At 55.1% G+C, this 69,037-nt stretch overlaps 2 protein-coding genes across 2 annotated transcripts; both read left to right on the forward strand.

Annotated features, from left to right (window-relative positions):
• Positions 1 to 1,657: 1,657 nt before the first annotated feature.
• Positions 1,658 to 45,169, forward strand: GRHL1 (grainyhead like transcription factor 1). The gene is made up of 16 exons (XM_090280896.1): positions 1,658 to 1,842; positions 4,807 to 4,993; positions 7,360 to 7,430; positions 10,080 to 10,470; positions 11,497 to 11,573; positions 12,985 to 13,141; positions 13,327 to 13,438; positions 14,371 to 14,465; positions 30,244 to 30,402; positions 36,766 to 36,817; positions 38,038 to 38,177; positions 39,029 to 39,066; positions 41,012 to 41,103; positions 41,415 to 41,500; positions 43,699 to 43,763; positions 44,852 to 45,169. The coding sequence occupies exons 1-16, from the start codon at positions 1,823 to 1,825 to the stop codon at positions 44,964 to 44,966; spliced, it is 1,857 nt and encodes a 618-aa protein (XP_090137022.1). The 5' UTR covers positions 1,658 to 1,822; the 3' UTR covers positions 44,967 to 45,169.
• A 16,292-nt stretch (positions 45,170 to 61,461) lies between these two features.
• KLF11 (KLF transcription factor 11) lies at positions 61,462 to 68,732 on the forward strand. Its single transcript, XM_090280898.1, has 4 exons — positions 61,462 to 61,645; positions 63,116 to 63,385; positions 64,513 to 65,476; positions 68,205 to 68,732. The coding sequence occupies exons 1-4, from the start codon at positions 61,604 to 61,606 to the stop codon at positions 68,399 to 68,401; spliced, it is 1,473 nt and encodes a 490-aa protein (XP_090137024.1). The 5' UTR covers positions 61,462 to 61,603; the 3' UTR covers positions 68,402 to 68,732.
• Positions 68,733 to 69,037: the final 305 nt, after the last annotated feature.

Here is a 69,037-nt window from a genome sequence, read left to right on the forward strand (position 1 = left end):
CCCGGCAGCCCTACACCTGCAGCCTCCCGCCTCAGGGAAGGCCAAGCATTCCTTCCAGCGCTCAGCTGAGCACCTGACAGCGGCCCTGACTCTCCTGTTTCTCTCACACTCCACGTCCAGGTATCTTGTTGGTTCTGCCTTCAGAAGAGAGCCAGAACTTGGCCCCTTCTCACCCCTCCATCTCCCCGTCCCAGGCCAAGCTGCGATTATCTTTGGCCTTGGTCCGCCCACCGCCCGGCAGCCAGGTTGTTGAATACGTGAGTGAGGTCACATCCCTGCCGGAACCCAAGCCCTCCCTCCGATGCTTCCCCGCCTCGCTCACTAAAAACCCAAGTCCGTGCACAGGCCCACCTGCCCCCCGTCCTGCTAGTCACTGCCCCCACCTGCAGCAAGGCTGCGCCTCCGCCCGCACCCCTCCTCCCTGAGGGCCTCTCTTCCTCGAGCCTTCGCACCTGCCTGCACCGCTGCGCCCCAGCTGCCTGCTCTGCTTTGTCTCCCACAGAACTCGCCACCTTCTAACATACCACCTAATGTACTTGTTTTATTTTTTATGTTCCGTTACCCCAGGGAGGATGCTGGAGGAAGGCAGGGATTTTGTCGGTTTTGCTCACTGGCTTCTCCGCAGCACCCAGATCAGTGCCTGGCAGACAGCAGGCGTGTTCATACATGTTTGCGGCGTGAATGGGCAGGCCCCGGGGGAGAAGGTCCTGTCCTCAGGGAGGACAGCGGGGCCTGGGGTAGGGGGGAACGGAATGGAGGCGGTGCCAAAAGTGAGGCCGCACTGGGGACCCTGGAAGGAGCAGGCAGAGGGGTAGCAGAGGCTGAGCCTGAGGATAGAGCGCTGGAGGGGAGGCGAGTGCGGGAAAGGGGAGCTGAAGCCCAGATGGGGGTGCTGAGGGCCACGGGGCAGGCAGAGGTTAGAATGGAGACTGGTGGGGGCCCGGTGGGGGCCAGAGGAGGGGGAGGCGCAGGCCCTTGGGGGAAGCCGATGCGACCCCGCCGCAGGGAGCCACCCTGACCTCAGCCTGGAGGGGACGCATCCGTTGGGACGCTGGGGCAGTTGTCCCGTGGCTGTCACACAGTGGACAGTCTGAGATGGATGGGCAAGAGGCTGGAAAGCCGCGCATCCGCCGTGGCTTTCTCGGGGGAAAGCCCGAGGTCTCCTAAGTAAGCACACGCGCGCGCACGGAGAGGGGACAGGGGACAGGAGGAGGTCCGGTCGCTTCGGAGACCCCAGGCGGGAAGGTGCCCGAGGCAGCCGAGCGGCGGGGAGGCTCCATCACCCGGCAGCGAGCGGAGGGCAGGCTGGGCGGCGGGGGAAGAAGAGCGCCCGGCGCCCGGGAAGGCGGCGCCGAGGCACGGCCCCTCCCGCAGGCGGGCGGCAGAGGGCGCGACAGCTGCGCAGAGCGGAGACACAGCGCCCCGCCGCCCCCCGGGTGGGCACGCGACGGCCCGCAGGGGGGTGGCAGGTGCGCGCCAGGAGGAGGCGACCACGCCGGTCGGACGGGCTGCGGGCACCGGCGGTCCCGGCGCCCCCGTCCCGGTGCCCCGCGCGTGGGCCAATCAGGCGCCGCCGCCTGCCCCCCGGCCCCGAGGCCCCGCCCCGAGCCGGCGCGTCGCCAGCCAATGGGCGGCCGTGCCCGGGCGCCCAGTGCGCGCAGCCCGCGCCGACCGGCTCAGAGCGAGAAAAGCGAACCCAACCCGTCGGGGCCGCCGCTCCGGACCTGCCGCCGCCGCCGCCGCCGCCGCCTCCCCCCGGATCGGGTGTACTGTCCCAACCCGAAAGTCCAGTTCTGCGGCCCGGCCGCGGCGAGCGAGCGCGATGACACAGGAGTACGACAAGTGAGTGGGGCGCCAGCGCGCGAGCCCGGCCGGGCAGCCCGGGGCGGCCCCCGCACCTGCCGCGAGGCCGGGCGGGGACGGGCGGGCGCGGTGCGGGGCGAGCGGGGGTCGCGCGTTGCGTCGTCCGCTTTCTTCTCTGCCCCTCAGCGCGCGCCCCGCCTTTGTCCCACCGAAGCCCCCTGGGGGGGGACCCTTGCCTTGGGGACTGGGCTCCGTAGAGTCCCCCTCCCCCGCCTCAGCGCCCTGGTCAGGGAGACCCGCTCCGGGCGCACCGCATCTCTGCTCCCTGGTGGCCAGGGTGCGCGGAAGGCAATGGGGGCGCCCCTCGAGGGCTGCGGCTCTAGCGCTTGGGCCGCCCCCCTCCCCGGTGGCGGGCGGTCGCTCCGCTTGGGGAGCCCCAGAGCTCCCGGCCGTGCGCCCTGCGGCTGGACGGGCAGAGGTCTCCCGGTAATCGCGGCGCGCGGCCGCGTCACGGGGCCGCCTGGGAGACCTTCCAAAGGCAGCAATCCAGGGGAAAGTGGAAGCGCTGCGGGGTCCTGGCGTTCCTCTGCCCGGGCTGGCTGCGCGCGCGAGAAAATCGCTGCAGGAGTTCCTTTGCCGCTGGCATCGGGACGGTAATTGCAAACGACTGTAATTACACACGCTCAGAGTATCTGGAGGATGGGACTTCGAAATCGGGGTGATACTCTTGAAAGCACTGGACTGATAATGGGCCTTTTGGAGTTTGTGATGATAAAGGAACATTTGGACAAAGGTAAGGGGGTAATAACGGAAGACGTCAGCATCAGGAGGCACTGGGTGAGGGGCAGTTCTGTATTTTCTTGGCAACTTTCCTGTACACCTAAACGTGTTTAAGAATGTAAAATGTATTTTTAAAAAAAACCCACGTAAATCGCACCAAACCAAATCAGCATATTGCAGCAGCTCAGCGGATCCCGGGCGGACAGGTGCCCCCCCCCTCCAGGGTTGGAGTTGTTCGCCAGGGTCGTTCTGTGTGTGTGTGCTTTCCGGATGAGTAGGTTAGATGTCATGCGCAGAACGTCTTAAATGGGTGAATCTTCTGTTGTAAAAGATGCAGCTGAATTCTCTCTTGAAATAACGTCTCCCAGAAGTCTTGGGGAGACGGCTGATGGACGGTCTGAGTCCCCCAAGGCAGTGACCAGCCTTTAGGGACCGGCCGGGCAGCACCTGTCTTAGAAGGAAGCAGACAAAGGCAGCTGGTTTCGGGTTTATTTCTCAAACGCAGAGTTTCGATAGGGCAGATTTCCAAAGCTAAGATGTTGGCCTCAGGCACACGTTCGAAATGTAAGACACCTGTCAGGGCGATCGCTGACAAGACGATTTGTAAAAAAATATTTTTATTTTCTGTTGCTTCTACCAATTTGGGCCAGGCGTGGGAGAAGGGAAGCCGAACAGCTAGCATTATGGGACTCGGATGAGCCAAGCGCTGTCGTGATCTTTCGGAAGCAGCTATTACACTATTAATAATAGCTTAGCTGTGGACCAACAAATCACCCCGGCGCACCCACCACTGGTTCCGTCGCGGTTGTGCTTTGTTCCCGATGGCGCCGGGGGTGGGGGGTGGGGGGCCTGGTTTATATTGGTGTATTTTTTAAATTGGAGATTCGTATAAATAGTTTTCATTTTGAAACAGACCGTCGAGACTGAAGTCTGATGAATTAAGTTGTTGGAGTCCCCCAGTCCCTTTTTCAAAAATGTTCTCCATTTTTAAAAATCTGTTTTTAAAGGGCCTGGGTGACTGCCAAACCCTAAGCTTGGTTGATGACTTGAAAAGATAATCAGTCTTTCTACATTCACTTTTAAAGTAGGTAGGGCACCTTTAAGCAATTTACATATTTCATTTTGTATGTTGCAAGGAAAACCGAGCCTTAAATTTGCTTGTTAGAATAGTGATAATTCAGAGGAGTTCTGAACATTCACATTTTGAAAACTGCTTCACTTTGCTGGAGTTGGTGTTCCACTTTTTCTTTTTATTGACTTAATAAATAGGACCAACTGAACAGTTGTTGAGACTGTTTACATTTCAGGTTTTGGAATCAGCAGTGTTTGTTTTAATCTTTTAAATCAAATCTCCTATAAGAGTTGACTAAGATCCACATTGATTTTTCTGAATTTTTCCCACCAAAGTACAGTGTTAAAATGAAACAGTTGTTGCCCAGTGTGGGAAAACTGGTAAAGATTTTTAAAAAGAAGCAACCCCCCCCCCATTTTCTTAAAAATCTTTTTGTTCAGTGGCTTCATTTATTGTTATAGAGTCTTAAGTGTTTATCTCTAAGATAAACAGTCCACTCCCAAGCCAGAAAATTTTGCCTCCTTATTGATTTACAGTCCCCTTCGGCCACATTCCATGCTCAATCTGCTGGTAATCAGTAGAATATTCTGCCTCTCTCATATACCCCGGAGGAGCAAGTGAAGGATCCCTTTTGCTCCCCGCCTCTCCTCTCCCCCTGGCGTGGAGGTGGGAGAGTTTTGAAGGCTCAGCATCGCGGGAAAAGGGCGGAAGTGACATGTAGCAGCATGACGGCTGCGCCGTAGCCTCTTGAAGAGGATCCAGTCCTGACTGCATATGTCTGAAGAGACTGAATGTGCTGTTTGTCTCTGTGTTTGCTCATATGAAGTGTTTGAACAACCTGAGTTTTCTTGGAGGGTTGTTTGTTTTGTTTTTGTTTTTCCTGCCCAAATAGTATAAATCCTGGGTTCCATGTGCGGTTTAGCTTCAGGTTCCTGGCTGCATGAACACCTTATGTCGTCCTGGGTGACCCCTGGCCTGTGATTAGGTGGGCTGTCTTCTGGTGTTGTCTTCCTTTACTTTATAGGGTCATCGGGGAAACAACGGACACTTCTATTGGAGCATCACCAATTGGGTGTTAGGTTCTTTAAAAATGAGCTGGTGATGCCTTGCCGTGGAAAAGCGTAACGTAGACATTTTTCATTTCTCTGAAGCAAACGGCCAGTGTTGGTTCTTCAGAATGAAGCACTCTATCCGCAGCGGCGCTCCTACACCAGCGAGGATGAAGCCTGGAAGACCTTCCTGGAGAACCCGCTCACCGCCGCCACCAAGGCGATGATGAGCATCAATGGGGACGAGGACAGCGCGGCCGCGCTGGGCTTGCTCTACGACTATTACAAGGTCGGTCCGCCCGCCCCGTAAAGCCCTTCGCAGCTGTCTGCCGTGCGCTTGATTCAACGGCACGCAAAACAGTAATTTGCTGGTCGGATGTAATGCAAGTTGCTTCTGTAGTGACTGTAATAGTTTAACGAGTACTTTGAATTACTGTGGTTCAAAGCTGAAAAGTCTGCGATCGCAGAATCAAAGGGTTGTTTTTAAAACCTGTGCGGTAGCCAGCTGCTCTGGCTGTGGGAGAAGGGGACGCTGCCTCGGAAGAAGGGGGCAGGCGGGACCTGTTGCGATTGAACGTTTACGGAAGGGGGTTCTTAGCGCCATCAGTGCAGCAGCGATCCGTTCCTCTGTGGTCGGAGCGAATTCCTTTTCCCCAAATGCTGTTCTAGAGCCTTTGATTCTATTTGATTGTAGGATTCGTGAAAAACAAACCATGTTTTTCAGTCTTGGGCTTTGTAGTTTTGAGATCAGGATATGTGCTGTTGCCTGTTTCTGGAGATCTGAACGACTCTTGATTAAAGAGAGTGTCTCCTCTGCCTGGGGTTTTACGTGGTGTTCACGGACACGACACCACTGATTTGTATCATCGTCGTTGTCCCGGTAACACGAGCTCCCCCTACTGACTGCCCGTGCCATGCTAGACATGGTCACCGTGTGTGTGTTACTTCCGGGGCCTCCAGGGCCCCTGCAGAATCTGGGGTGTTATCTCTCGCTTGCAGGTGAGGAAAATGAAGTTCTCGGGCCCCACGACGAGTGTGTGCTGCAGCCGAGGGTTCAGGCCTGGTCTGCCATGTGCCACACTCATCGCCGTGGCCGGGCCATGCTGCCTCCTTCTTTCTGACCGACAGCAGATACGGGAGGGGGGCTGCCTATTCCAGGTTACTTTTGCCACCGTTTTGTTTTTAAAATTCTCAAACCTATAGAAGACTTAAAGTAACAGGATAATTAACTCTCTGATCCTTTCATCCAGATTGACCCGCTACCCACTTTGAGTTTTATTCTGGCCCTTGGTTCTTTGCTGAATATGACAAATGCAGAGGGGGGAAAGCAAAGAACATAGTGTGATTTTCAGAGTTAGAGTGGGACCTAAACAAAAGGTTTAATTACTTTCTGATATGAGGTCGGGTGGTCAGCTTGTGTTTCAGAGAGCGAGGCAAGTATTTTTTCTTTGAGTAGGAGTGGAAACTTGTGTGGTAACTAATGATGCTGGAAGAAACCCTTGTCTGGGAAGTGTAGCCACTAAAGTGCCTTTGAAGTGGAACTTATTATATAATCTGTTCTTTTTATGGCTCATTTTATTAACTCAGTGTAAAAACCCTAAGTTCCTAAGTATTAATTATGAAGTTTGAAGTTACATATTTGTAACTGAAACTCCGGAGAGTGGGAGAAACCTCCCAGGTGAGGCCAGGAAGACTGACGTAATGCTACTAATTGCAGTGGTGGGTGTGTTAAATAAAGGGACCCAAAGGTACTTTACATCTTAGGAAGAGATACATTTTCATGTCTGTTCATTAAGGGTGACAATCTTAGCAGTACGCTGAGATGTCACGCTTCTTTGGGTAGGTGTGGGGGTTTTGTTTGTTTGTTCTTAAATGACCTGACTTCTTTGCTTGAGGTTTTTACGTGCATTCATCGGTCATTTTTACGTAACAACTTTAGTAAAGCTTTAAAAGCACATGATTAGTTCATGAAACAGTGCTTTTTGCCTTTGGGGTAGAATAAGAGAACCAGTCTCCCACATCATAGCGGCTTTGGAGGCCGCGTTGGGAAGAGGCTCAGTGGGGCTGACGTCCGCAGCGCCCCAGCCCTGCCTGCCTGCCCTCACCTCCCGTGCAGAGACGAGCAGGACCCTAAAAGCAGTAGAACAGCCAGAGTTCAATTTGTCCTTTGCATCATGGGCCATATGAATCCCAACGTATCTAAAGACGTGTGTCACGTGAAACCAGCACTTGGTTTCACACGGCTGGCCCTTCCCGTCGTGCATCTGACCCGAACGGGGGGTAAGGGGGGTAGCTGAGAGAGCCCCGTTGTCTGTGCAGGAGCTTCTTGTCCACCAGATTATGTAAGTAAGTGGGTAAGGCCAGGCCAGCGGTGTTTCCTCTGAGGGATGAAACCCAGACCCGGGGAAGGTGGCTTTGTGAGGCCCCGCGTGTATTTGGCACCTGAGTCAGAGCGGGTGTTTGCATTTCCCCCTGGTGACCAGACTGTCTGCTCTAGAGCGCAGACACCGTCTCATTGACCCCGTCTCCCCAGAGCCTGCTGTCTGAGGCCCTGAGCAGATGGCAGGAGCGGCTGAGCGTCCAGAACAGCGAAGGGCCGTATTGACGCTGCGCTGAGTAAGGGCTAAACGCTTGTCCCGTGTGTTACTGTCGCAGGTTCCGAGAGAGAGAAGGTCGTCAGCAGCAAAGGCCGACGTTGAGCACCCGGAGGCCGATCACAGCAAAAGGTAAAGTCCAGCCTCGAGCGTAAAACCGTTCTCTTGAAAACCGCCAGGTGTCTGCAAATACGATGGGAGCTGGTTCCAGCCAGCAGGTGCCTGGGGACGAGGTCGGTAAGTGGGCTCTGATGTCCGAGTTCCGGTTTCCCTGCCGAGTCGCCTCTTGCGAGTCACGATTCTGTCTGAGACGTGATCAGTTCCTTCAGACGAAGTTGCCTTTTCTAGAAAACAAAGCGTGGCCTTTCTCCTCCTCCACAGGGTGTTTGCAGTAATAACAACGTAAGGGTTTACTTGTGTGTCTTTGATGTTCCCTTAAGGAGGGTGTCGCTGAAGGCAGTGGCGGGGGTCCATTTAAAAATATTGCGTAAAGTAAATTCACCTGTATTCCAAATTCCTGTTGAAGTTATTTTTTGAACATTTCAGGTTAAAACTTTCAGAAAATTAATTAAGGCTTAAAAAGGGTTTAGAATATACCTTGAGAATCGGCCTGTGTTCTGTTAGTGATAAAGGAATGATCGCTCAGAACCCCACACTCCTGACAACGTGTGCGTTTTCTCTTTGGGTCTGCTTGCGCATTTCATGTGGTTGCGGTTATCTTCACGGATGGGGTTTAGCAGGAAGCTTCCCCTACTTAGAGCGTTTCATAAGTGTTTTCCATGTTGCTATTTTAATCTTCATAATTACCCTTTGGCAGAGGGCTTATGGCTTTTATTTTCTACTTTTTATTATGGACATTTCAAACATGGCAAAAGGAGAGAACTAATATAAACCCACAAGTACCGTGGTCAACTTCAACAGTTACCAGCATAATTCCTCTTGTTTGGTCTACTCTGCTGTCTTCTTCAACTTTTAAATGAATTTCTTAAATTTATTTTTGCTGAAGGATTTTCTTTTCTTTTTTCTTTTTTCTTTGTTTTGAATTGTTGAGAGCATTTGTCTGAGCCAAATGATGATATATGCTGGCAATCAAGATCTAAAATGCTCCCCTAGAGTATTTTAAGGCAAAAACTAGCTATACTTAACATTAAGGCTACACAGTACCTTTTTTTTTTTTTCTGTTACAAAGCCTTAATGATCCATTTTCTAGGCAGTTTTTTCCTTTTTCTCTTTCCTCAGAAAAATTCCTGGGTATGAATTTATAGTTTAAGGTTTGACATCTTATTGAAATGTAGGAAGTTGCCAAATTGCTTTTTTTCTTAAAACTATCAACTTAGCCCTGGCTGGTGTGGCTCCGTGGATTGAGCGCTGGCCTGCAAACCAAAGGGTCACGGGTTCGATTCCCAGTCAGGGCACAGGCCTGGGTTGCGGGCCAGGTCCCCAGTTGGGGTGTGCGAGGGGCAGCCACACATGGATTTTTCTCTCCCTCTCTTTCTCCCTCCCTTCCCCTCTCTCTAAAAATAAATAAATAAATAACATCTTTTTTTTTTAAGTATCAGCCTATATGATTTGAGGTGCCTTTGAAAATTTATTAATTTTATCCTAGACTAGAAATCATTTTATATTGTCCAGTATATTTATTAAAGGAAAATAAGTTTATGCAAATACAGTAGTCCCTTCACTATATCACGGTCCACTTATCGCGGCCTCGCTGTTTCGCGGGATTTTTAAAAATATTATATTTAATTATCTATCGCGGATTTTTCTATCGCGGGGTTTTGCGGTACTGTGTACGTGTGTTGTTAAAGTGACATAGCTTTAAGAGTGTAGAACAAATGTAAGGTTCCTACTTCACGGGGGGGGGGGGGGGGTCTGGAACGTAATCCCCGCGATGAGTGAGGGACCACTGTGTATCTACTGGTACAGTGAGATCCCAGGTTTTCTTCTGGTGAACGAGAAAGCCGAATGAGCATAAGCACTAGGAACAATGACGGCCAAGGACTAATAATAGCTCCTGCTTCTTGCACCGTTGGCTGCCAGGCAGTATTACAGGCATTTCAGTGTGTTAATCCTTCACCCTCATCAGAACCTGTGAGGACAGGTGCTGTTATTATCCCCAGTTTACAGATGAGCATGTCGTTACTTAGAGAGGGAGCAGCGTGCTCGGGGTCACACAGCCTCGGAACCAGGGTGGCCTGGCTGCAGTCTGTGAGGGCCGCCTTCCGAGACCGGTCCTGCTGACATGCCTGTGGCCTCAGGGTTCTAGTCACATTTGGGGACGTTGTTAGAATTATTGAAAATAAAATGTGACAGAGGAGAGCTCTGAGTTCTCGGTATTCAAGTGAAATTTTACCTGATGCTCTTGGATTGGACTTGGCCTGTCACTGAAATCTCCCTTTTGTTCTCCAGTAATGGCTTGTCACATCGTTTTCTATGTGCTTAGTTTGTACCAAATGTATTATAATTACTGCACAGGACCCAGCAGCCCAGTGCCTTTGGGAAAGTAAAAATCGTCACCCTAGCTGGTGGCTTAGTTGTGTAGAGCGTTGTCCCATGCACCCAAAAGTCACGAGTTCGATTCCCAGTCAGGGCACATGCCGAGGTTACAGGTTTGTATGGGAGGCAGCCAGTCGCTGTTTCTCTCAAACAGATGTTTCTCTCTCTCTCCCCCACCTTCCTCTCCCTCTAAAAGCAGTGGGCATATCCTTCGGTGAGGATTCAGAAAAAAATTGTCAGAGAACTGTATCAGTATTGAAACAGTGTTGTTGATTTTTCTTAAAGAAACAGCATGCCAAATGTGACGGAGCAGCCCCTCATTTCCGCTGGAGAAAACAGAGTCCAGGTGCTGAAAAACGTGCCGTTCAACATCGTCCTCCCCCATGGCAACCAGCTGGGCATCGATAAGAGAGGCCATCTCACGGTTCCTGATACGACAGTCACCGTCTCCATAGCAACGATGCCTACCCACTCCATCAAGACGGAAACCCAGCCCCACAGCTTTGCCGTGGGGATCCCTCCGGCGGTGTACCATCCAGAGCCCACTGAGCGCGTGGTGGTGTTTGACCGGAACCTTAGTGCCGACCAGTTCAGCTCTGGGGCTCAGCCCGCCAATGCGCAGAGGCGAACTCCAGACTCCACCTTCTCAGAGACCTTCAAGGAAGGCGTGCAGGAGGTACCGGAGGAAGCAGCGTCTCCCTGAGAGGCCGTGTGTTTGTATGGGTGTCGGGTTCCGCCCCGTCCTTGTTATGTAAGCCTGAAACTCAGCCTGAAATGAATGGATTAGGAACAAAAGTGGGGTTTTTAACAGAGAAAAGACCCATGGGTGTATGTTGTAAGCTGACCCTATGAAACCAGACATTATCCTCAGGGGCACATGGCTAATCTTACCAGCCGCTGAGTTAACAACGATGACTTCAGCTGAGGGATTTGCTGGAGAAGGAGAAAGAGAACCCCATCCATAGTTTTCTGTCGGCCACGGATGCATCCACATGGTCTGCTTTCGGCTTTTGTCCTTGACCAAAATAAGCTCAGTGCAACTGGTCAGGATAGAACATGACCTATCATGTATCTGTTCGCTGGGTGCTTCTTGGTTGGTGGCATTGTCAGGGAGGCTGGTGGGTCCTGATGACAAGTGTGTCATGTGAAATTTACAAATGACTGCAAATACTTCTGGGGGTTTTGTGGTGACGAACACCTCACTCAGGTAAAAGTGAGGGACTGAAGATGTTTGAAACTATTGAACGACGGGGCAGGGGTCGGGGAGTGTTCGGGGCTAGGAGCAGAGGACGGAGCACTGAGGCAGGCACCTGTCTCTCCGCCACGTGCGGACTTGGTGCCCTGTCCCAGCTCCGTACAGGGGTCACGCTGACTTCCTCGAAGGCACGAGGCTTTGGTTGCAGACGCTAGACTTCGCACAGGATTAGGGGGTGTGGGAAACGGGGGAAGGGGATTTGTGAAGTGCTTTGTGAGAGTGCTTCCATAGATTGCTTTAATTTAATTGAGTGGCATATAGAATGGGTATTTTTTTCTTTTTAATTTTTTTGTTTTGTTTTCATAGAGTTAAAATTTTTATTTTCAAATGAATGTCGAAAGGGGAGTGGGTCGCTATAAGCCGCGAGCTTTGACGTGGGACCAGGCGTTGGTCCCGTAACCCTGAGAACCGGGTAACTGCCTGGGTCTCGTTACGTTAATGTTTCAGGTTTTCTTCCCCTCGGACCTCAGCCTGCGGATGCCGGGCATGAATTCAGAGGACTATGTTTTTGACAGTGTTTCTGGGTAATAGTTGTCTTTTAATTTGACTTTAAACTTTCAGCTTTTATGCCTGCCTTCTTTTTCGTTCCTTGGACACTGAAAACTCAGAGGTGGTTGTGGTGGGCTTGCGCCTGTATCTCATTCCAGCTCCCGCGCGGCGAGACCTTCCTCGGCCAGAGGACGCTCCCCGCCGCGTGTCGGTGCTGGGCTCTGAGCGGTGCTGCCTGTGTCCTTAATCCCTGGTGCCGGTGCTTTCTCTGTCCTTTTCTTACGTGGTGGCCGCAGAAGGGACCCTCAAGGAAGAGATGAGGGCATCGAGTTAGATCGCTGAGGTCCCAAAAGTCTGTTTCCGAAAGTGCGTGCTTCTGCGAGAACTCAGTAGCATCAGACGGATAAAGCCTTTTCTTAGTTACTCACTGATGGCCAAATAAACGAGGTCAGCGTTTTCATGACCTGATAACCTCTCTTTCAAACCTCCCACTGGGAATATGAGTAGTTGCCAGCTTAATAAGGAACATGTATAAACACCTTCAGGCTTTTTTTGAAAGAGTTTAAGATTTTATTTTATAATTTTGTCTTACGCATTTTTTATGTGTGTATATTTTGAAATAAAAAAAGTTTTATTTAAAAGGGGAGGCTTTTGTGGGAATCCAGACTTCCCTGAAAGGCCTGCCTCAAGGTCCCCCAGTCACAAACTCACATGCCTTTCGGATGTAGGACGGGGGTCGGCAGACTTCCTCTGTGAGGACCAGCTAGCAGACGGTCCAGCCCTGTGGGCTTTGCAGCCTCTGCCGCCCCGGCCCAGCTCTGCCGCCGCGGCACAGAAGCGGCTGTGGGCACGCGGGACCAAAGGGCGTGCGGTGCTCCGGCACGTTTTCAGTTTTATTTACAGAAACACAGTTATTTATAGAAAAGAGGGGGGATTTAGCAACCCCTGGCCTCCGCAGGCGGTTGAGCAGCTACAGGGGGCAATCTGGCTGGTACTCTAAGGCGATAAGAAATGTAGAGAATTGTGGAGTGCCCATTGGAAGGTATTTAACTCACAACCCAAAACAACAAAAACCTGCTCTGCAGACTAAAGGGAAGTTAATCGGAGCACGCCAGCCACCCGTCCGCAGCCTTCCCTGGGTAGATACCGGTCGGCTGCAGGTCCTGTGAGATTTCCTTCCAAGGTCCGTTCTGCGCATTAGTGTTCTGTCTGATGTCCACAGCCTGCAAACTTCTCAGCGTTAACGTCACTTCGCGGAGTTTCGGGTGGGCCTTGTGCAGTCCCACACCTGGGGGACTGGAGAGTTTCTGTGTGGCTGAGATCATGTTTATCACAGAGGTGGCGGTTTCCTGGCAGCCGGTCTGCTGTGGTCGTAAGTCCACACTGACGCACACGGGCGGCTTCCGCGGGAGCGGGCTGCAGCTCTGTGACCTTTTCATTCCCTAGGAACAACTTTGAATATACGCTCGAAGCCTCCAAGTCGCTCCGACAGAAGCCGGGAGATAACACAATGACGTACCTGAACAAAGGCCAGTTCTACCCTGTCACCTTGAAGGAAGTGAGCAGCAGCGAGGGGCTCCACCACCCCATCAGCAAAGTGCGGGTGAGCTGTGCCCCCGGCTCCGCTCCGGGGGAGCCGGCAGCGCTCCCCGCCCAGGGCCGACGCAGCTCTAAAGCAGCTGCCACGGCCGGGCTCAGCCTCCCCTGGGAACACCGAACCCTGGGTCCGTTTTCCCAAAGACGCCCGCTCTGCGTCGTCCTCACGCTGTAACGCGTTCTCTCTCACAGAGCGTGATCATGGTGGTTTTTGCCGAAGACAAAAGCAGGGAGGACCAGCTGCGGCACTGGAAGTACTGGCACTCCCGGCAGCACACGGCCAAACAAAGATGCATTGACATCGGTGAGGCGCGCCGGGCCCGCCTCCCTCCCCAGGGGCGCAAGCGTCCGCTTCTCTAAGTCCAATTATTTCTGGCAGCGACCAGCTTCCTGCCGAAAGCGTTTGAATTTTTATGCCAGCTGCTGATCTGTTCCAAACACTGTCCTTGGCCTCCTGGAATCAGTCCTGTTGACATGACTTCCTCCATAAGGACATGTGCCCCGCGCAGTGGCTTTCCACATGACACCCTCCAGCCAGCTCCCATGAGAGTGTCCGTTTTTGGATCTGCAGCTTTTTTGAAGGGTCGTGTCTTTACGACATTCTGGTTATCTGGGGGTGGTAGTGAGGTAGACGGGGAGACTCCAGCCACGTGCAAGCAAACATGCAGGCGTGCCGTCACCTGACAGGCCCCCGCCGTACCTGCTGAGCTGCCTGCGGGCTCGTGGTCCCTACGTAGACCCGGGGGCCCGTCACCTGGGCACAGCAGCAGGCCCGTGTGGACGCAGTGAGCGAAGTCGCTTCGTGAAAGCCCCTGTTGCTGCCGCGTACCTAATTTCCCTATAAAACTATCGTCTGCATCATAAGGCGGCTCTTAATCGGAGTGTTACTCCATTCCTTTGCCTCTTAGAATGTTCACGTTCTCTTTTCAAAAGAATTAAAAGAACTGAGTTCTACCCTTGATCCTCTGGGCTAGTTTTGTGACCTTGGGACAATTATTTAAACATTTTTAGACCTAAATATGCTAATTTTGACATAATGAGGTAAAATTAAATACCTCTAAGCTTGCCTCTATTACAAAAATTCTATTTATTTTTCAAACTTCTTTCCACCCAGCAGAACGTTAATGTGAGTTATCCAGAAGTGACAATATGAAAACCTGAATCTTATGTCTGCTGCTACCATCTCACGCTGGCACGAGAAATGACCAATTCTTTTTCTCTCTGTCGCCCGCGTAGCCGACTACAAAGAGAGCTTCCACACCATCAGTAACATCGAGGAGATCGCTTACAACGCCATCTCCTTCACGTGGGACACGAACGACGAAGCCAAGGTGGGTGATGACGTCTGGGGACCCCGCTCTGCCGCGCGCGCGCTTCAGGGTGGCGGGCGGGGCTCGCGGTTTGGTAGCTGATGCGCTTTGTATTCTGCACGCCTTCACGCCTTTGCTCGGGAACAGGGAGACGACGCGCCCGAGAAGGTGGGTCCGAGCCGTGAGTCACGAAGTGCGCGAAGGAACAGGACTTGGGGGGGAAGGGGCTCGTACTTCACCAGCCCTGGGCTCTCATCCTGTTCAGCACAGCCAGCTGGGTGTGTTACACGCTCTCTTTTCAGTATTTCACATTTTCTGAAAGTACAACTTTTTCCCAGGTGTTAGGAAACTGTCCTTTTCTCCTTTCTGTCCCCTCCTCCCTCCAAAAAAGTCTGTTTGTCAACACACTTCTGCATGTGAGACGCAGGGCACCAGCCATGTGGCGGGGCCGGAACTGGGGGTGGAGCCCACACCCCCTCACGGTGTGGCCCGGGGTCTGACTCCCGTTCCCGGTGGACTCAGTGCGTCTCCTCCCTCCTGCAGGCCTCTCGTAATGATGTTGGAACAATGCCCGTGAAGCTCTGGAGTTTTCTCAGAAAGGCCCTTGCACACAAGTATCGTTAGCAGTAATCTGCTTCATGTTGTTACCTTTAAAGACCGTGTGTTTAAGATTCTTCCATCGCCGGCTTTTACAAGTGAAGAATTGCATCCGGTTCAGATGGTCATTTGGATAATTGGAATGTTTAGTATCTCTTAAGAAAAATTAAGCCTATTCTTAGGTCGTTTCTGCCTTTCCCTTTTAGTAGAATTCCTCTCTTTTACTAAGTGATTAGAGTTCTGGTAGTTATTTCTTTTCATTAGTTTAAATACATTGTATTAGGTGCTAAACTACTGAAGAATTTTCTATTTCACTGCCTAGGATCCAATCATATAACTGGATTCTTGAGACCCATATCAGTTTTGCTATAATTGCTTTCCTTTATTCTTTCTTTCTTTTCTTTTTTTTTTTTCTAAGATTTTATTTTTAGAGAGAAGGGAAGGGAGGGAGAAAGAGAAAAACATCAGTATGTGGTTGTCTCTCACAGGGCCCACAACCCAGGCATGTGCCCTGGCTGGGAATTGAACCAGCGACCCTTTGGCTCACAGGCTGGCACTCAGTCCACTGAGCCACACCAGCCAGGGTGCTTTCCTTTCTTACCGTGGTCATCATGTCTAAGGCAAAGGTGTGTCTTGAAGACTGAAGGGCATACTAACCGGGGTCCTCCAGTCGGTAAGGAAGCTTCAGCTGCCGCAGTTGCGGACCACCTCGGTCTCATACAGATGTCCTCAGGCTGCTTGGTCCGGAGTTTGGTTCTTGATTCAACGCTGTGTTCCCTACAGAGGAGCTACTAGGAGGAAAAGTAAACTTTTCACTTCATATCATTGCTGTGGCAGTAATTTTGAAATTAAATAGTATAATAGGGACTCAGTGTGCTGGCTCCTAACAGCCTTTGAGAAGAGTTGGCCCTGTGCCCTCCAGGAACGTCTGTTCTTACAGGAAACTAGAGAAATGCGGCCGTCAGGGGCCATTGCAGGAGTTGGAGGAGGTGAGCGAGAGCATGTAAGTCCTGAGCTCACGTTTCCGAGTTCTTTGTGGCCTTGAGTTAGCCCTTGGGTTCACCGACTTAATTCACCCCCTTCACCCTCCGCCCCCACCCCACCGGCAGAATAAAGAGGCCGCGGTGGCCAGCTCCCAGCTGTGGGGCTGTTGTCGGGGCCAGCACGCTGGTCAGAGTGTGCGGGAGCGCAGCAGGAAGGCCCGGCTGGTGGGCGGGGCCCTGTGACTGTTCAGCGTGTCACCCAGGCGGGAGGGACAGAAGCCAAGAGGACAGGGAGGGGTAATGGCTGGTTTTATTTTAAGGCCTTCAGCGTATCTGTATTGGGGAGAAATATTGTTAGAGGCATGTTTTCAGTGGCCTTCAGAGCATTGTTAATGATGCAGGTAAATTCAGTTTTATTTCCCCTTCCAGACCCCCGGCGCCGACCTGATTACGGGAGTGAGGGGGAGGTTGTGCCGTTTCTTAACGAGACTGCTACCTTTTGAAGCTGGTATCAGGCATCAGTTTTGAGTGTGTGCTGGAATTAAGACTCTGGATTTTTGCTTTCTCTGGCCAAGTTGATGTTTGCTGTTTTTACACTTAAAGTAACTGGTGCTGTAGGGCAGCTGAGGGAACACATGTACATGCAGAATGCTGTGCAGACTTTCTGTGTGTGGGCGCTGCTTTTTCTGAAAGTATCCACTTTCTTGTTCTAATGGAGGATCCGTTTCTTGACTCTCAATTCCAGCTCATTCTCCTCCACAGACATGAGGATTTATTGGAGATACATGGCATTCCCTCCTTCCTGTCATACTTTTTTTAAAAAATGACTAATAGACCCTTTTAGCCACGCCAGAATGAGGAAAACCAGAATTCTGGCACAGTGTTGACCTCTGAACTCTCCCGTAGCTTCTGCACACTTTGCGGGGGGGTGAGGGGGGGACTCTACTTTGAGGACACATTAGGTGGCTTATGTTCCAGTCTGGGGAAAATGCTGTCATGGCCAGACTCTCCTTATATGGTCCCTGGACACATTCTTCAGCATAATCATACCTGCTGTTACCATGGAAACTTGAAGAAGTAATGGAACTTGTAAAAAAAACCATTAGTTTTCAAAGTGGTGGTAGAGAAGGACATTGTTTAGAAAAGTAGAAGTATTTTGGAAACAGTCCCCCCAGGCAGTAGACCTATCTCATTCATTTTTCTGTACTCCACATGAGGTTGGATTTGCTTGGGTGGTCGGGCATCTTTTGAAAGAGTCAGGAATCTCTGGGCAAGTTAAAATTCATCAGTTGTTCCCATTTCATCGTGAAATACCTGAGTCAGATTTCCTCCCTCCTGATGTACAGCCGCGATCAGCTGCTTGAGGTCATGTTGGCAGGAAGGAACGGTGCCCTTTGAAACACTCCCAGATGGTGCTCTGGGGCCGGCACTCAGGACCTGTAAGCTAGGAGGGCGTGTGTCCCTTCGTGGAGGAGGGGACTAGGAAATGGGATGGCATTGAGGAGGTGGGAGGAAGACGAACACCCCCCGGATGCTGAGGATCGCTGCAGAGCCAGCTGGGCGCCTGCCCCCCACTACTGGAACTCACACCTCCTCCCGGCAGGTGTCTGCAGGCTTGCCCTGGCCACGGCGGCACTGCGGGTGCAGGCTAACACACAAGTACCGTCTTCAGGTGGATTGCGGGTTAGCAGGCTTTTGTGGGCTAGCCCGAGATCTTAAATATGGCCCAATTATTTGTGGAAATGCAAAGAATTCATAATTGGGATTTTGTGTTCTGGTCATTTCAGGAGTTCCAAAACCCAGGGAGCAAATCTGGATACATTGTACATCTCGGCCCAGGGTTTTAAGTTCTTGCTTGGATTGTAAATCTGAGCGTTTACAACAACTTTGAGATTTGGTTAGTGATACGAAGTAAGGGCCTCTCAAAGACTCAAGATCTAAAATAAACAGAAGAAAAGCAGTTCCCAAGAGAGAATGAGAGCCTTTGAATGCTGTTCCGCCCTAGGCCCCGTGATAAGAACCTGGCCCGTGTTCACACTTAGCAAGGCGGTGCTCCCTGCTTAGCGCCCCCGGAAGCCCCTCGGTCTGCACGTGGGAGCGTCGGAATGAGGCCACCTGCGCAGGCAAGGCCCTGGACCTTGAAATGCACAGAGAGTGCTCCTGCAAGGGAGGCTATTTCAGAGTGTAAGGGTTCTTATTAATAGGGTGACACTGGATTCACTGCTGTAAATGCTTGTAGCGGAAGAGCTCGTGTGCTACCAGGAAGTAATTTCTCTCGGTTGTCGGATGAGTGACGTTTAACTGCAGAGGAGTGGAACTTACGAGCCACAAAGCAGTTACATGGAATCCAGTGGAACTTGGGCACCCGAGTCTGAGGGAGCCCTCCCCAGGCCACGTTAGCAGGCCCGGCGGCGTGGGGCCACAGCTTGGCGTCTCTTCGGTCAGCCGCAGGTCCTGGTGACCCCCGCGAGTGGTAAGCGAGCCTCCGAAAGATGGAATGAACCCCAGGGGTGCACAGCATTTAACACGTTTCTCCCAGTAGCGACATCTAAACCCTTGTGCTAGAAGGTAGGTTGGGGCGCAGCTGCCACTCACACGTTTCCTTTTTAAAACGTTAAGAGAACTTCCCGGCGGGCCTGCGCCAAGCTCCGGCTGGGGCGGGCGCCCTCGGAGAGGCTGGGCGTGGGCGCGGGCGCTCGTGCTGCTTTTCCGGGCTGGGCCTCCGTGGCCCGGGAGGGCCTGCAGGTCTGGCGTTTCTCCTGCAGCGCGGCGGGGGGCCTGCGTGTCCCCATCCCCGCCAGCCCTTCGGAAGGGAGCCCTTCGTTTCAGGTGGCCGTGCTGCAGGCAGATGCAGCCGCAGGTCTTCTCTCCGGGGTGACAGAGCCGGTTTCAGCACACCTCCTGTGTCTTCGAGGTCCCCGTAGTTTTGACCTTCGGTGGGGTGTGTGGCCAGTGGAGAGGGCAAGGGCGGTTGGAGACGGGACAGACAGAACGTCCGCTCCCTGGGGGCAGCCCTGGCTCCTTCTAAGTGTCCCCTGTCAGCGCTGAGCAGGAGCTCCAGGTGTCCCGAGGGCTGTCCTTCTGAGGCAGATGCTGAGCGCGTCCCGCGGAGGCTCGAATCACAGAAGAAAAAGGACGGAAGCAGAGCGTGGAGCCCCACAGGGCCTGTGTCAGGGTGCAGCACCGTTGGCTGCCTGTGCCTCTGTCCCCTGTCGCCGAGAGCACAGGAGATCCTTGGGGGGGGGGTGCGGTTAGGGGGGCTGTGACCATTCTGGTAACCTGAGCTGAAGGCTTGCCTGGTATGCGGTGGGACGCAGGGTTAGGAGTTTAATCCCAGGCTGTTGTTTGGTCTAAGCATAGTATTTGGAATTCACTGTGAGAGTAATTTTTAATTTGCTTGGACTGAGCGCATTGCTTACATTGGTAGGGATTCCATGCTAGTGAGGCATCGGTCAAGTGCGCCATCAGAATGAGGTGTTGCCGTGTGCGGTGGCATTAGGCAGGGACAGGTGTGGCCGGTTGCACAACCTGACGTTCCCGGTGTGACCGGGTGGGAGGAGGGGGAGAGGTGAGTCAAATCCCTTACTCGCAAGTGCAATTAAATGCAGGCAGGAGATTTAAAACAAAAGTGTACACTCCCTGGCCTAAATAGCAGAAGGAGTCGGGGAGCATTGTTACCCTCAAACAAAGGAGGAGAGGCTCTTCAAGCCCAGGCAGACAGGAGGCCGACGGGATTGAGCGGGATTATCCAGGTTCCATCCTAGCGCCCTGGGGACCCCCGAGGTGGCCGAGGAGGCTTCTGAAACGACACTCATTCCCCTCCTGGGGTTTCCTTTCATGCAGTTTGGAAATACAGGCTTGTCAGAGTAAAAATGTAAACGGTGGTGACGCTGAACGGGGGCCACGTTTCCTTATGGGAACACGTCTGACACGTACCGGAGGCGGCAAGACACTTTTCTCGATTGGAAGTTTGTGGGGAATGCCTTTAATTAGCTGATATGGAATAAATTCTTTACTTGGCAATTGGAAATTTGCTTTGAAAAAACTGTTCTGGGCCCCCTGATTGTGAGAAAGGTTTCTCCTTGAAATCTTTTACTTTTCTTGCAAGGTTTGTCAGACTGTGGCTGGGGAGCCTTTCGTAGCGTGGGCGCTAGTGTGTAAGCCAGAGGCTCGTCCAGATGTGAAACAAAACGCACTGCCGTGCTGGGGAGCCTCCGACGCCGCACGCCACAGCAGCGTGCGTGCACCGAGCACACGCCAGACAGCGTGGCCAAGCGCACGCTGTGTTTGGTCGAAAGCCCTGGTTTGGTCGTGAAGCCTGCGTCCTGTGAAGCGGGTCTGGAGTCCTGCGTCTGTTTAGCTGCAGTTTGTGCTGCCATTGAAATTCATCTGCCTCCCTCCCCCTCCCTCCCTCTCTCTCTCCCTCCCTCCCTCTCTCTCTCTCCCCCCTCCCTCCCCTTCCCTCCCTCTGCCTCCCTCCCTCTCTCTCTCCCCCTCGCCTGCTTCCTTCCTTCCTTCTTCTCAGATTTTTCCCCTCCCTGCACCCTGCCACTGTCCAGAAACAGCAAGCTCCTCTGTAGAACTCTGTCCTTGGGCAGCTTGTCTCTGCAGCCCTCCTTCTCCTGGCTCCTTCCTGGAAACTCCGTCTAAGGTGGCTTCTAAATCTGTCCCTTCAAACAGTTTCGCTCCTTGTGGGGCCAATCACAGCGCGTTGCCTCTGCCCCGACCCCTGGTAGACCCCAAGGACACACGGGACCCTGAAGTTCAGGTTTCCCTACGTGGCACATGCCAGCCTCCAAGTCCTTCCGTCAGAATACAGGGGCCTCTCCACATCCCTAACTCACTCTGGGACTCTTCCCTTTGCCTCTTTGAAAGCAGAAAGTATCTTACAATGAGGCATTTTGGTCGGAAGTCCGCTTGCCTGCTGAGCCTCCCTGGTGACCCACATGCGTCCCCGTCCCATCCTGGGCCTGGAGCTGCGGGAATGTGGCCTGTGTCTGCCTGTGTCACACCTGCACGCAGTCCTGCATATTTCAGAACAAACATGCTACTTATTTGGGACAACAGGTGCCAAATCATTGTATCTGCCAAGTGTCCTTAAGTTCACTAGGTCCTGCTTGCGGGAGTGACAGAGCGAAGAGTATGCAGGGACCACCTGAACCAGCCAGTCAGTCTCTCTCCCCCTCCCCCTCCCCCCCACACCGCCTCTCTCTCCCCCTCCCCCTTCCTCCACCCCTCCCCCTCCCCCCTCCTCTGTCTGTGACTTTTTCCCTGGCGAGCTGCAGTCTGCAGAAACTCAGCTGGCGTGTGGGCGGGGTGGGAAGGCAGCGCTGTGGCCACAGCAGGGCGATGACTCAACCCTTGTTTTTTCGCCAGGGAAACACCCCGCGGGGACGTGAGAAGATTTCATGTCAGCACTTTGCTCTTCCCATACCCTCTGCCCCCGCCCCCAGCCTTGCAGGTCTCTCTCTGACCTCTCGATGATCATTTGATAGCCTGAGAAATAGCACCGATGCTAGGTGCACATTGGGCAGCTTTTAGTCCACACGGACGCTGTTCTCGGGTGGGAGTTTTATTTTAATCACCTCACGCATCTGAGCAGCGGCAAACGTGACTTTCCTGGGCTTGTCCAGTGACTTCGGAGTGAAACTGGATTCTCCTGTGCTTCTGACTCAGTCTTTGGTACCTTCTTGGGCTTAATTAGTTAACTAATTAGGCTGGCGCATGTGGAGCAAGAGGGGAGCTTCAGAGCCCGTGCAGGGCCGGCACAAGTGGGGTGCTTCTCTTCGGCGGTTGGGGGAGTGGATCAGGACTCACTGTTTGCTGTGACGTGCGCGACCAGTGTTCCTGTCTCGTTAGACTTCTGCCAAGAGTTGGAGCTTCGTTCCTACTTAAGCCATTTCCCGCTCCGTTGGCCTCAGCTGCCACCTGTAGCGTCACAAAACATATTGGCGAACGGCGAACTTATGCCCTTGAATTACAGTTGTTGGGTTTGGGGACAGAATAAACGTCGCTGAGCTCACATTGTCCTTTCCTTTGTCAGGAGCCTGAGAAGAGCTACATAGGTGTGCTTTAGGGCGATCATTTTGACTGGGAATGGGAGAGAGTTAAAATTTGTCCTAGGGTTTCTGCTTTCATTTAGCAGACCAGATGCATTCTGGGAATGAAACTATGGTTGCTGCATCTGTACGTGACCAAGTTGAATCCTAACACTGTGGCTTAAAGTGACGGGGACTCCAGAGGCAGCTTGGTATGTTGACATTTTGGCCAAATCATTCTGTGCTGTGGGGCTGCCTTACGCATTGGAAGGTGTTTAGCAGCCCCCTGGCCTCTGCCCACTAGAAGCCAATAGTGGGAGACAGCTGACGTACCCAAAATATCCAAATCAGTAAAGATACTGGTGAACATGAAAAACGTGCCTTTTATTTTATGGAAAAACTAAACGGACTTTTTGGCCAACCAAGTAAAAGGGATGGTGTGGGCAGGCCCAGGGGCACATGCTGCGCACGTTGGAGCTCAGCGCTTTAGGGCGCCCAGCGGGGATAAGTGCTCTTGGGGGACGTAAAACATCGTTCATTTGCCAGCTTTCTGGAGCACCTTCCGTAGCGCAGCGCAGCGCAGCCAACCCACTCTCCTCTTCCTTCCTCCTGACGGGCCTTCTCTCTTTCCTTGCTTCTGCCTGCCAGGCGGGGGCACCCACTGGGTAGCTCGTTGTGCGCCCCGAGGCTGGCGGCAGGCGCTTCGCTCCGCGTGCTCACGCTTTCCCAGGCCTGCAGCCGAGAGTCCGGTTTGCAGGAGCGTTTGATGTGCTCTCTGAAAGACTGGACCTGCGGAGTGTTTCTGCAAAGCCCGTTTGATTGGACCTTTCTCTTTTTCCTTTTTTTTCCCCTCCACAGAGTCACGGTTGTAAATTTAAGTGGGAAAGAGGCAACTGGAACGGTTTAGTCTGCAGTGTGTTGATGTATCGAGACCAAGACATGGTGGAGTAGAGGAGGCAACTGAACTTGCCCTTTGCCCCTTGAATGTGAAACTTGTGGACGTTACCACACCTGTCGCTACGACAGGATGCTGTGCCTGAAGGGGTCACGGATTTAATGATTAAACGCAAGGCCGTGAGGTCCCCGCCGTTTCTCTCGTGGAAAGGTGCTTCCTGCCGTTGGCGTTTATAGAGGGGAGGGGCTGTGAGGGAGAGCTAGGTCACAGCTCGTTCTGTGGCTCTCTCTGCCGTGGAACTCCCTTGTACCTCTCTTAGAGCCGTACGTCAGGGAGCCTCCCAGCACCCCATCTTTTCCAGGTTACTTGAGAGAGTATATACAGTCAATTTAATTATTCATTCAACGCATGTGTTTAATGTCCAATATTGTAGAAATCTGCTCGGCCTTCTGGGTTCTTCCACCGCGATCTGGGTTACCTAGCCTCCAAGCCGTGGTCTCCTCGTCTGGGAAGTGGGGTCAGAATAGTGTCGACTGTACTGAAGGCCAAAGGGGTAGGTGGTCAGAACGCCGTGAGTGTAGCTCAAATACCGAAGCGCCATGTAGCTTTCTTTGGCTGGATTGGAGGAGGTTGGGGTCACTCATTCAGTGAGCATGGATTTCTCAGTGGCCAGGCACACCGTTGAGATGGTCTGGAAAGGTGGAGACGAGGGAGGTACGGCCCAGTTCTCAGAGGAGTCAAGGCTGAGTGGGGGAGGGGGCCTCTCCAGGAAGCGGGGCCGTCGAAGTAAACGCGAAGGAGCCGGGGACCGGAGGACGCCCCTCCAGGTGACTCCGGGTGAGCCCTGCTGTACAGTAGGAGCGAGGCCGGTGTCCAGACGCCCGTGGGAGCCCGCCACCTCGGTGCGTGTGGGCACACAGCTGTCGGAGCCTGACTCCGTGGGGGGGCCGTGGAGGCCGGAAGGCGCTGGAGTGCCTCCTGGGGACCTTGGACCTCGCCCTTCAGACAAGCTTGTCATGGATGCACCCCTGGGTCTTTGGACTGAGGACATTGGGGGTGGAATGTCTGAGGTTTGCAACGTTGTTTTCAATTCAGCGGTGAGATGCAAGCCACACATGTACCGTGGGCGTCAGTTGCCGCCAGGGGATCTGGCTGTATTTTTAGGGTTAAGCAGCTTTTCTGGTTTGAGGGGGACACAGGCAGGATTTCTGTTTGAGAAATGCCGCCAGAGGGGGTGGGAAACACGTGCCATCCTGAATGCCAAGCGGTCCCGTGTCTATTGCGGGGACAGCGGCGCGCTCCTGAAGAGCCCTGAGCAGGGACCGATGTGAAGGGGCTGCAGAGGCGTGGGGTTGGTAATGAGCCCGCGACAGCGAGGCCGCTTCCCCTTCTTATCTTGGCGCCTGATCTGTCACCGTTTTCTTGTCGGGAGGCCTCGTGCTAGAGGTTGGAAGGAAGAAGGGCTAATCTGTAAATTATGATATATTAGCTCTTTTTTATTGACTGTTTTTGTTTATTTTTGTTTGGAGGGGGCACTGTCTTGTATATTTAAAGGTTTGTGAAGATTTGAAATGTGCTAAGATTTGGAATAATACGTAGATTTTTCACAGCCGTGGCTTTTCTGCCTCTTATTACCAGCTTTTAATTCAGTACCATTTAACGATAGGCATTGGGGGAAATACAGAAAAACACTGAACACTGGGAGAAATTTTAAAGATGAAATACCCCATGATGCCATCACGGGACTGAGAGTCCTTGTCCTTGCAGAGTGACGGCGGCAGAAGTGGCAGGTGGACGTAGCTCTCCACCTGGGGGAGAAGCTCACGGTCTGGCCACTCGAAGGAGCATAGCACTTTGTTGCTCTGTTCTAGTTTAAAGGTCAGATTCCTTAAAAAGAAAAAACAACAAAACTGAAAAGAAAACTTGATCCAAACTCTCATAGGGTGGTTCATATTGTTCCTGGCAAATCTAAAGGTCCACATTTTGAAATACTTTATTCCACTTGTTGAGAAAACCATATTATGAAAGTCAAAGGAAATTATTTTCGTTGTTATAGGAGCAGTGATATAAAAACGTGGGGAATTCTAGCCCTGGCCAGGTAGCTCAGTGGGTTAGAGTGTCGTCCCCATACGCCAAGGTTGCGGGTGCGGTCCCCGCTCAGGGCACATGCAAGAATCAAGCAGGGAGTGCGTGACTGAGGGGAACAGCAAGTCTCTCTCTCTCTCTCTCTCTCCCTCTCAAATAAATAAAAATTTAAAGACATGCAAAATTCTGCACATCTCAGTGGGGGGAAAGGAAAAATTAAGGCGATATTATTTGGATATTGGGCTCTTGTGCATGAATAATATAGAACGACTATGACTTTTGTGGTAGAATTTTGTAAAAGGAACAGCCTTTTTGTTCACGAACAATCGCCTACTGTTGTTTGCTTCAGTTAGTTTCGTCATTTAGCCTCTGACCCAACCACTTACAGCCTTGGCACCTTTGACCGATGGACTCCCAGTGCCTCGCTGACGCCTGTGACTGAGACGGTGGGAACACGTGGGCGGTTCCTCCCCACGCATGAAGTCCGCTCGCTGAAGCCCACGCACGCGCCTGCTGGCTTTAGACGAGGCAGGCAGCGCCCCTCGGGGCTGGGCCTTGGTTTGTGGGCAGCGGTGAGCGCGGGGTCGTCTGTCACACTCGCGCTCGGTCGCTTTCCGGGGGCTGAGAAGTGAGCCTCTGGTGGCAGCCTGTGTTTCGGACGCGCTGTTCCCTTGCGTCTTTCTGCCCCTGCTTCTTCCCCCCGCAGGGGTGAGGGTGCAGAAAGCAGCCGGCTGTGCAGTCAGTGTCGCGCTGTGTGAACGCCGCGGTGTGGCCGCCGTCGCGCTTCCTGGAGGAGTCACTGCGGGTTAGTTCAGGATCTGACTTCTTGTCGGGTCTGCGCTTGTGAGCATCGGGACTAAAACATCTACACGAGTTAGTCCTTTGATCATGTGATCTTGACTTTATGGTTTTCCCTCAGTTTCAAACTGAGGTTCTGAAACAAAACGAGTTCTTTTGAAAAGTTGTAAGTGCGTGAGTTCTCGCCCAAGAACGAGGAACCGTCGTAGGAAACAGGCCGGCCGCTGAACGAGGAATCCTGCAGAGCGTCTTTGGCTTGTTTAGCGGTTTGTTTTTGTGGTTTTTCTCTTCTGACGATTTGAAGTGGGAACATTAGTTACTTGTCTTTTGAGATTTATATTATTATTTGAAGAAAATATAACTTTTCCCCAAAATCAGTGGCAAGAAAGGAAAACAGAAAAGGTCATGTTTTTTGAGGTCGTAAAGCTCATTCTATTGTTCCAGAAAGGAAGGGTCTTGTATCGTTTAGCCTGCCCCAGACTTCAGAACCAGGACGCTGTAATGTGGGGGGGGCGGGGGGGGCACACACGTGTATTTTATAGACAGGAGTTGAAGGTGTAACAAGCCATCTTCCTTTGCACCTCTTTCCCACCCTCTGTAGGAGGTACTGGGGTTTCTGTGAACACGGTAGAGAAAGTATTTTTCTCCGTGGGGAGAACGGTGTGGACCTTTGTTTTGCCCAGACTCGGGGGACTTGGCCTGTTGTCCTGCTCATCCGGGGCTTGCCCCGGGTACAGCCAATGCTAGGTGTCCCCGCTGCCCCGGGACCCGAAGGAGAGGCCGCGTGCCCATACTTGCCCTCTCGCCTGTTCTGGGTGCTCCTGATGGAGGACGGTCACCTTCCTGGGAAAGATGCCTAGACGCGAGCGTCACCCTCAGGACTTACCCTAGCCCCCTGCACGGATGCCGGCTGCGTCACTGACGAGCATGGGGCGCGCCTTCTCGGGTGCTCGCTGCTGCAGGAAGCGGAGACACTGACTTACAAAGAGGGAAATGGTACTTCCTGCCCGCCTGCCACAGCGGGTCGCCGTAAGGAGAAATTGCCGTCCGGGAGCTTAGCGAATGGTTTCCGTGACCTGCGTCGGCCACCTGCAGCCCTTGGCCCGGCCAGCCAGCTACCCGTCCGTCAGTTTCCCTGAAACACCGACACGCCCATCTGTCCCTTAGTGTTTGGCTGCCTGTGCCCTGGCCCTGCAGAGTCGAGCCGTTGCACGTGGCCCACAGAAGCTAAAGTCCTCCTGGGCCATTTTACAGAACCAGTGAGCCGCCTCCTGGTCCAGACAAACACATGAAGGCTGTTTTATGTGTCTACATCGTCCGCACTCCGAGCCCCATTTATTTACTACGCCCTCTGCGGTTCCCGCCTTGATTAATCGCATCTGTGCTGGGCAGTGCTGTGTCCCGGGCACGGAGGGCTGGGTGAATGTTCTTTGTCCTCCGTGGGGACGACATCACTGTCATTCAGTGACGCCTCCCACCCTCACCTGAGCACACACCTCACCCACACACGTCACCTGAGTCATAAACATAAACAGAGCTTGATAGGTTTTAACAGGTGTTTTTTCTGGTCACTGTGTTGTGAACGATGAGCTCTTGGGGACGGCCATGGCCTTGCTAATAGCAGGGTCGGGCATTTCCTTTAGTAGATACCTTCCCACTGATGAAATGAGTGTTCTCATCTGATAGGGCTATAACTCTGTAAAAAATGGGTTTTAAAAATCTGATGGGATACATATAAATACATGTAAGACTATCTGAACTCTTCGAAGAAAGGAAACTATACATTGGGACTTGTTTTAATCTCTGAGTTTTGGAGCCAAAGGAACTGTGAGTAGCGGTTAGGGCGGTGCCTCTGACGGCTGTGCTCACACTTGGCTCCCGCTTATCTCTGTTTTGAATGGAAACTTGACACTGGAAAGCAAGGGGGTGTCAGGTTTTCGGCTGGATTACCCTGAAACCCTTGTAAAGGGAATATGGCTTCTGGTGAAAGGCCTCCTGGAATTGTTGAGGGTCAAGTGTAAGTCTCCCTGCAGCGGTTTCTGCATTAGGAGTTGAACCGTGTGCTTCAGAGTGAGAGAGGGAGGTTAAAGTTTTCTGTTGGCTGCTTTGGTTGCTTTATGTGCTCAGTTGTTGCATGAACTACTGTCTTTCTGTCTGTTTTCCTGTCTTCCTGTTTTTCTTTCATCTCCTCCATAGACTGCCTCCTCAACTCAAATTTATGAATTGTGTATGGAGTGTTCTTTAAAAATATAGTCAAAGTACCAAGTTTCTATAATGGGTTTGAAATTCACGTGTGCCGCTCTTTGCCTGTATATCTAGATTTAGGTATTTAAAAATTAAATCAGTTTGCTTATTTACTAAAAAATGAAATAAATGGAAAGGAAAATCGTAGCAGGCAAGACAAGACCGTCCCAGACCAGGCCCTGTGCTCAGTACTGAGAGGGGCTCACAGCAGAGAATAGGGACCTCGCCTACTGAGTGTTTACAGCCGAGTCAGGGAAATACAAACGTACGTGGGTAAAAGTGGCAAACCGTTTCAAGGGGTAAAGAAGAGCCAGGCAATTGGGATAAAAAGTTAATTTGGGAAAGACAGGTAGCAGGCTGTAAAGGGGGAAGTCCTGGGTGTGGATCCCAGTCCTGCGCTTTCTACTTCGGGGACAGTTTTTTTTTTAATCTCTCTGTCTTGCCCTAACTGATGTGGCTCAGTGGGTTGGATATCGTCCCACAGAGCAAAAGGGTCGCTGGTTCGATTCCTCGTCGGGGCACATGCCTGGGTTGGGGTGTGTGCAAGAGGCAACCAGTCAGTGTTCTCTCAATACCAGTGTCTCTCTCCCTCTCTCTGTCCCTCCCTTCCTCTCTCTCAAAAAATTTTTAAAAATCTTAAAAATCTCTGTCTTGCCTTATAAAAGAAAGGATAATGCTGTCTCGCAGGGTGGCAGTGATGTGGAATGAGACCCTGGGGGTGACGGCCAGCACAGTTCCTGCCGCATCAGGGGCTCAGTGAGTGGTGTCACTGCTCTTGGCTCTGTGACTCAAGTCTGGGGTGACAGGGACATTCTGTGGAGGTGGCCGGGCTGGGACCAGAGAGGTGAGGCAGGAGCGCACGTTCGAAGGGTGTTGTGGGAATGGTGATAGACTGGTCTGAGTGGGGAGTTTGTGAAGGCAGGACAAGCAGTGAACTTTCAAGCTACTAATTCGGACACGTTCTCAGCCTGTTAGGATGTCTGGGTCTTTTCCTGCTGAGAAGCAGCATATGGACCAGAGCAAGAGCAGACCACGTCAGCACTTTGCAGCCCTTCTAGAGGGCGTTCTTTGTCATCGGGGTTGTAACTTGTTTTCTCCTTCCCCTCTTCCCCTCCCTTCTCTTATCTTACATTCTTGTAGGTTCCCCCCTTTTCTAACCTAATTAAACTCATCCCTGCCTGGGTCTTGGTTCAGCCAGGGGCGCCCACACTGCTGGGGTCCATCTGCTCCCCTGTGGCCTGAAAGGAATGCAGCCTGAGGGTCTCAGGGCTTTGAAAGGTGCCAACCTGTTTTTTAAAACTGTAATTCCAGTGGTGGCCACTGTGGGGTGCTCACGCCTGAGAAATAAATTCTCAACCTAAATAGTTGCGCTGTAGACAGGTGTGGCTCCAGCATCGGTTTTTGGCCCAGCGAGAGGTCACTGGTTCTATCCCCAGTCAGGGCACGTGCCTGGGGTCAGAGCACATGAAAGAGGCAACCTGTTGGTGTTTCAAACATCAGTGTTTTTCTTTCTCTCTCCCTTCCCCTCTCAGTAAGAATAAGTAAAATCTTTTTTTAAAAAAAAACAACAAAACTGTAGTTGAAAGGGAGCTCAAAAATGTTGCAATCACGTTTGGAGAGGTTAAAATCCAGACTCACAAAGATAGGAGGGGCAGTGGGGCGTGTTCATCCGCTGCGCAAAGGTTTACCCGGGACCCTAAGTGACAGCCTCCAAGGCCACTTCACTGATGTCCCTGGCTGATTCCATGAATTCCAGGGTTCTTGCACGTTGGCACTGCAGGTCACCCTAAGCGGTGGTGCAGACGTGACTGCAGGCAAAGGCCCGGAGAGCCCGCACTCAGATACGAAGCGGCTGCAGAGGAGACCTGCGCCGTTGGTTAGCATTTAAAAGTGACGTCACAAAAGACAAGTCATCACTGCGTGCCTGTGCCTGAGCGCCCTGGAGGGGAGGTGGCCGCAGTTCAGAGCTGCTGCTCCTTTCCTTTGACGTCTGCGCTGCAGTGACAGAAAGTGGTTTCAAAATGAGCCCTTGGTTTTTGCAAAACTTCTTTGCAATGGGAAGCCGCGCGCTCCTTTAGCACAACTTTGGATCATTTCAGTCACACCAGTGCTTTTACAGGCTGTGCTGAGGAGTTGCTGACGGAGCCTTTTCTCTGCAGGTTTTTATTTCCGTGAACTGCTTAAGCACAGACTTCTCTTCTCAGAAGGGCGTGAAGGGGCTGCCTCTGAACATCCAGATCGACACCTACAGCTACAACAACCGCAGCAACAAGCCCGCGCACCGGGCCTACTGCCAGATCAAAGTCTTCTGTGACAAGGTGAGGCCGGGCTCGGGGGCGCACGCGCAGGATGCAGTGTGAGGGGCTCATCCACACAGACGAAGACCAGGGTCGTCTTACTATTTAAGTCCAATGTGAATGTTCTATGGTTAATATAAAATACATGCAAGACACATTATATAGGGAAGAAAAAAATCTTGTTTTAATGGGAGAATGGCATTTTGGGGGCATGTCTGATAGAGTCAGGGAGGTACACATGGGACTCATCCCGGGCGGCCCCACAGCCCCCAGGCTTGTGGGCAGTGGCTGCCATGCGGCGCTCTGCCTGGGCTTCGTGTCAGGACTGGTATGGACGAGCCACAGAGGCTGCCCCCACCCCGTGCCCTGCACCCGTCAGCCGGCTCGCCAAAGCAGGAGACGGTGCGCTGCAGGCTGGCGTCCTCTCCAAGCCGCAGGGAGGCAGGAAGAGGAAGTATAGGCCCAAACAATGTCAGCGTCCTTTCTTGTCTCTGGCGTGACTCCTTTTTGCCTGGAAAAGAGATGATCTCTTCTGCTGGGTGCAGAGCCAGGGGCTCAGCTGGATTAATTCCGACACAGCTGGTGGGCCCACTGTGGCCTGAGGACTGGAGAGCGATGTCCTCGGGACCTGGGCAGCTGCCACAGACCAGGGAGGGGCCGTTGAACTAAGATCGAAGACTGACTTTCCCATTCGAAAGCAGTGGGAGACAGTTCTTCTCTTTTCACTCTGTTAAAAAACCCTCTCTTTCTATTGAAATTTTTACAAGGAACTAGGTAGCTGGGAGGGGGCTTGCTACCAGAGGTTGCACTGGCTACGCAGAGCGGGTACCTGGCCCCAGGGGATGGCCTGAGACCATCAAGGTCACGTACGTTCTCAAAGGCCCTGGTTCAGCAGCATTTACTCTCTGCCGGGCGCCCGAGAGTGTGCCAGGCTCTGGTGCTTCTCTGTTGTTACTGTTGACAAATGGCACAGACTTCGTGGCTCACAACAACACACGTCTGTTGTCCGCGGCTCTGCGCGTCAGAGGCCCGACCCAGTCTCCCTGGGCTGAAATCTGCGTGCTCCTTTCTGGGGGCTCCGGGGCCAAGTCTGTCCCCTGCTGGTCCCCCTTCCAGAGGCCGCCGCACTCCTCGGCTCTGGCACCTTCATGTTCAAGGCCAGCAGTGGCTGGTCAGGGCTCACTGTGATGCTGCCTCCCCCGCCGCCTGTCCTCTGACTTCTGCACTTAAGGACCCCGGTGACTGTGGCCTAGGGCACGCTCCCTGTGGTCAGGCCGGCTCCTGGCAGCCCTCCTTACCTGAGCCGCGCACGCTGACAGCCCCCGGGTCTGCAGGGGGGCCGGGGGGGCCTGAGCCGTCAGCCTGCGGCGCCACGGGGGCTTTCAGTCACATCGGTCAGACCCCTTTCCTTTAGCCCACACTCCTTTGTAGCCAAGAGAAACCCAAAGAAAAGCCGATGGCATGTTCGTGTTCTTTCCTCAAAATCTAGGGAGAAATTAGCTGTATCCATTCAATTAGAAATGTTTTCACACCTGCTGCTTCTAAAAAGAAAATTCCATGTCTGTTGAATAGTTTTCCTTGACATTATTTAGACTTGATAAATACATTCATTTTTTAATGGTAGAAAATGTTTGTTTCTCAGGAGACCTTTGCTAACCTCAAGTGGCCCACAGAGGCTTGCTCTTACGCTGTCCTCGGGCCCGCAGGGAGACCACGTGGGGACGGCCCTGTCCCAGGTGCTCACAGGAGGGTGGTGCCTGCTCCAAGGCCTCTCCCGGGGTCCCGGGCCATCTTGTGGAGCAGTGTCTCAACTTACCTGTGGAGAAGGACCAGCTCTTTTGCAGCTAATCTGTCAGGAACTTGTGCTTCTGTGAAATACAATGGAAATTCAAACGAATTGCCGAAAAATGAAACATACAACCAAGTTGTACAAGCCACAAGCCCCAGTTTTTAGTTACTGATTCACCAGACTTAAAATTATCCCATGGAACGGCTTTCCAAATGCTTTCTCAGCTTCTGAGACATTTTTGCTCAGACCATAACCGTGCGTGGACTGACACCGATCCGCGGGTCACACTTTGAACGTCGCTGTGTCTGCGTGTGTCAGCACGAGGCAGCTCGGGCTGGGGTTTCCTGCATCGGGGAGTAAAAACTGGGCAGCTGGTTTTGAGGAGGGGGAACAGGGCTGATTCCTGCTGTTAAAAAATGGTGGTTTTCACATCAAGACCTTGAAGGAGGCTCCTGCGTTGGGAGCTGCCTTAGAAACGGAAGCACAGGGAAGTTTATGAATTGCCCGAAGTTACCTCGTTAATCAGTGGTTGTGCCAAGTTTAGAAGCCAGTCTTCTTTGCCGCCTGAGCGTGTGCCAACGTGGTTGCCAAGTGGCGAGTGCTTTGGGACGACACACAATTCCCCCTCCCGGTGTTGCCGGCTGCCTGTGTGTGTTCGCAGGTCCCATTTCAGGGAGCGTGCCGTCCGGGGTCTCGGGCAGCATGCCCGACGCGCAGGCCAGGTCCGCCGCTGGTCCCCTGGCTTGGGTTTAAGCTCTGTGCGGCGGTGAAGAGCGGCCACGCAGCCGTGGTAAGAAGCGAGGTGCCTGTCTAGCAGGCTTTGCCGAGGTCCCCTCAGCCTGCACAGGGGGCTCTGTGTCTAAGGTTCCTTAAACTCTTGCTTACCGGTCGCGCCTGCGTGCTGGAGCAGAGGTCCCGCGGAGGGGGACGTTGTGGTGGCAGCGGCCTGTTTTCGGCCTCTGTGACCCAGGAGCGGTTGTAAGGTCCTAGCATAGCAGGGGACCCAAGGGACGAAGGAGGTGAAATCACACTGTGTTCAGTCCCAGGTTTTGGTCTCAGAGCCGTTAGGGGTGATATGAGATCCTGCACGAGAGGAAATGTCACGTACGTGGTGTGTGTAATTAATTTTCAGAGCCCTCAAACCGTTCAGCCACGTGCGCCCCTGTAACCTTGGCCCCTCCTGGTTCCCATGCGGCCGGTTGTAGCTCCTGCCGGCCCGGGGGCCTGCAGCCGCTCCGCTTCCAGCTCGTCCTGTGCGGCCACGCCGTGGACCACCGCACCCGCCTCCTCGCTCCTCCCCTTTCTGAGGCATGACTCCCCTGTCCCTCAGCGCCTGGCGTTCGCTTCTCTGCTCGCTGTTAGTACCCTCACGTGCCAGGAACCTGGTCTGCGTCGCGGTAAGAAGCCAGGAATAAGGCGCCTTCGGTCCCCGTCCCAGGTACTTACGGTGGTCTTCCCCCCTGAGACCCTTTATCAGCACCTTTCCGTGAGGTGCTTAGCTAGTTTGACGGGTAGTTTCCCCTTATTTCAGAAGCAGCAGCAGTTTAGGACTTTCTCAGAGAAAACGGGGACAGAAGTTGGATCGCGAACCAGTGGAAACTCGACAGCCCCTCCCTGTGAGCTTGTCTGGCCCCTGGCCTGTCCGAACAGAGAGAACTCTCGGCGGCACCCTCTCCGCCCGGTCATTCACTGTCACTGCAACTGGGACAGCTGTGACAGGTCAACTTTGGGGACTGTGGCCTGATGGGAGGTCCCCAGGTCAGGCTCTAGCTGTTGACTGAGAGGAAGAGTCAGAACAGCCTGCATGTGAGTGGTCCCCTCTGTGACGTCCCAGGGTGTCCGTCAGTATTTCTGGCAGCGCTCGCCACCCGGGGATGAGGCCTCTCAGCCCCCGTCTGTCGGAAGTAGAGGCTCTTCCACCTCCGAGTTTGAAAGGTCGTGTTGCGGCTGTCACGTTCCAGTGGCCCAGTCCCCCCTTTGTGGCTATGTCTTCTCGCCTCTGCGGTTCCTGGGTTCAAAATCTGCCATCATTGGCCTTGTTCTTCTGTGTTTAACATGCCTTCTCTTCTGCTTTTTTTTTTTTTAATAGATAATTCTTTTTTTATTTTATTTTATTTATTTGTTTTTAGAGAGAGGGGAAGTGGGGAAGAAAAAGAGGAAGAGAAACTTCAACGTGTGGTTGTCTCTCGCGCGCCTCCAACAGGGGACCTGGCCCGCAGCCCAGGCCTGTGCCCTGACTGGGGATCAAACCCGCGACCCTTGGCTCGCAGGCCGGCGCTCAGTCCACTGAGCCGCACCAGCCAGAGACTTCTCTTCTGCTTTTAATATAGTCTCTCTTTACTGGTTTTGGGCACTTTGATGTGCCTGTTTTCTTGTGCTTAGAGTTGATTGAGCTTATTGGATGTGCGGGTTTATAGTTTTCATCAGATCTGGAAATTGTTCAGCCATTGTTTCTTCAAATATGTCGCCATCCTCCTCAGGGAAAGCCAGTCACGCACCGGGGCGGCCGCTCAGGGGGTCCCGGGCTCCCTGAGGCCCCTGCCAGGGGTTGGGTTACCGTTGCTCTTGCGTTGCGGACAGTCTCCTGCTGAGCCCTCGAATCTGCCCGTCTCTTCTCCTGCCTGTCCCGCCGTTGCCCGTTGTGTGTGTTTTTCATGGCAGACATGCGAGCTTTCGTGTCTGGAAGGTCAGCCGGGCTCCCCTTTGTATCTGCCGAGTCTCCCCTTGATCACGCTCAGCTCTTCACCAGCTGCTGGAGCGCGTGGGCCGCAGCTGGGAGCAGCGGTCGAGAGCCTGTCCGGCTCTGTCGGGGCGTGTCCTGCTCCCAGGCCCGCTGCCCTGCTTCCCTGGGGGGCACTGGGTAATGTCAGCATCCTCGGAATCTTCTTGCACTTTATCCTGAGGTGCCGTGACGTTTGGAAACAGCGAGATCTTTTCAGGGCGGCCTGGGGCCTGCTCCCGGTCAGGCCAGTCCTCTGCGACAGAGGCGAGGCCTCCGGACCCTCCTCCCCACTGCCCTGTGAACAGGACGCTTCCCGTCCGCTGGTGGGGACAGGCACTGCTTCGGCCTATGTGAGTCACGGGCACCATCCCCTCGTCTTTGCGGGTGTTTCTCCCCAACGGCAGGTGCTTCCTCACGCTCCTGGGCTGTCGGCGCTCTGCTGATCCTCGGGGACCCGCGGGAGGCCTCTGGGTCTGCGTCCTGCCTCCCTCACACGTGCCCCTTCCGCCTGCTGCCCGGGCACCTCGGGCCTTGGAGCCCTGTCTGCTCGGCCCAGGGAACTGGGCTCGAGACACCAGCTGTCATGTCCGCGCCGCAGCCTGACCGATGGACGGCGTCCACTGTGCCCCGGAGGCTCGGCTCACTGTCCCTTCTCCTCGGGGGTTGCGGTTTGCTGCCCGATGGCCAGGGTCGTAACGTCCTTTCCGTGCGTTCTGTGGAGTTCTGTTTTAGATGTTTCTGGGCGGAGGGTGACTCCGGTCCGTGTTGCCCCATCTTGCGTGGAAGCAGGAGTTCCCGACCGTTCTGTAGGTTTGCAACTGATCTCTGAGGCGGGAAGCGGCCCGTCCTGTCAGACGGCCTGCGGGTGGGGCCCGAGCAAGGGAACCGCAGACCAGCTCGCCCCACGCCGCGGCGGCTGGGCGATCAGGACACTGACCTGCTTTTCCGTGTCAGGGAAGTGACGTTTGTGTCAGTGTTCGTAGCAGTGTTTATAAGCAGGTGTCAGCACAGTGACACCTTCTCGAAGAGACAGAAGCGGTTCTGTGCGCTGTGTTTTAAAGCCGTGTTACCGTATCTTAGTGCCAGCGTCGTGGGGCGGGGTTTTTGTTGCCTCTCTTTGCTATTGGGGGACTTGTTTACAGAAAAACCAGCCCCCGGTTCATACTTCACTGGGTACCATGGTAGAGAAATATGTGCCATCCAGAAATAAATGCCAATAGGTCAAGCAAAATGATTAATATTTCCATCTGTGTTACACTTGCCTAATTTCCGGTCATGTTTGTTACCAACCTGGCTCTTCACCTTGTGGGTCCCTCGGGTGGCAGGGTCCCCTGCACGGGTGGCATGGTGCCTCTCTGGAGCACGGGGTGCGCTTCTCTACTGAGCGCTGTGCGGTCGTCCAGCTCAGCCTCGGCGCCTGAGTTAGTGGGCCATGCTTGTCGCTTAGTTGACCCCAGGACCTGGGAGAGAACCCCAGCCCTCGGCAGTGACGTTGCCCGTCTAGGAGGGTGCGCGTGAGTAGGGTCCCGGTTTCTTCTCGTTTTCTGGGGCTGGACAGCGGGCACGGTCTCGCTCGCGTCTGAGGCAGGGTCGTGCCCCAGCGGGCCTTCTCAGCTGCTCACGTGGCCCGGCCACATCGCCACCGAGGGCGTCTGCCTGGTCACCTCCCGTGATCTCGTACAGTGAGAAATGGTTTTAAGAACAGGCTTTTTAGAAGACGCTGCTGCGGTACGCCCATGAACGTGAGAGGTAACAGAATCCACCCGCACAGAGGAGCGTGCCCCACCCCCATTGCTCAGGGTAGGAGTTAAATATTTTAAAGAGGATCAGGTAAACGGAATCGTGTTTTGTCTTGTGTGGTCTCGACCTGCAGGGAGCCGAACGGAAAATCCGGGATGAAGAACGAAAGCAAACCAAGAGAAAAGGCAAGTGCCCTGAGCCCGGCTCGCAGCTGAACGCCTGTGAGTAGCCCTGTGTCCTCGGCCGCTTCAGACCTGTCCCTTCCAGAGCGGTGGCCTGAGGTGCGGAGCAGAAGGGACGGTGGTGGCCCTTTTCCCTGTGGCCAAGTGGGGGCCCTCGCTTCCTTTACCAGAGGCGAAGCCCAGCACGTGGCTGCAGGAAGCCGTGGGCTTGGGGAACTCCAGGAAGCGTTCTCGAGTTTCCCCAGAGTTCAGGCTCTTTGGCTGGCGGTTCTAGCTCGGGCTGCTGGCTGGAGTCCTGAAAAGTAGCCCACATTCCACCTGGGTAGCTGATGGTAAAATCGGGACCTACCCAGACTTTTAGGAATAACAACACCCTTGAAAATTCAGGGTGTTTTAATTCCAAGTGAGTTTTCATACGTATCATATTCTAGCATTTGCAGACTCTCTGGACATTCACCAGGAAAGCGTTCTTTCTTTCTTTTTTTGAATGTGACCCACATTCATATTCACAAAGCCCTGTCTTTCTGAGCTAAAGGGGAAAACGGTGCTCTGTGCGCAGCATCTCGTCTGCAGTACGTGGGCCACCGGCATCTGCCCTGCAAACAACGCCAGGCTCCGCGGACGTCTGCCCCATAGCGTGTTAGACGGGGTCCCCCACCAGCCTCAGAGGGCAAGCTCCCGAGGTCACTCTGAGAGCAACTGCCCAACTAGGAGCTCCCCCCTCCCCCGCCTCCGGGTGCCACAGGGCCAGACAAGGGGGGAGGCTGGATGCTGGGATTTCATAAATTAACCAGCAGACAGTGATGCTGACTTCTAATCTCACCGAGGTTTGGTTTGAAGTTGCGGGGATGACATGAAGGCGTATGTTCCGAGGTAGAAGAGGGCATTGCTGTCAGAATGTAAATTATTTAATGGGGATAGCTAAGGTGAAGCCACTTCTAAGTTACGTCTGCACAGTCACTGTGTTTTAGCCTTTCAGACAAAAACTGCATGTGCTTTGCCTGCGTTCCAGATCACGTGTGTGTGTGTGTGATTTAAAGATAAGTTTCTCCCCCTGATTCTGATGAGATGCCCAGTTGATGGAGGGCAGCAGATACAGTGTGTCCCTCCGCGTGGTTTTCCTGAGTCCAGGCGACAAGGCCTGTGGCTCATGTCCCCGTGGAGGAGAACACGGCCACCCGCATCCGTAAGCTGCTGACTGTGAGGCCTTTGTTGTTTCCTAGTTACTGACGTCAAAGTGCCACTGCTTCCCTCCCACAAGCGATTGGATGTCACCGTCTTCAAGCCCTCGCTTGATCTTGACACCCAGCCTGTCCTCTTCATTCCCGACGTGCACTTCGCCAGCCTCCAGCGGGGCCCTCACGTACGTGTCCGGGGTCCCAGGGCGGCTGCGAGGAGGGGGCTTCAGGATGCAGGGCTTCGGTGTGAGCAGGATAGGGGTCGGCTCTCCGGCCTGTGGGGGGGGGGGTGACGAGACGGCCCTGCAGGACAGGGCGTGTAGGCGGCATGGACTTGGGAATGCGGCACCTGTTGGTGTTTATTTGTTTACATTTCAGCTCAGGCAGAAGGTGCTAGAATAACACAGGTTAGAGAGTGTGGGGTCTTGCCGCCCCCTGGCGAGAAGAATGAGGTTTCGGTCACTGAGTGGTCACTGGTGTGCGGACAGCTGTGTCCCAGCAGCTGACCAGTAGCTGTGCCCTGGGCTGCGCAGAGGCGTGGCAGAGGCAGGAACCCGACCGGAGTGGGGCGCCTTCAGGCGGGGCCCAGCTCCGTGCAGACGGGCTGGGGTGGGTATGGCCTGACGGTGTTAGTTAGGGTTCCCAGGGGGCCATTGCCAGCACCCCAAGTTCTAATGAGAAGCTCCGGCCGACTTTTTCTGAAAAGGCTCAGGTCATGAGCAGTTAGGTTTCTGGGTCCTTCGGCCCTGCTGTGACGGCTTCGCTCTGCGGCTCGCGGGGCCGGCGCGGGGCTGATGGCACGGCCTGGGGAGCGAGTCCCCACGCCACTGAACGCTTCAGTCCCTCACGTGGTTCGGCGCTGGCCTTGCTGGCCGGGCCCCGGCCGGTCAAGATGTCGCTAAGCACCCGGTCTGGAGACTAAGGCTACAGGGTTGGTGTGAGCGTGGCCACATCCACTTGGGTTCAGGCGTGACTCAGCCGTGGTCCGAAACGCTTTGGGCGCACACTTGACCAGCCGTCTGTGTTTTGTCCTCAGATCCTTTCCGTTGCCTCAGAAGAACTGGAGGGGGAAGGGTAAGTTTTGTCTTCTTTCATAAACTTTTTCATTTTGAAACAGTCTCAACTGTACAGAAAAATTGCGAGTTTAGTGCAGAGAGCTCAGGTTTTCACAAGCCCCTGGGCGTGATGACCCGTCATTCCTGTGCGCTTAGCGTGCATCTCCCGCCAGCGGCCCACGTCAGGACGTAGACCCTGACGCATCCGCACCAGCCAGCCCTGTCTCCCAGTCGTGTGGAGCTGGCTGTTCCAGTCCTGGGGTGACCCCGAGAAAGGGCCCAGTCCAGACACACGCCACGTGTTTAGGGGTCCTTTCTCTTTAGCCCCATCAATCCAGAACAGCCCCCATGTCCAGCTTCCCGAGCTAGCACTTCAGAGACGACCAGCCGGCTGTTTTGTAGACTGTCCCCCAGGTGGGGACTGTCTGCTGTGTCTCACGACTGGATTAGATGAGGCATCTTGGCAGGGGTGTCAGGCACAGCACTGCCTTCTCCGGGTGTCCGGTCAGGCCACCCCGTCGCTAGTGACGTCCCCTCTGCCGTCTCGGTTTAGGCAGCGTCTCCAGGCCTCTCTGCGCTGAGGCCACGCTGTCTCTGTTCGTGATGAGCGTCTGGGAGGAGGGCGCATGTGGCTTTATCAATCTCTCCTGCCTCATCTATTTGTATCCACGCGGGTCATAGTTCCCAGTTTTTCATTCAACAAGTTATAGTCCAATGCTGTCATTTGCTTTGCTCAGATTGTCCCAGGGGACCCCTTGGATGTGACCCTCCTGCTCCCCCAGTCCCTGAGCACGCCTCACTTTCAGCCAGGGTCACAGCACCCGGGTCCCCCTGCAGCCCTGGACTCGGCCTCTCCTCCTGAACGCCGGGCGCCGTGCGGTGCAGGGAGCATCTTAGAGCCCAGGGGGGCCCTGGGTGTGCCCGTTGCTGCTGAGGTGTTGCCGCCCCCACAGTGGGCCCCTCCTGGGCCCCGACACCCACGCTGGCAGCCCCCTCGGGGCCTCGTCCTCAGCTCCCCCTCCTCCCAGCCGTGCAGCCGGCCGGGCCTCCGCAGTGAGGCCAGTGCTCGGCTGCCCCCTCCGCTCTCCCGTGTACACGCGTGCTCTGGAGGTCTGGGGTGTTCTGGAAGCTGCGACAGTCTGTCCTAAGACCCAGCCCCTGCCCTTGAAGCCCAGCCCCCACTTCTGTTGTCCTCAGTCACTGCACAGCTGTCGCTCAGCCACACTGAACCTCCCCACGCCGCCCCAATGCCTGCCTCTGACAGCTGGCCCGCCGCTCTCTCCCTCCGTCCTTCCTTCACTGCGCTCTGTCCGTGGTCCCCTTTCACCCCGCAGACACCTGTGTTTTAACCCTTTAGAATCATGTGCTGTCAGCGTCCCCAGAGTCGTCTCACCGGTGCTCTGCCTGCAGGTCCTGAGGCCCCCATTGCTCCCGCACGCTTTGATTGCAGCCCTCTCACCCCCCGGGGTCCCTGGCGCTCACCTGCCCGCCTGTCCGCCCCTGAGAGCCCCGTGGTCAGTGTGTCGCGCAGGAGAGCCGCCCTGCCCCCGGACGGGCCTTCCTGGGGAAGTGTTTCTGCCAGCCTGGGTTTGCAGGGCCCTGCTCACACTTCCGCCCTTTTTTGACATGCCGTCTCCTTTACGTATATTTCAAATTCCGCCTCCTCCATAAAGTTTTTCCTGAAAAGGAGCTGTTCATTCCAGGAAGGCAGCTTGACCCAGTGTCTGAGCAAGGGAGCATGTCTGGCAGGCAGCCTGGGGGCCCCGGCTCTGCCATTCGGTAGCAGGGCCCCGGCCCAGCCGCATCTTTCTCTGGGCCTCAGATTTGTGTCCACGAAACAAGGAAGCTAGACAGACACAGCAGGAAGGTCGTTTTAAGTCTAAAATTGAGGGACACACCCTGAATCTCTTTGTTTCGGCAAGTGCCTTACATTGAAGTCACTCACTGCGCCTTTGTTCCTGCAGCTCAAACTTGAAAAGGGGGCCGTTCGGGGCAGAAGATGACTTTGTGATTCCGCCCACTGCCAAGCTGGCCCGGGCAGAAGAACCGAAGCGAGGTGTGTTGGCTTGACTCCCTAGTGGGAGTCGTACGTTGGAAATGAGTTCTGAATCCGCCCGAAGCCTAAGTTACTCAGACTAATCTTATCCAGTTTGGCTTCTTGAGTATTTTTCCATCAGACCAGCTCGTGGCTTGAGCTGGGTTGCGCAGCAGAGTTCAGAGGAGCTAAAAGCTGTTCCTCGGGACAGGGTTCAGGTTGCTGCCGGCTGCTGTCCCCTGGGTGGGCGCCTCTCTGCTTTCTTCATTAGCTCACGTGATTGAACTGCGCTCCCTTTCCTTTCTCACCCCCTTCTCCCGGCCGGGCGTTAGTGCTGCTCTATGTGCGGAAGGAGTCAGAAGAAGTCTTTGATGCCCTGATGCTCAAGACCCCGTCTTTGAAGGGCTTGATGGAAGCTGTAAGTAGGATACTCTGTAATGCTCTTTAAAAAGTAGAACTGCGCCCTGGCTGCTGTGGCTCAGTGGACTGAGCACCAGACTGTGAACCAAAGGGTTGCCAGTTCGATTCCCAGTCAGGGCACATGCCAGGGTTGCGGGCCAGGTCCCCAGTTGGGGGTACGTGAGAGGCAACCACACGTGGATGTTTCTCTCCCTCTCTTTCTCCTTTCCTTCTCCTCTCTCTAAAAATAAATAAATAAAATATTTAAAAAAAAAAAAAAAAAGTAGAACTCCACTGAGCAGGTTTCACGGACCATCCAGATTTCTGTGTGTTGCTCTGGCGTCTCTGAGGCCTCCACGCCTCGCCCGCCCGCGGGGTCCCTGTCATTGGTCGGGCCGTCTCCACTCAGTCTCATGCCGTTGCCCAGCATGCTCGTTGGCAGACGGCGGTCGCTCAGTAGCGCCTGCTTCCCCACTGTCACTCCTGCTCCTGCGATTTCTCCTGGGCTCCTCTCACCTTGTCTCTGACGCCCGGGCCTCGTCTCTTAGAAGAATCGTGCAAACTCTTGATCATGAGGAGAGAAGGGAGTGAAAAAGATTGAGACTTAAGTGCAGGCGTGACTGTGCTCAGCTCAGAGATTTCATCACTGTCCTTGCGTTTCCTGGGGCCGGGACCTCTGCAACATACCAGGTGTCGCTGTCCGGCGGCACAGAAGAGAAACGGGCGGGCGCACCTGTTGGGAGCTCGGATTCGGTTTGACGTGTGTGTTCTTGTTAGACGGGAGGCGATCCGGAAGGTGGTCTTCTGAGGCCCGTTGCGCGGTGGGGGCGGCGGTGACCCCCGGTGGGAACCGTCAGCATGACAGCTCTGAGCGCAGCATTCCATCCACGTGGCGCCAGCTGATGTCCTTTGAAAAGCCTCTGTGTCCCAGCAGGAATGCGCCCCAAGACGGCACTGTGCTGATTCCCTGCACAGTGCGGGCCACTCAGGAGCCACAAAATGGGGGTGCTGAGGCTGTTCGCCAGGACCGAGGTGGCCCGGGGTGCGGCTCTCAGTGTGGGACCAGCGACTTGGGCGCTTCTTTCGGGCTGTGAGACACCGAATGTTCTCTCCGCCCCGTAATTGCACATCTGACGTTAACAGCTGCGGGTGCGGGGCACACAGAACTCCAACACCCAGGGAGAGTCGCTTTGCCGATGAGGAGCCTGTGGGTCAGAAAGGTCACCTGCTAATCGAGAGTGAATCGGAGCTGATTCGATTCCTCTGACAACAAAGCAAGGCCTTTGCACGCGTGATCAGAATCCCCGTGACTGTATGCGTGTCATGCGTCTGTCACACCTGCGGAGGGTACAACACAAGGAGCGAACCTATGAAAACAGTGGGCCTGAGGTCACAACGCTGTAGCAGCGCTGGCTGAGCATGGGACAGGCGCGCCCCACCGTGGGAGCCGCTCTTTAACAGCCAGGGGGCCGGGGTGGGGGGGGGTGCTGAGCGACCTTGACTTCTGCTCAGTTTTCCTGGGAACCTAAAACTGCTCTGTAGCCCCGCCTGGTGGGGCGCAGCTGGGCGTCGTCCCCTAAAACCGAAAGCTCACAAATTCAGTTCCCAGTCAGGCCACGTGCCTGGAGTGTAGGTTCGGTCCCGGTCGGGGCATGTACAGGAGACAGTTGACTGATGTCTCTCCTCTCTCTCTCTCTCTCTCTACCCCCACCCCACCTCTGGAATTAAAAAATTAAAAAAAAACATTCTATAAAAAATTATTTGAATACTATGACCATAGAATACATTTGTGGATACCTGAAAACTAGGGGGAAATAAACCCCCTGATTCCAGCTCCCCCCAAATGTAGGTGACGCCCCTCCCCAGGGTGTGGACTGGGGTCTTGTGTATGTCTTTGCATGTGCATTTTTTAAAATTTAATTTTAGAGAGAGGGGAAGGGAGGGAGAAAAAGAGGGAGAGAAACATCCATGTGTGGCTTCCTTTTGCGCACATCCAACTGGGGACCTGGCCTGCAACCCAGGCCTGAGCCCTGACTGGGAGCTGAGCTGGCGACCCTGTGGGTCACAGGCCGGTGCTCCCTGCACTGAGCCACACCGGCCAGGTGCATGTGTGTTCCTGTAAAACAAAGTTGAGTGACTGTCCCCCTGTATGAATATAGTTTATATGTTAAAGCCATTAAAACATCATTTTATAATTATTTTTCCTTGCTTTTTTAGATTTCTGACAAATACGATGTTCCCCATGACAAGATTGGGAAAATATTCAAGAAGTGCAAAAAAGGGTGAGCTCTGCCTGCGTGCCTGGTACCTGCGTGGTACCGCTCTTCACACACATCTGTGCCCCGTCCAGAACCAGTCACAGAAACACGCGTGCGAGAGCGTGTTTTCTCTCAAATTACCCACATAACATTGGGGTGCCTTTCTCAGACATCCTTGTAGGCTTTCTCTCAACTCAAGTTTGTAGCTGCTGTTCGCATGCTCGGCAGCAGTGAATGGCTCCGAGCTCCGGAGCCCACTGTGAAATTTACCCCAAGGTCAGCGGTTGCTGCCCGTCTCTGCCCCGTCGTGGGTCAGGTGCTCCGCACGTTGCCGTCCGAGGGAGGTGCTACTGTGCAGAGTTACAGACCAGGCAGCGGAGGCCCAGAGCCTGAGGCTTGCCCGAGATCGGGTCGGTGCCGAGGCCATGACTCGGGGTCAGTCCTGGCCGACCACAGAGCCGCAGCTCCTGCCCCTCGCTCTCCTGCCCTGGGTCATGCTTTCAGCCACAGGACAGTGCTTCCTGGTCCAGAAATTAGTATTTTTAGTTGTTTTGTTTGAGTGTCTGCTGTTTGACATGGGTAAGCAAGATGTAGTATAACTATTTTGGTTTAATTCTGAAGCAAATCCTGATTGGAACTTTGTAGATGGGCTTGGTGGGAAGGGCTGGACTTAGTGGTGGTTCAGTTAAACATGGAGGATGCCTTGCCAGGAGGGTCGTTTGTCAGGGAACCGTGGCTTCGAGTAGATTAATTTTATTGATGTGCTTTCTAAAGCTGGAGCAGGGAAGTGCTTCTTCTGTGGGCCCGCTGCGTTTAGCACGGCAGCTGCTGTTTATTGAGTGACTACTACATGCTGAACTTAAACGGGAAATAAGCCAGTACGTTTTGTGGCGCTCAGGCCCCGCTTTCCTTGAGTCCTCGTTTCATCCTCACGACAGTCTATGAGATGGGCCCTATTATTGTCCCCATGTCACAGTCGGGGAAATCGAGGCTTAGGGGGTTTAAAGAATGCTCCCCGCGTGCCCCAGCTAGCGAGCAGCAGCACTCCCCGAGCCGGGGCCTGCCTGCGGAGCGGGCGGGACTGAGTATCTTTGTGCCCCCCCCCCCCCCAGGATCCTGGTGAACATGGATGACAACATTGTGCAGCACTACTCCAACGAGGACACCTTCCAGCTGCAGGTGGAGGACACGGGCGGGTCCTACAAGCTCACCCTCACGGAGATCTGAGGGCGCCCTGGCCCACAGGCCCCGCGCTCCCAGGGAAGGCGTTCCGTGGGGCCTGTGGTTTGCCAAGCGCAGGGACGCAGGCGGGCCGCCTTCCAGACGCGGACGCCGGAGGAAAAGGCTCCTGTGGACGCGGAGGAGGCGCTGTGTGGGGCCCGGAGACTGCGCCGCCCGCATCGCTTTGGCATTTCTCGGATGACAGAGAAGGCCGCGGACTCTTATGTTTGAATTTCCTGATGTAAATACTTAGGATTAGAAGTGACAACCTTGTTCCAAGATTTAATGGACTCTCTGGGAACCTTTAGGATATCTGCTACGTTATTTATAAAAATGTTTTTTATTACAGGTAACATTCAATATCATTTGGTGTTAGTTTCAGGCGTGTGCACGGTGGTCAGACCGCAGTGGTGGGATATCTCCCTGGGTCTTCGATGTCAGCGGGCCCACGCGCTAACAAGGCAGAGGGCCGTGGGCGCACCTGGGCTGGCCCGGCCTGCACTCCGGCAGCCACCTGCTTATTCGGGGCGCATAATCCCAGGAGGAGAGGGTCCACCATTCCTTCCTTAGCCACTCACCCCCGCCAGACATTTACTCAAATAGAGCTTGTTACAGAATCTTCTTTTGCTACTTTCTTGGACTCAGCGACTGCCCTTCTTATGAAGAACTTCAGCAGGTTACAGTGTGACTCAGTTATGCTCATGCCACGTTGTATATAAGTGCAATACGTGTCCGAAGGCCTGTGTCTGTAAATGTGTACATACATGTCTTATAAAAATAGATAATATATAAATACGGGGTCTACCTTCAGTGAAGAGATGCAGTGAGAACTACCTTAAGGACTTTGCCGAGGCGGAAGGGAAAGTCATTTTCAGTCACGTGCACCAAGCAGATAGAATATGTGCTCAGTGGAACCCACAAGAACTCTTCCTCGGGGGTTTCCCAAACACAGCAGGCATTCCCTCGTGTAACAAAACCTTCTCAGGTGACAGGTTCTGTTTACTTTGGAGGATGTTAGTGTTTGGGTTTCTGCACTGTTTAACTAATGAAGTCAGGAAAAGTGCCGCAGCGATTCGTGTGTGTGTGTGCGCGTGCGCACGCTAACACCAGCCATAGGTGCCCAGGCAGCGAGCAGACAGCGCCGCCGCACGTGGTGGTGACCGCACAGCAGGCCGTGCAGCCCGGGGGGCCCCCGTGGGCTTCGCTGGGAGCAGCGGTCGTTCTGCCGTGTGTCAGGGCCTGCACACCTTGCTTGTCTCACATGCTGGCAACTCTGGAAAGTGCTCATGAGTTTATGAGACACGATTACCACGGCAGGGGGACGTTCTGTACACACGTTTAAGTATATGAAAGTACGAAAAAGTGTAATTTTATAACGTAAAATCACGGGTATCTAGGTTCAGGGAGCTTGTTTGTATAGGTAGGACTGATAATTATGTTCTTATGTTAAAATATTCTAATGAAGTATGTGAATTAAATTGCTGGTTTTCTATGATAAGATATCATGGGACACGGGTCATATAACAATATTTTCTATTTTGTTTTATGAAATTGATTCTGTCTTGTTTATGGTTTTTAATTGTATCACTGAAGATGTATTTTAAACCAAAGGGATTAAATTTTATATGTCTATTTCATAATGTCACTTCCTGTTATTCCGTTTGAATGTATCCTTTTATTAGTCAGGTAAAGCAGAATTTGAGACCTGAGGAGCAGATGCTCTCCTAGCATTTTCTCCTTGTTTCCCGGCACGTCGCCTCAGGTCGCCGCCTTCACCTTCCAGGTGTCTGAAAGGATCCAAGTGATTGTTCTGTTAGGGAGCCCTAAGTGATGTTCAGTTGTTACCCAAGTCGAACCACTAAAGCTGCAGGTGGACTCTTAGACCTAACGTCTTAGTGTTCATAGCTTTTAAAAGCAAATCAGAAAATGTTTGGGTTGAAAATCCACCAATAATGTTTCGTTTCACCAGAATTTCTAAGTCAGACAGCTGTTGTGAGCACACTCACCTGTGACAGACTCTAGAACGTGCTGGGTAGGCCAGAAGGTCCGTTCAGTTTTTTCCATAAATAAAAGACACGTTTTTCATTTTCACGAACAGCTTTACTGATTTGGATATTTTGAGTACGTCAGCGGTCTCCTGCTATTGGCTTCTAGTGGGCAGAGGCCAGGGGGCTGCTAAACACCTTCCAGTGTGTAAGGCAGCCCCACAGCAGAGAATGATTTGGACAAAACAGTACCAAGAAACGTCACAAACCATTTTTGAAGTGTTTCATCAGTCACAGCACCTTCCCCATACACGGCACAAATCTTTTCTTTTGCGTTTCAGTTGCGTGTCTGCATAATACACTAAAAACGTTGCATTACTTCTTCCATCTTCAATATTAAAGTGGCTGCACAAAAATTCACCAATTTTGATGTTTTTCTAAAATGCACACTGATATGCCCGCTGTTGAAATACAATCTAACAAAATTGTCTCAAAATAATAAAGATGACTAAGCGCTACTAGCGCCATTATATGGAAAAACGCTAAATGAACTTTTTGGCCAACCCAATATTTCTAACAAACACAAATAAATGAAATAAGGTCCTTGGTAGGTTTCCTGCAGCATCTGTGCATTTTTCACTCTACTCTTGGGCCACAAGTCAAGAATCTTTCAGGGTGGATCTGTGCCTGCCCACTCAGGGGTCATCTCCCTGGGACCTTGCCTGGAGTCTGCCATTGCCACCAAAGCTGCAGGGAGTTCCTAGGGTCCATACACACTTGTCCCCACCCCCACCTCGGGCTGCCACTCTCCCTTTGTCACTCAGCTCTTAATTTTGGCCTCAAAATCTGGCTTTCCCCAGGAGTGAGGGGCTCCCACGGTCTCCCCCCAGTGGTGGCCCCAGGCCCCCTCTCCTGGTACCCAGTGCTCCAGATGTGATCAGACCCTGCCGGTCTGCCCCACAGCTCAGCCTCCTGGGCCCCTGGCACCCAGCCATCGCTGCGTCCGTAGCGGATGCTCAGTGTGATTGTGTCCTGGTTGACTAGTTGGTGCCATTGGGCCCAGTCGCTAGCCAGGCAGGGACAGGGAGTGGTGTGGACGTGAGCAGCTCAGAGAGGAGTCTGGGTGGGACCCAGGCCAGTGGGACTCAGACCTGCAGGCCTGTGACGCGTTTGCCCAGTGGAATGTGACAGAGCAGATGCCAGGCCAGGTCCAGGCCTGACCTCGGGAGGCTGGGCAGCCGCTGTGGTCCTGCCCCCAGGAACCCACCACCGTGCTGCTGGGAGGCCAGGCTGCCCTGCAGGAGAGAAAGGCCAGGTGCATCTGTGGCAGAGACCTTGGCCAGCGCCACATGGGACAGAAGAACCACCTCACCTACCCACAGAACTGTGAGATACCATAAACCACTGTCATTTTAAGTCACCGAGGTTTTATTGGGGGGGCGGGGTTACTTAACAATAGATAACTCACCCGCCCCCCAGCCCTGCATGAAGACTTGCTCTCCGGGTCTCTCTGGGGTGTCCTGGGGGAGGTTTAACAAATAGCCCTCTGGGTGGGGGTGAGGGGCTCATGTGTAGGGTTTGCTGATTTCTGTGGTGTGAATGTCTCCATCATGGCTGATTTCAAGCTATGTCGTGACTCCAGTGGCCATGGAATTGGGCGGTGTGCACAGTCAGCCGTTGAGAGCCGCTCTAGCCCCCCTCTCTCTGGGTGCCCTTCCCTGTAGCTGGTGACAACCTGCAGAAATGGAAGGTCAGCTGCTTAGATAAGGTGAGTGAGCTCATGGCAGGGCACGTGCATGACTGGAAGCAATCTTTCTCATGGGGGCCAGTTTCGAGCTCAGCCTTATCTTCCCTGCTGCAGGGAGGGAGGGGAGGGCTTTGGAGCCACGCCAGTCCGCTGTTCTCTTCCTCTGACGTGTGGCAACAGGGCCCTGAGCTGCTCCTCACCTCTGGGCAGGTGAGGCATTGGCCTAAAGGCCACATGCAAGGGGCTGGTCAGGGGACAGGACTCCCCTGGGCTTCATCAGCTGAGTCCTGAGCATAGAGGAACGGAGGGCATGCCCCTCCGTGAAGCCCTGGGGACCGGGAACCTGCTCTGCAGCCCCAGACACCCTCCCCTTTCCCCCCCCCCACACAACAGCCAGAAGAGTGAGGTACCAGAGCAGCGAGGGTGCGACCAGAGCCGTGGCCTGGGTGAGGCTGGTGGCACCTGAAGACGCGGATCCGGGGCTGAGACTGGTCCTCGCCTCCCCCCACCACCACCCCGGGAGCCCCAGCCCTTGCATGGGACAGATGGCCAGTTTGACATGTCACCTTGGCCAGGCTCTCGTCCCCAGGTATTCAACTGTACACTCACCCAGGGGTTGCTGTGGTCAATGTCTATAGTCAGGTAACGGGGAGTGAGGATCCCCCCCGAGACTGTGGGTGGGCCTCCTCCAACCAGAGCAAGGCCTTCAGAGCAGAGCTGGGCTGTCCCTGGTGAAGGAGACGTTCCACCCGTGGCCTGTGGCAACGCTCTCGCCCAAGAGGGCCTGCCCCCTGCCCGGCGGCGTTCTGACTTGACTAACCAGCCCAACAACCACGCAAGTCTGTTCCTTCCAGTCAGTCAGTCAATCTCTAGCTACTAATGTTAATCTCATACGTGTGCATAAAGAGTTGGAATTGGCTCCTATGTATATATCTATGTATATCTGTGTGTACACACACACACGTGCATATGCAAATACATACAACTCGTATACACATACATGCCTAAGCATATCCACACACACACTCGCTGGTTCTGTCTCTGGCGGACCCCTCCCTGCCTCGTGCACAGGGTGGGGGTGCTCAGAACCCTCGTGTCATGAGTGGGGACCTCAGCAGGGCAGGGCAGGGCCCTAGGCGCAGCCCCTCAGCTGAGACGGAGCCCACTCCTGCTCTCGGGGGGAAGCAGGCCTCTGGGAAGCGAAATGCAAGGGCCGTCCCCAGGGGACTGGGTGCCGTCCGGGTGCTTCAGTAAGTGCTGTGGATGAGCCTCATCTTCGTGACTACCTGGCGCCCTAAACGCTCCCTTCCCCCGAGAGTGGTCGTGGAAAATGCGCCCTGTCCAGTTCTCCCCAGGGCTGTGGGCCCAGAGCTGCCACCTCGGCCAGGGAGCCAGGCGGAGGAAGGATTAAAGGCAAGAAAGGGGGACTCCGGTGGGCTATCCAAGCACGAAGCTGACCCTGCCCTAGCCTGCTGGGTGTGGACGGGCCCGGAGGACAGGGAGCGCGGGGAGGGGCCCTCGGGCCGCAGGAGGCAGAGCAGAGTCAGGGGGTGGGCTTCTGGAGAGCGGCCTGGGGGGCGGGGCCTGGGGCGGGTCGGGGACTGGGGGGCGGGGCCTGGGGCGGGGCCTGGGGCGGGGCGGGGCGGGGCCTGGGGAGGGGCGGGGCCTGGGGCGGGGCGGGGCCTGGGGACGGGGCGGGCCGGGCTCGGAGCAGGTGTGCCCCGGGCCAGGCATTGAGGGAGGACGACAGCAAGCGCGGCCCACCGGCTGCTTCGGGGCAGACGGAGGAGCCCTGGGATGAAGACTCGGGAGGTAGCCCCTCTTTCCAGCCTGCCATTCTGGTCAACACTGAGGAGTGAGAGGGTGTGGTCTGCATTTCCAGCCTTCACAGTGGCAGGGCCTCTCTGCCGCATGGCCACAGCACGTGTCCCAGAGCGTCAGTGCCCTAACACTTAGAAAACAGAAAAAGAAATACAGCCCTGGCCAGTGTGGCTCAGTTGGTTAGAGCATCGTCTCATAGACCAAAAGATCATGGGTTCGATTCTGGCCAGGGCACATAGGCAGGGTTATGGGTTCGATCCCTAGTCAGGGCATGCAGAAGAGGGCAACCCATCAATGTTTTTCTCTCTCTCTCTCTAAAAGCAATGAAAAAACATCTTCGGGTAAGGATTAAAACACAATAATAATAAAATAAAGAAAGATATTTGGAGAACAACCACGCTGAAGACGACATTCCCAAGCCCCCACTCACTTTCCTGGTGGGCGACAGCCTCGCCCACAATGTGTAGGAGGCTTCGCAGCGAGGGTCCAACGCCCTGTCGCCTGCCTGCTGCTGTCTGGGGAAGTCCCACAGGGAAGGCTCCAAGCCCAACTCCCCCCGCCGCCCAGCCGCGGCTGCAGGGACGGATCCTGACTGGGAAACACAAAAGCTTTCATTCTGGGACACGTTTTTGGCTACAAGGGTCAGAAATCCCAAATCAGCACTCAGCTAAAGCCACACAAAAGAAAGCGGGTACTTGCCCGCTGACATCCAGGCTCAGAGGAGTCCCTTGTCATCATTAACTAGGCCTGCCCTGCCCTCCCTCTGCTTTGGCCTCAGGCTCTCTTGCTGCTGTCCCTGGATGGAAACAGACAGCGGGGGAAGAGCTTTGTGAACTGCATTGCAGCCTCCCAGGGTATCTGGGGGGCGGGAGGGGAGCTCTAGGTCCCCACCTTGCCAAGACAGCCACGGAAGGGGGAGGGTGTGTGTATAAAATCCTCTCCAGGTTTCCGTAGATACTGAAGGGTGTGTGTACAAATAAACAGGGAGAGGCCCCTGCATTAGGCAGTTATGAGAGGACCCAGCAGCTCCCATCCTGGGGTATGTCCGGCAAGGGCCCCTCCTCTGGAGTGTGGGCGGGACCTGTGACTTGCTGCTAGCCAATAAGATATGCCACAGATGATGTCACTCTCACAACTGCATCTTTTTAAAATTTTTGTATTTATTATCAGAGAGGGAAAAGGGCAGAAGAGAAGGAGAGAAACAAACATCCATCGCTGCCTCTCACATGCGCCCTGACTAGGGACTGAACCGCAACCCAGGCAAGTGCCCCCACTGGGAATTGAACTGGTAACCTTTCACCTTGCGGGCATGATGCCCAACGGAGCCACCCCGGTCAGGGCACAACTATATCTTGTCGTGCAAGACTGTCTTAGCTGACTGGAGAGAGCACCTGTCCCACTGGTCTCTAGAACCTTCTGCCTATGGAGGGGCCTGTGGGAGGGAACAGCCACCAACGGCCTCTAGGACCCAAGGGTGGCCTCCAGCTGAAACCTGGTAAGAAGCCTGGTCTTGGTCAGAGTCCTAAAGGAAAGGAATTCAGCCAGCGACCTGAAAGTAGAAGCAGGTTCTTCCCCAGTCGGGTCTCCAGGTGAGAACACAGCCCAGCTGGTGCTCCACCGCAGATTAAGGAGAACCCGAGCAGGAGACCCAGCGAGGCCAGGCCCACACCCCTCTCTCATTATCTCCCTCCGGGAACTGTGAGTTCGCAAGTACGTGTTGTTTGGAACCTCTAAGTTTGTGCCTGTTTGCCCTGCGGCATGGAAAACGAATACACCCCCATCCGGCCTCCATGGCAGAGAAGAGCCGCAGCTGCCCGCAGACGGCCTCCTGTCCCACAGCCTCGCACCTGCGCCGTCCACTCTCCACACCGTGGTCACAGACGTGGTCCTAAAACGCAAATGCGGTCGCCTTTCCCCGGGGAAGTCTGTCAGTGCCTGCTCTCGGTTCCAGAACGAAGGCCGACCCTCAGCACCGCCTGCAAGCCCCTTGATAAATAAGCCTTTGCCCCAACTCCAGCCTGTATGGAGGGGGGTGGAGACCGATCCCCCCAGCCCCTCACATCCAGGCCTCTGTGACCCGCTCTTTGTTCTCCGGATCTTGTCCACCCCCTCACCCCCAACACACACACACGTGCGTGCACATGCCTTTCCCTCTTCCCTTCCTCTGTGGCCTCAGCTCTCACACGGCCAGGAGTCAAGCTCTGATGCTAAGATGAAATACCTGTCTACCTTGGGGTTTCCGCTCCCCACGCAGTTCACAGTTCTTCTGGCCTGTCCCCAGCGCCTGGTCTGTGTGCTCCAGGAGGGCACTGACAGCGGGCTGTCCCAGGATCCCTGGGGCCAGCTCAGGGATGGCTGCCCGCAAGGTCTGTTGAAATGAATTAATGAATAGCATGTCCGCTTTCTGGATGGGGATGGGGGCCACTTAACCCTTTCCTATCCTCTAAATGAGGAGTGGGAGCTGCACAGGAGTGGGGCAATCTGAGTTCCCAGCCCCAGTTCCCGACCTGCACGGCCAGGGCATCTGGAGTCCAGCGGACACCTGCTGGAAACCGGCGGCTGGTAAAAGCCCACTGGGCTGCTTTATCAGCAGTCTGCCAGCTCCTTGCTACCACGCTAACGCTGTCCTTTCACAGCCCAGAGAGGAAACTGAGGCTGGAGCAGAGAGGACCCTGCTGCCCCATGACCCCTGAGGCAGCCAGCCCGGGCATGTCCCTCTGCAGGGGAGGTGGTGACGGGCCCACCCATGGGCTGGGGAGGCACCCCAGGGTGGGGTGCTTCCTAGTCCCCAGGTACCAAAGCCTTCAGTGAGCCCCGATGGGACAAGGAGCTTCCAGGACCCCTTCCCACCTCCTTCCACCAGGAGGAAAGTGCTGGGCCTGTGACTCTCTTGTCCTCTTCCTTCCTTCTCCACCCAGAGCTTTGTGATGGGAGCCAGGAAGCCGGAGGGCTGGGAGCTTGAACGGTCTCTGAGCCCTGCTCTGAACCCTGGGCAGTGCAGTGAGAGGGTCTGAAATTGTTTCAAGGCCTGGCTGTAGGGGACTGTGCTCTCCAACAGCCCTGGGACACCCAGCCTGGCCGTGCAAACTGCTTTCCTGCACCAGCATTGTGGGGTTCCACCCCCTTCCCCATGGGACTCCGGCCGCTGCCCCTGCCAAGGTCCAGGTCACATCCAGGGCTGTGGATGCAGTCCCAGTGTGAGGTCCCAGCTGTTCCCTTTTCCCCCGGGCATGAAATAAAAACCACACACACACACACACACACAGGCTGACGGGAGGGGAAGCCTGGGCCCAATTAATCACGGGGGTTGGCGGGGGGAAGCCCTGCTCCAGGTGGGAATCGTTTGCTTGCCAGGTATTGTGGAATACCATCTCTAATTCTTAAAACAGCTCAGCTAGGGAGGTGCTGCTACTCCCATTTCAGAGCGGAAGACACTGAGGATTCAGGGTGTGAGGTGGACTCCCAGAGGGTCTATAAGACGCATGGACCAGGGTGATCCATGCGGGCCTGGGCAGAGTCCTGTAGGGTGAACAGAGTGAACCATGTGTGATACGAATGGCACTGCATACAGGTGTGACTTAAAACCCACACAGAGCCAAGTCAAGTGTTTGCACGTGTGTTTACATACAGACCAGTCTGGCAGGGTTCCCAGCCTTGGCAGGTAAATGGAAGAGGGGAAGACTGTCACATTCTTTCCATAGGATGAGGGAGAAAAGAAGAAGAAAGAGGAGGGATGGGGAGGGGGAGGGGGAGAGCGAGAAGAGAAAAGTTTCCTTTCTGTGTATGTACTTTCTACAATGAGGATTAGCTGCTTTTGCAATGGTAATATTAAAATTTGTTTAAATTCTTATATAAAATAAATAAATCTTCAATTGGGCCAGCCTCGAAAACATTGGTGAAGGATCTTACTGGGGAATTTAAAGCCCGCTTGCTGTCCACGACATCGGTGCTGATGGCCTGACCTGGCCCTCTAGCCGGGGGCAGCGGGCAAAGCAGGGCCTCTGGGGCGGAGCGAGCTGTCACCCCCGACAGCTGTATGGTTTGGGCACATTCCTTACCCCCCATCCTGCCCTCAGTTTCGCCCTCTGCGAATGGGGTGACGATGCCTACAATGCCTACACAAAGATTAAATGAGATCATGGGAAAATGTGTGTGTCACCAGCGTCTGGCACCTGGTCTGTGACAGACAGCAGGCAGCATGACTGACTTTTTGTTTCCTTTATACTGACCCTGTTCACTTGGCCGCACACGAACGTGGCTCAGGGTAAGGCCGAGCGGCCCCTCCCGCTCCTACCGTGCTCCGCTCTGAGCTGGGGGCTGCCATCTCTGCGGGGTTAAAATCCATTTCTGGGGCTGAGTCGGGGACCAGCCAGCACGGGTCCGCAGGGACCGAGGAGCAGGCTTCCCGACAGCTCCTGGCCCAGGCCTCTTCGGGCCGCCCCCCCTGGCCCCCCCAGGAGACTCGTCTCCACTGGCCGCTCTGCCAAGGCCTTTGAGCTGCTGCCCGGCCTGGCTGGCTCCGGCCACACTGGGTCACTGGGGAAGCCGGGCTGGCAGCTCACCAGTTACAGGCAGTCTGGCCAGGCAGAGGGGCTGAGTGGCCACGGGGACACTTGGAAGGTCGCCCTCCCAGGCCAGCAGGCAGTGCATGCCGTTGCCCAATGCCCCACTGGCCTCCAAAGGCTTCCTTCCGGGGTTGGCCTCGGGACGGTGGCCCTGGGGCATCCGTGCAGGGGCCTAGTACTGTGGTGGAGGGCACTGAGTTGGACATCCCGTCCTGGGGCAGGGGTCCCAGGCGTTTCTGGGTTCACACTCAGAGCGAGACTTAGAAAGTCGCTTTCGTTCTCTGGGCTTGTTTCTCTCCACAAAACCAGGGGGTTAGACTCAATCAGTCATGTTCACAGCATGGTCCCCAGCTCAGTAGTGTCGACAACATCTGGGAACTTGCTAGAAATGCAAACTTTGCCCTCGGTGGGCAGTGACCTCCTGCATCCAAAGCTCTGGGCAGGCTGGCAGTTTCTAACCGTGGGTTCATCTCTCCTGCTAAATGGAGAGACCTGAAGGTCAGGGTTGGTCTTATTCCCCCATGGTCCCATAGCACCTAGCACATAGTAGGGCCGTCCTTCCCCACATCACAGGTTGTCCTGCCCAGAGTCCCTGCCAAGTACCAGTTCCCACAGAGAAGCCTCTGAGGGCCCAGTACACCCACAGCCCCAAGCTGGGGCTTTCGTTAGCAAAAATGGCAGGTGGCCCCTCTCCCCTGCATCTGGGAGCCCGACCTATAGACACAGCCTGGTTCTCCCTCTTGGAAGGTTTGAAGACACAGCACACAGAGAGGTTGTGGCCTGGCCCAGAGACACACAGAGAGAACCAGAGCACAGCAGCCACGGGGAGCCCTGGAGCCCGGGGGCGGGCGGCGAGGGGGAGATGCGCTGCAGTTGGGGGAGGTGGCTGATCAGCCACAGCGGGAACAAAGCAGCACCTCCTTCCTCCCCCATCCCCCAGAGGCACTGCCTGAACTTGGGCTGGAGAGACAGATCCTGGCTCCACCAGCACCAGCCAGTGATGAGGGGCAGGCTACCCTCAGTTTCTTCATCTGTAAAATTGAGCCAAAAATCAGAGGATGGAAAAGGGATGAAGAGCGAACACCTCACACAATGCTTGAGCCATGTTTGGGGTTTAATACATATCTTTTGTGCTGAATCTCCTTTGTAATTCAAACCTGTCAGAGAGGAATCTTTATTATTTCTCTTCTAGGCCTCAATTTCCCCATCTGTAAAGTGAACGGCTTTCCCTGGATGTGCCTCTGCTGCCCCTATGAGCCCCTCTGCTCCTCCTCCCCCCACCAGTGCCCCAGGGGGAGGAAACAGGAGCTCCCCATGTTAGGAGTAATGGATGCCCACAGCCAGATAGTCAGTAGATCAATCACTCAACAGCTGGGGGATTGGTGGGCCGGTGATTCATTAATCCATCCACTAGGTAATCATTTATTAGGTCATTTACCGCCCGTCTGGCCCTTGGGCAGCTTCCAGCCCAGTGAGCTCAGCGCAGGGAAAAAGAAAGGCAGGAAGGATGGGCTGGACCCAGGCCTGGCAGGCAGCCTGCTCTCCCTCCCTCGTCAGCGCTCCCTGACCCTCCCACCCAGCCTGGCCGGCAGGTGACGTGGGGACGCAGCCCCCAGCCTCATTGGTTCCTCTCGGCTCCACAGCTGGGCTCTGATCAAAGACTGAAGACTCAAGGGTGGCCTGTCTGCAACCCCAGAGTCTGCCCGCCGCCGAGGGGAGCTGCCAGGTTCCATGGGGAAAGACCGGCCCTCGTAGAGCCCTGGTTATCGGAGATGGAACAGATGTCCGAAAACATCCAGTGCACAGAGTCCCAGGTCAGGGCACGTCACGGCCCACAGAACTACAGAACGCACTTGGGGGCCTGCCACGGGGTGGCCAGCGTTTTGTTTCCCCGAGTTAGAGCATGATGTACCATCTGCTCTCAGCATCTTTTTCTAACAAGAAAAACATCAGGAGGATATAATCTCTGAATGAGCGACAGTCCTTAAATTGTGCTTACCTACACGGCACAAGGCACTCGCTGTCCTTACTTTTCCCATTGAAAGCAAAACCGTGAAAAGTACCTTGACCCTAGTTCACGACTGATTGGAATCAGAGCTGGTCCAACTCCACTTTCTGCAGGTCAGAAAACTGAGGCCCCGCCGCGATACAGGGACCTGCCCCAGGGGACCCAGCACTTGAACTCCAGGAGCAAGGACAAAGACTCAGTTCTCCGTCCAGGGCCAACATTCTGAGGCGGGCCTCCGTGCAGGGGGACTCACTGTCACCCTCCCTGCCAGAGTCCCTAGTGTGTTTCTTTGAGTCTAGTTCAAACCTCTCTCACCTCCCCAGGCCCCCCACCTCCCCCCAGCAGATGGCTTGTCCTCCCACGTCACCAAGGAGGTGGATCCCATGTGAGCACCCTGGCCGTCTCTGCTTTCCACCCCAGAAACTTCCTGGAGCTGCAGGCATCTTCTCTTCCCGCCCCTGGGTGAAGCGGGCCAGCTCCCCGCATGTGCCCCTCCCGCCCTCCCTGCTCTCCCCCTACACCGGCTTCCCAACCTCTTCCCACCATCGGCTCCCCCCTGCTTCCTGCATCATCTTCTCCACTGACCCCTTTCCTCCAGCATGTAAACATGCCCAAGGTTCTGCACCGTCATTTAAAAGTCCTTCCAAATTTCACAGAAAAAGAAATCAAGGTGGCTTTTACATATACGAAAATTCTCAAATAAACTCCAGCAAAGAAACACCAGACAAGCCCTGGCTGGTGTTCAGGGGCTTGGGCGCTGATCTGCCAAAAGGTCGCTGCTGGATGCCTGGTCAGGGCATGTGCCGGGGATGCGGGCCAGGTTCCCTGCTGGGGGCGTGTGAGAGGCAACCAATGGATGTTTCTCTGGCACAGTGATGTTCCTCGACTTCTCTCCCTTCCCCTCTCTCTAAAAATAAATAAATAAAATCTTTAAAAAAAAAAAGAAATACAAAATAATATTATGAATTCTCATTGTTTTCCACTTAGCTTGCTAAAGGTCAGAAGATTCAGGAGGGCCCGCAGGAGTGAAGACAGAGAACAGGCTCTGCACCCACTGCTGTGTGGTCAGTGGACACAGAGGCATGTTTGAGGGCACTTGGACAATGTTTCTAGATTAAACACGCACATGCCTGTGTATCAGAATCTTCCCAGCACTTTATCCGTAAGAGCCCCAGATTGGAAACAATCCTGATGGCCGTCACAGAACAGGCCAGAGCCATGTGGGTTCTGCAGCAACTAGAGTAAATGAGTTCCAACTCAAATCCAACTACATGCCAGACCCCAAAGAGAGGATGCTATGTGATTCTCTTTGTGTAAGTTTCAGCGCAGGTGAAAGGAGCCCACAGTGGGAGGCACCATGGAAGGAGCCTCAGGGTCCAGCCGATGCTGCTTCTTGGTCTGGGAGGCTGGTCACAAGTGTGTTTGCCTTGTGAAAACTCACTGAGCCGTGTGCTTAAGTTTTTGCACTTTCTTGTATCTACCCTACACTGCAATTAAAATTTACCAAAAAACAAAAAATTAAATTAAATAAAGAGATACAAGAGCGCCTTGGCTGGTGTGGCTCAGCGGATTGAGCGCGGGCCTGAGAAACAAAGGGTCGCAGGTTTGATTCCCGGTCAGGCGCATGCCTGGGTTGTGGGCCAGGTCCCCAGTTGGGGGCGTGTGAGAGGCAACCACACACTGATGTTTCTCTCCCTCTCTTACTCCCTCCCTTCCCCTCTCTCTAAATATAAATAAATGAAATCTTCAAAAAAGAAAAAGAAAAAGAAATACAAGAGCAGTTGACCCAGCAATTCCAACTCCAGGAAGTGATCCTGCAGTTACCCTCACATGGGGACAAACAATGTGTTGGCATGCCGTCCTGGCACACTGGAAACAACCTAAGCCCCCTGGTGACGTAAGCAGGCGTGGCTAAATAAATTATGACCCGTCCAAGTGTCCACGTAGTGAAATATCACTGAACCATTACAAAGCATGAGGTCGATTTCTGTGTACTGATATGGAACAGCCACCAAGCTGTTACACATGAAGTCAGCGAGCAAGGTCTGGTGCACAGAACCCCACTCTGTGCGTCACGGTGCCTTCGCAGACACACAGACTCTCTCTGGAGGGACACGTGAGAAGTGGTGGCAGTTTAGCTGGCGGCATCTACTTTCTATAGGAGAGTCTCATCTGTCCGTGCCCAGTGTCCTGCCAGTCCTTGCTGGGACTGCAGCTCCGCGGCGCCTGGTGCTGATGAGGGCCTCAGTGACGTCTCTGAGTGAATGACCTACAACTCCCTTTAGTTTGGCCACCTGTCAATATTCCTCTGACCGCCAGCAGCACCAGAAGCCAGGGTTTGGCAGCAACCACAGACGTGTGCAAGCGTGTGCGTGGGTGTGAAGAAAGGCTTCGTGGAAAAGTGGTTTCTGGGTAGACATGGGGGAGAGCGGAGGAGGGACCAGCATGAGTGAAGACCTGTCTGTCTGTCACACGGGCTTGGCGTGAGAGGGACAGGGGTTTGTGCCTGAAGAACCCTGAGCCAGCCTGCTGCCCAGGTTTGCAGGTGTTGCTGTAGACGTGGGAGGAGCTGGTGTCAGACGACTGGGCCGCTGCTGCCCCCTCCTATTCTACAGGACTGAGCCGTGGCCAGCCTCGACTTGGCCACAGCGGCTGAACTGGGATTTGGATCGAGGTCTGACTCCAAAGCCCTGTGCCTGGCATTCTGCTGAGTGGACCTGCCGCCTGGGAGTCAGGAAAGGCTTCTCCGAGGGGCCGCACTGCAGTCTTACAGAGTCCAAGTGGAGGAGGGCTGGGGTGTTCTGACCACAAGGAACACCGAGTGCAAAGGGGAACTGGTTGGAAATCAGGCAGGAAGCCCTGCCTGGGGTCTGGGGACGCAAGGCCATGGATTCCTGCCCAGGCAGCCAGGTTTAGGCCCAGTCCCAGAGCCGTCGGTCTGGATTCCAACTGAGGGCTTCAATGTGGGTTTGATACCGTCTCCGCTTCTGGAAGATGGTTCTGGCAGTGAGATAAAAGGCAAATTAGAGGTGGTGAGGCTGGAGGGGGGGCAGACCCGTCGGGAGACAATGGCCATAATTCAGGTGAGAGAGGACGGTACCCTGGACAAAGGCAGGAGCAGGTGACAGACGTTCATCACTGAGAGATTTAGGAAGAAGGCCATGAGGTAATTGGCAGAAAAACGCAAGTGCAGGAAAGGGGGTTGGAGGAGCCAGAGCTGACCCTCGGATTTCTGGGTAGCTGGAGGTGAGAACCCACATTTGGACAGAATGAGGTCAGATTCAAGGACGCTGAATTAGAGGTGTCTGCAGGAGAGCCAAGTGGGGGGCCCAGGAGGTGTCTCTATTCGCTTATTCAACCAATAGTGACGGTGTTGCTGCAGTGAGCCAGGCCCTGGGGGGCTGCAGGGAATTAAACAAGCTCCCTAACTTTGGGAGGGCTCTCTCTGGTGGGGAGCCAATTCACGAAAGTTCCAGGTCATCAGAGGTGTGGTGGGGGACCCGAGGAAGATGAAACGGCCTGGGCCCCAGCTGCTTCTTCTCAGCAGGAGGGGAAGAAACGTGCCCTGGCACCCCCTTCATTCAGGCCTGAGGGCTTCCCAGAGAGGGTGTTGCTTCCACGGTGCTGGAAGAAGGGCGGGCCTCACCAGGCATCTTTCAGGCGACTGATTACCCGTCTTGGCTTCCCTTGGCCTCACTTAAGGGCAGAACCTGCAGCCCAAAGCTGCCAGTGCCAGGCACCGGCCCTGGAACTCGAGCCCCGGGTGCCTGGAGGAAGAAGCAGATACCAGCAAGTCAGCTGCAGTCAGCCGGGCTTCAAAGCGCTTCCTGGTCAGTGACGCAAAGTAAGCGCAGACAGGAAATAATAAAAACGAAAAAACCATCAAGCGATAGCCGCGCTGAGGCCCGCAGGTGGACTGATTCCGTCCAGGGGAACCTGCGCCCGGGAAGGCGGCGGGCAGCGGCCCCTTTAAGCGCGGTCCCCGCCCCAGCCAGCGCGTCCAGGACCCGGGACTTCCCTGGCTACATCTGTGCCGCCCGCGCCGCCCGCGCCGCCCACGCCGCCCACGCCGCCGTGCGGCCGCCGCCGGGACCTTTCCCCTACTTTCCAGGCCCTCAGGCCCCGCCCCTTCGCCCGGACTAAAACACGTGCCGCCTTCCGCCCCGGCGCATCACGCCGCGGCCAGGCTTTGATCACGCAGCGCCCCGCCGCGCCCATTGGCCGGCCTTGCATGGGTCGCACGCAGATTGGCTGGCTGGCCCCCGGCCCCGCCCCGAGGGGCGCGGAGTATTTTGGTTTGCCTCCGCGCCCCGCCCCGGCGGCCGCGCCCTCGGCGGCCGCCCCGCCCCGCCCGCGCCGCTGGGGCAGCCTCGGAGCAGAGCCGCGCGGGCGGGCGGAGGCGCGTGCCGGCCGCAGGAGCTCAAAGCGCGGGCTGCCTCAGCCACGCACGTGCGGCCGCTACCGTGCTCTGCGCATCCGCCCCGCCGCCGCTCCGTGGCCCGCGGACTGCCGGCACCATGCACTCGCCGGGCTCCGTGGGTCCTGGCGAGACGTGCGCGGTAAGTGGCCGCCCACCGGCGCGAGGGGCCAGGCGGGCCCGCGCCGCCTTTGCGGGGCCAGAGCTCGAAGGAGGGCGTGGGCGCGCGGGGCCTCGCCACGGCCGCACCGTTAGGTGCCGGGACAGGTTCCAGCATCGCGAGGGGCGACGGCTGCGTGGGGCCGCGCGGGGGCGTGTGCTCCGTGGTGCCCCCCCGCACCTTTGTCTGCGCCCCCGCAGCGGCGCCGCGCAGCCGGCTGCGGGCGCGGGGCTATTTCCAGGCCATGACGTCACCAGACCCTGGGAGGTTGTGCCCGTTGGGCGGGGAGCGGCCGGCGGGAACGGGGCTTGCGGGCGACGGGGGGCTGGTGACGGGGCCAGGGCTGTGGGAACGCGGCCCGCGGGCCGGGCAAAGGTTGGTGCGAAGGCGGCGGGGCGTGCGGGGCGCCTTCCGCCCCAGCCAGGGGCTCCTGCGGTCGCAGCCCGAGGGGTGCGGGGAGATCCCCGGCAAGACTGGCACCGGGTTGTCGCGGCGTGCAGAGCGCAGAGGGGCGGAGAGGGGGTCTGGGAGCTGAGCGTTCTGGTCCGCCCCTGCCTGTGCGGCAGAGCAGGGCAGCCCCGCGCCGGTGACTTCACCGCTTGCGTAGGGACCAGGCGGAAGCGGGGCCAGAGTGACGTTTGGAAAGGCGGTCTCGTTACCTGTGTGCCCTGCGGGGACCCTGAGCGGGACCCAAGGGTGTGTGAGCCGGCACAGTAAGTGGAAGCGTGTAACTTGACGTCACTTCGGGAAGAGATCGCTCACTTCCAGTCGCTTCCCTGCCCAGCTCCCTCGTGGAAAGAGCCGGTGTGATACCTGGGAAGACAGTCCCCTAGGTTGTGGGACATCATCCGAATGTTTCCTCTTCCTTCCCTGCCCCCCACTGACGCTGTGGCAGGAGGGAGTGACTTAGGTTCCTGAGACGGAGGGACAGGCCTTACCCACATGGGGCCCATGGCATTCAGGCTTCTGCCAGGGGGTGGGGGGGTGGGCTGCCCCAGGAAGTTGCCCAGAATGCTCCCTGGGGACGCTGCCCCGGTGGCTTGGCCAACTCAGAAGAGCTGTGCCCTCATCTGCACCGACCAGAAGCTCCAACGGAGTGGGCACCCGGCCTTCGGTGGGACTAGCTGCTTTGGCTCACGTCTTTGGAAGTAACGTCTTGTTCATTGTTTACCATAGAAGAACATGAACCTCATTCCTAGCAATTACCTTTCGAAGAATCAGGGTTTTCTGGGGAAACTGCTTGTCAGCCACGCTCTGTAGTTGTCCTCCCCTCTTCAGAGCGGCAGCCTGAAAGCACAGCTGTCGTGAGCGTTGTTGACACCTTTTCCTGGAGCAGAGCGTGTGTGTGGATGGAGCGGTGTGTGTGTGCTGCGTGTGTGACGCGGGCTCCCGATACGCGTGTGCACCGCCTCTGTTTCCCCTGGACTGAGAAGTGGTTTTTGTCGCCTGCAGGTTGCCCTCATGGACATATGTGAGTCCATCCTGGAGAGGAAGTGGCATGACAGCGAGAGGGCTGCCTGCAGCGTCCTGGAGCAGAACGACATGGAGGCTGTCGAGGCTCTTGTGTGCATGAGCTCCTGGGGTCACCGATCCCAGAGAGGTGACCTATTAAAGATAAGGCCCCTCACACCTGTGTCTGACTCTGGGGATGTCCCCTCCACTGTGCATGTGGGCGAAGTGGCACCCGAGCTGCTGAAGGACTTCCATTCTTTATCCACGCTGGTAAGACGTGGGGGAGGAGGTGTTTTGGTGCAGTGGGTAGCGTACCGTGGGTAGATGCCTGGGGAGGCTGGCAAGCATGTTCCTAGCCTCCCCTTGTGGAGGATTTAAGGATGAAGGTTCTTTCCTGTCTGAAAACATGTCTGTCCATCCATCGATCATAACTTGCAGCCACGGGGTTAAAGCGTCCAAAGGACAAAACCTTCAGGCTGAGTCAAGAAAGTAAAATGTACCCCTGTCCCTGGGGACTTGCAGGGCGGTGGCCAGGTTCCCCAGGTGACCGAGTCCAGGATCAGGATGTGCGGGTGGCCGCCGGGCCAAGCCTGTGCTGTGGCACCAGACGCCCCGAGTCAGCTGGGTGGAAACGCTGGCCTCTCTGCGTCCCGGTGGCAGCCAGCTTCTCACTGTGTGAGCCAGCCGCCACCGCCACTGGGTTTTGTTTTCTCAGCTTGCGACCGCGATGGAACTGCTGGGAGAGAGGGTTTCTCCGCTCAGCAGTTGAGCGCTGCCGGTTGCTAACAGAAGCGAAAATCATGACTTAGGTTTGCTGGGCTGGAAGCTTGCCCTGGAAGGGGAGTGTGGAAAGCCACCTGGAGAGGCAGGAGAAGGGACCCGCTGCAGTGGCCGGCCGAGGGAGCCCCTCCTGCAGCCTCTGGGCATTGGGCTCTTCCATGGGGCGGGGGGCAGAAGTAGGTGGGGATTGTTGGGGGCAGTGCAGGAGGCTTGGTGGAGGTCAGGGCATGGCCTGTTAGGGGCCCCTCTGCTGGGGGTGCCCTGCCCCCTCCAGTCGGCCCTGGCTCGGGGGTGCGCTGCATGGTTCCCACTGGGACTCTAACGTTTTCCTGAGACTAAAGTTGTTGGGAAAGGTCTCGTTCCGAGTGTCGGTCGGCTTTCCCGTGGTCCTCGTGCTCAAATTGTTCGTTTCAGTGACTGCAGGCCCAGCAGCAGGGGAAAGGCCAGAAAGGGAACGCCCTGCGCAGCCTTGAGCCCCCTGCTGCTCGAGCAGACGTAGACCCGTTCTTGTAAACACTTCTTGTTGGAGGCACTGGGGGCCGCATGATCAAAGTAAGCGCCTTTTAAAGTTTAACCAAAACAACCTTTTCACACAGTCCTTTTTTTGTTTCCCCAAGTGCATGACTCCTCCGCATAGCCCTGATCTCATGGAGCCATCGATGGGGACGCTTGTCCCTTCCCAAGTCACGGATCCCAAAGCACACGTGGTCACAACCGCCCCCCCGGCCCGTGCTGGGGCAGCCAGCCTGCCGAGCAGGAGGGAGGAGAGGAGCCGGCCTGGTCTGAAGTCAGAGGGTGGGGAGCCAGCCCCCGGGCCCCCGTGCAGGGCCGTGGGGACCGGTGTCGGCTGCCGCACCATGGGGAGCCCAGCTCCTGTCCGCATTCCCACTGTGCAGACTCCAGACTGCCAGCTCTCTGACGGCAGAGGGGACGCGCGGTCCCTGGAACACGCGGAAGCTTCGCAGGGCGCACACCTCAGAGACGGTCTGCTCAGCACGAACTCGGTGTCCTGTCCACCTTGCGTGACAAAGTCTGCTGACCTCGTCCCCACTGACGAAGGCCAGCGGGCAGGCTGGCCAGTTGCAATCCAAACCTGCTCACCAAAGAATTACGAAAATGACTTGCAAGGGAAAGCCACCCCTCTGATTTCTGTCCCCGTCCCCAGCCCCACTGTCCTTTGCCAAGTGATCCCTGTGACTGGACAAAGCGGCATGTTTCCAGCTTTCTTGAAGCCGCCTCCCCAAGTACCTGCCGGGGCGGTCACACGCCCCCTGCCCCAGGCTGCCCCAGTGCCCCCGCCAGTGTTCCTGGGACCGCCCGTGCCTGCGGGGGCTGTGATGCTGCTCCTGCGCCCTGGGGCGCCGCCCCAGCCCGCGCCGGGCTCCCCGGCCAGCGTCCTGGGGACTGGGGGCGCCAGGCTGCTGCCTCTGGCCCCCGCCCCGGTGTTCCTCGCGGCCAGTGCCGGCGGCGCCCCACAGGCAGACTTTGCCCGCAGGAGGAGCTACGCCTGCGCCTTCCCGGGCTGCCGGAAGACCTACTTCAAAAGCTCCCACCTCAAGGCCCATCTGCGCACGCACACGGGTAAGCGGGAGGCAGGCGGTTTTGGGCACGCGGGGCCGTGGGCGGGGGGCGGGGGGCCCACGGAGTGGGGTCTGAGAACCCTTCCCGGCCTTGCGGGGGGGCGGGGGGTAGGGGCAGACATCACTACAACTGTACAGCGTCTGCCACCCGCCCGTGGACCGTGGGGCAGGCCTGTGCTCACCGCCTGTGACAGGCTTCCTGGGCGGTGCTGCATCCGCTTTCTCCCCACCTCTGGGGACAGCTCCTTTTTCCTCTGCGCTTTAGGACATGTGCAGGCCACCCAGTGAGCCTCGGTGCGACCTAGGTTTGTTTACTGAGGGGGAGGATCTCTCCCAAGTACGGAAAAGGCTGAATTCTAGACTCCCCCAAATGTAAAGGAATATCGTTTTCTCCCAGGTATACAGTCTTTAATTCAGAAGGAGAAGTCACCCGCGACAGTGACTGTGACGACTTGGGGACCTTCTCTTTTATCAGCTGTGTTTGATGGGACTTTCTCTCACCTGTCCCTTAGGGCAGCCACTGGCCACACGCACATGACGTGGACAGTGTGACGGAGGCCCCGAGTTTTACGCTTTCCCCAAGCTTATGTGCGTAGCCACGCGGGGCTCACAGCCCCCGTGTCGTGTAACGGGGCTGGGAGAGGCCTGGTAGAGGCGCTGCTTAGTTGCCGCGGGCGGAACATCTCCGGTGTTGGGGGTCCTCCCGCGCTCTGTGTTAGAGGTTCTGTTCTGTGCTGCAGGGTCCTGTGGTTAAGTAGTCTGCTTGTTACACACACCTTTCGGGGCTCTGACACACACGCGCGCGCGTGCATAAGCTCAGTAACAGTCGCAGGTTCTGCAGAGAGGCTGTTTCATAAACTCTTTGTCACGCAGCCCCTCCCCCAGAGCATCTGCCAATGGCCCGGGGGCCTCTGTGAACTGTGGGGTCCAGGGTTAGGAGGGCGGAACTGGAGGCGGTTCCCCACGGGCCCCTGGGGGTGCTGATGGCGGTGTGGGGGCCGCTCCCACTGCAGAGGAAGCAGAGTCTGGAGTTGGCGGGCGTGACAGAGGGTGCTCTGCTGTCCTCCAGGCCGCGGAGCGGGCTCTTCGCCGCAGGTAAAGGCCGCAAACCCGGCCCGCGAAGAACCCGCCTCTGCCTTCACCCCCTCTCCCTGGCTGCACGTGTCTGCCCTTCGCCCTCTGCCCACCTCTCCTGTCGCAAAAGCCCCGTGAGCCTTCCCACGTTCGCTTCTCACACGTGCTCTGTGGCCCCAGCGGTCCGCGGGGCTTCCCCCACGTTTCCCTTTTTAGCTTCACATACACGCGAGTGGCCTCACTGGCTGGCAGCTCTGGGGTCTGACTCAGGAGCCCGGCACCGGACGGTGGTGGCCGGCCGCGGCCCGTGTGCGTGGACGGGCGCCTCTGGCGGGCTGGCCCTCCGTGGGCGCTGCGCGAACACACGCAGCTTCTGCGTTTGGGGCGGCCGTGCAGTGAGGGTGCCCTGGTAACCCAGCCAGTCTGCCTGGCAGACGCCCTGGCGGGATGGCATAGATGCAGGTGACCAGAACGGGCCTCTGCGGGTTTCCCAAATACTTCCATTTCACTAACCGTAAAGCTTCTGAAGAAGCAACTTCTTGTGCTGTTTTATAAACGCTTCGTCGGAACTTTCATAAGAAATAGAAACTTTGGGTAGTTTTACTTTAGGTAAGTTTATCTTTCTGCAAAGCTGACATTTTTTTTATTAGAATACAGTGGAGTGAGCAAAAGCTACATTTTCGATATGCTGAGAACAGGGCACGTTCCACAGCAAATCCCATGTCTGTCCGACACCCGGCCACCCTGGTGCGCTGCCGACAGCGGTGTGAGTGCCTGGGAACAGGCGGGCCCCTAACGCTTACAGCATGGGGTCTTGACCCCCATGAAATTCAGGTCCTTTTTCTCAGAATGGTTCTTTAATAAGAGTACTGTGATGCTGAATTTTCCCATTGATTCAACTTTGAAAAATGCTAAACGCTCAGTTGGTGTCCCTTCAACACAGAGTCATTCAAAGCCATTTCTTTGCCACCTGCCCTAAGAAGCACTGTGCTTGGCAAAGCTGTACAGAGGCAGGCGAACCGGACCAGCCGTGGGCCCTCAGGAAGGCGGGCCGTGGGCGTGATGCAGAAAGGAGAGCCCTCCCGCTGTCCGGTGTGGGACTTCCCACTCAGCCCTGGAACTGCAGGAAGACATGACAGGGAGCCCCTACCGGGTGCTCAGACACTGCGTGAGCGACAAAGTCTCTAGCAGCTGGCAACCGTCACAGGAAGGTGGCTGTTAGAATCCCAGCCCGTTTCACCACTAACAACCTCGTCAGTGTAGGAGCAAACATGGAGGGGGAGTTAATGATTCCGGGAAACCGTGTTGGTCCTGGCAGGGCCGTTTTTAGATGGGTAGCTTCTTGAGAGAGAATTACTCTTCTCAAGAATCTTCCCCTACTGCAGGATTTATTTTTATTTATAGGTATATTTCTCTTCTGAAAGATCAGATTAGTTTAACACCTTTGGGCCCTGACATTACGTCTCAGGGCAGGAGAAACATGGGGCAGGAGAAGTGGACCTTGGAGGGCGTCTTGACTTCTGAATAACTTGATATCAGAGCAGCAGGATGTTACTTTTGTCCTCGGTTTTGAACAAAATTTAAGAGTGACATGGATTAACCTGCCCAGTAGCTGAGCGCTTACATTTTCTTTGCTGTGTGTGTCCCCCCATCAGGGGAGAAGCCTTTCTGCTGTAGCTGGGACGGCTGTGACAAAAAATTCGCGCGCTCGGATGAACTGTCTCGGCACCGCAGGACGCACACCGGGGAGAAGAAGTTCGCGTGCCCGGTGTGTGAGCGGCGTTTCATGCGCAGCGACCACCTGACCAAGCACACCCGGCGCCATGTGGCCGCCAAGAAGACCCCCAGCTAGCAGGCAAGGTGGGCAAACGGAACGGCATTGCCTCGGCGGAGAAGCCAGGAGCCGCCGGCGGCACGCAGGCCCGTCTCTGCCTGGAAGGTCGGCCGGAGTCCCCGTGGGAATTTTACAGACTTTGTCCAGGAAAGCACTCGTGACTTTCTCTTCCAAAATCATTGTCTCGGGGGCGAGGGAGACGCAGGGGCTGGTTCTGGGAAGGTGTTCACTGCGTGTTTGGTTGAGATCCTGACCAGTGTCTCTGGTAGTTTAAGGAAACGGAAGACAGTTTAATGACCTAAATCACCAGCATTCAAACATCTTGGCAATAAATTTTACAAAATCTGGATTTTTATTGCCTTTCTATTCATGTTTTGTAGAAATGAGACAGGGTATAATTTTATACTGTTTTCTATGAAAATATTTATATTGGTACACAGATCACCAGTTTCTAGATAGACGATTTTATGGTCTTCTTTTCACGGTTTAACAACATTTCTATAATAACCTTGCTTTTTAGTGACCGTGGCACATGATTCAGCCAAAAAAAATCACAGGTCTATAATCAGGTCTTTAGATCTAAGAATTTTTTAGACCCAGAACTGGTTGATAGGTGTCTTGAAAAGAAACGGGGGGGAACCTTTCCAATCAGCT

This window comes from Furipterus horrens, unplaced genomic scaffold (assembly GCF_987537825.1).
Source record: "Furipterus horrens unplaced genomic scaffold, mFurHor1.1.pri manual_scaffold_6, whole genome shotgun sequence".
Lineage (NCBI taxonomy): Eukaryota > Metazoa > Chordata > Mammalia > Chiroptera > Furipteridae > Furipterus > Furipterus horrens.

Bases quoted from the DNA above. Each gene is read 5' to 3' on its own strand.
- GRHL1 (XM_090280896.1), top strand. From the start codon at position 1,823: ATGACACAGGAGTACGACAA. The intron at 4,994-7,359 runs GTCGGTCCGCCC...TTACTGTCGCAG, and splicing joins TGCTCTACGACTATTACAAG to GTTCCGAGAGAGAGAAGGTC. The intron at 38,178-39,028 runs GTACGTGTCCGG...TTTTGTCCTCAG, and splicing joins GCCTCCAGCGGGGCCCTCAC to ATCCTTTCCGTTGCCTCAGA.
- KLF11 (XM_090280898.1), top strand. From the start codon at position 61,604: ATGCACTCGCCGGGCTCCGTGGGTCCTGGCGAGACGTGCGCG. The intron at 63,386-64,512 runs GTAAGACGTGGG...TGTTTCCCCAAG, and splicing joins TCCATTCTTTATCCACGCTG to TGCATGACTCCTCCGCATAG. The intron at 65,477-68,204 runs GTAAGCGGGAGG...TCCCCCCATCAG, and splicing joins CCATCTGCGCACGCACACGG to GGGAGAAGCCTTTCTGCTGT.